This window comes from Pan paniscus, chromosome 6 (genome assembly GCF_029289425.2).
Source record: "Pan paniscus chromosome 6, NHGRI_mPanPan1-v2.0_pri, whole genome shotgun sequence".
In the NCBI taxonomy this organism is placed as follows: Eukaryota; Metazoa; Chordata; class Mammalia; order Primates; family Hominidae; genus Pan; species Pan paniscus.
The window spans coordinates 11,042,796-11,103,743 of NC_073255.2; the positions used below are offsets into that span (position 1 = coordinate 11,042,796).

General features: G+C 52.1%; 3 protein-coding genes across 18 annotated transcripts; all 3 read right to left on the bottom strand.

Moving 5' to 3' along the window:
* Positions 1-5,295: 5,295 nt before the first annotated feature.
* Positions 5,296-14,349, bottom strand: ZNF853 (zinc finger protein 853). Of its 5 annotated transcripts, none has more exons than XM_055114932.2 (4): positions 14,212-14,349; positions 12,353-12,475; positions 11,998-12,075; positions 5,296-8,484 (listed from the first exon to the last, which is right to left on the bottom strand). In XM_055114932.2, exons 2-4 carry the CDS (start codon positions 12,435-12,437, stop codon positions 6,614-6,616), a joined length of 2,034 nt encoding a protein of 677 aa, XP_054970907.1. In that variant the 5' UTR covers positions 12,438-12,475; positions 14,212-14,349; the 3' UTR covers positions 5,296-6,613. The 5 variants fall into 5 exon arrangements, with proteins under 5 accessions (XP_054970907.1, XP_054970905.1, XP_054970906.1 ...); XM_055114930.2 differs by lacking the exon at positions 14,212-14,349 and adding an exon at positions 13,473-13,869 and having other exon boundaries at positions 12,353-12,470; XM_055114931.2 differs by lacking the exon at positions 14,212-14,349 and adding an exon at positions 13,473-13,868.
* A 6,561-nt stretch (positions 14,350-20,910) lies between these two features.
* Positions 20,911-39,634, bottom strand: INTS15 (integrator complex subunit 15). 4 transcript variants are annotated; one of them, XM_063605625.1, is made up of 8 exons: positions 39,111-39,592; positions 37,740-37,961; positions 35,004-35,169; positions 29,284-29,811; positions 27,505-27,544; positions 23,476-23,548; positions 22,041-22,101; positions 20,911-21,678 (listed from the first exon to the last, which is right to left on the bottom strand). In XM_063605625.1, the coding sequence occupies exons 1-8, from the start codon at positions 39,300-39,302 to the stop codon at positions 21,662-21,664; spliced, it is 1,299 nt and encodes a 432-aa protein (XP_063461695.1). In that variant the 5' UTR covers positions 39,303-39,592; the 3' UTR covers positions 20,911-21,661. The 4 variants fall into 4 exon arrangements, with proteins under 4 accessions (XP_063461695.1, XP_034819536.1, XP_034819537.1 ...); XM_034963645.3 differs by lacking the exon at positions 23,476-23,548; XM_034963646.3 differs by lacking the exons at positions 22,041-22,101; positions 23,476-23,548 and having other exon boundaries at positions 39,111-39,634.
* Positions 39,635-40,608: 974 nt separating this feature from the next.
* On the bottom strand, positions 40,609-53,080 carry ZDHHC4 (zinc finger DHHC-type palmitoyltransferase 4). 9 transcript variants are annotated; one of them, XM_008958397.4, is made up of 8 exons: positions 52,161-53,077; positions 50,913-51,093; positions 48,915-49,038; positions 47,907-47,980; positions 47,336-47,514; positions 46,153-46,278; positions 44,327-44,571; positions 40,609-40,968 (listed from the first exon to the last, which is right to left on the bottom strand). In XM_008958397.4, exons 3-8 carry the CDS (start codon positions 49,029-49,031, stop codon positions 40,675-40,677), a joined length of 1,035 nt encoding a protein of 344 aa, XP_008956645.3. In that variant the 5' UTR covers positions 49,032-49,038; positions 50,913-51,093; positions 52,161-53,077; the 3' UTR covers positions 40,609-40,674. The 9 variants fall into 9 exon arrangements, with proteins under 9 accessions (XP_008956645.3, XP_063461698.1, XP_003832992.3 ...); XM_063605628.1 differs by having other exon boundaries at positions 50,913-51,158; XM_003832944.5 differs by having other exon boundaries at positions 51,939-53,077.
* Positions 53,081-60,948: the final 7,868 nt, after the last annotated feature.

A 60,948-nucleotide genomic window follows, 5' to 3' on the forward strand; every position in this document is an offset into this window, starting at 1 on the left:
ATTAGAGGTCGGGCTCAGTGGCTCACGCCTGTAATCCCAGTACTTTGGGAGGCTGAAGCAGGCGGATCACCTGAGGTCGGGAGTTCAAGACCAGCCTGACCAACATGGAGAAACCCCGTCTCTACTAAAAATGCAAAATGAGCCGGGATGAGGTGGCAGGAGCCTTTAATCCCAGCTAGTCGGGAGGCTGAGGCAGGAGAGTCACTTGAACCCAGGAGAGGGAGGTTGCGGTGAGCTGAGATCACACCATTGCACTCCAGCCTGGGCAACAAGAGCAAAACTGTGTCTCAAAAAAAGCAAATAAATAAAATAAATTTAAAAATAAAAATAAAAATAAATTAGCTGGGCATGGTGGTGCACACCTGTAGTCCCAGCTACTCAGGAGGCAGAGACAGGAAGATCACTTGAGCTTGAGCCCAAGTTCAAGGCTGCAGTGAGCTATGACTGCACCACTGCATTCCAGCCTGGGCGACAGAGTAAGACCCTGTCTCAAAAAGAAAAAAAAAAAAGAAAAAATTCCAGTTACCAGAGCTTAACTCTGTCACCTTGAAGTCTTGTCATCTCTCACCTGGTTCCCTTAAACAGCCTTCGGATGGCTTCCTGCTGTCCATCGGGACCACATGCCACACCCCCATCCACCTTGGCAAGTCATAACCTTCCCCAGCACCTGACGCCTTTCATAGCCACCATGGACCCCCCACCAGGGCAAGAAACTCCAGCCACAGGACCACTCAGACCCCTGGATTTGCCCCCAGCTCCCACCTCAGGCTCTTGCTCAAGACAGATGTCCCCTACCACCACTGCATCCCCCTCTCTGGTCACCTTTCAGGCTGGGCTGAAATACCACCTGTCCCCATGCAGGCCAGGGAACTCCTCTTTCTGTCATCCCTTGATTATTGGTGTGTGACTCTCAGGCTGCACCTCATGGTTGGGACTTGTGGGGGGGCCTTGCCCTACTCCAGGCCTGATGCCATGAGCTGAAGGCCCTGGATGCCATGATAGCCAGCGGCACGGTGCAGGAGCTCAAGCTGAGGCTAAAGTGAGGGACTGCCTTTCTGGTGCTCCAGCCCACCTCTGTTAGCCACCTCCAGTGCCCTCCAGGGAGGGAAAGCTGCCCACTAACAGGCCAGTGGCTGGCTGGGCCGAGCAGCAATGTCCATGTGGGTATCTGTTTTTCTTGTTCTTGCTGTTTCCTGCTGTCTCGGGGTGCACAGGCCCAGGCAGGCCATGTCCCTGGGGCAGGCTGCCAATCACCTCTCCTCTTTCCTCCTGCTCACATAAGCAGCAGGATGGCAGGTGGACCAGCCGCTGACATAGGCCCGCTTGTCCTCCCTCTTTCCCTAGGCTGCATCCTGTTGGCAGAAGGCCAGGAGCCCTTCATGGGGGAGGTGTGGGGGGCATCCTCTGTTTTCAGGGTTTTGTTTCATTTGTTTGTTTTGAGACAGAGTCTTGCTCAGTCGCCAGGCAGGAGTGCAGTGGCGCGATCTCGGCTCACTACAACCTCCGCCTCTGGGGTTCAAGTGATTCCCCTGCCTCAGCCTCCCAAGCAGCTGGGACTACATGCACGCACCACCACCCCTGGCTAATTATTTTTGTATTTTAGTAGAGACGGAGTTTCACCATGTTGGCCAGGATGGTCTCGATCTCCTGACCTCGTGATCTGCCTGCCTCGGCCTCACAGAGTGCTGGGATTACAGGCGTGAGCCACCGCGCCTGGCCAGAATTGAACCCAGTTCTATCAGTTCTATACTAAGGTCTCTTTTCCCTATTGTCTCTGTTTGTTTTTGAGATGGAGTCTTGCTCTGTCGTCCAAGCTGGAGTGCAGTGGCACGATCTAGGCTCACTGCAACCTCTGCCTCCCGGGTTCAAGCAATTCTCCTGCCTCAGCCTCCCGAGTAGCTGGGATTACAGGTGCCCGCCACCACACCCAGCTAATTTTTGTATTTTTAGTAGAGATGGGGTTTTGCCATGTTGGCCAGGCTGGTCTCGAACTCCTGACCTCAAGTGATCCTCCCACCTCACCCTCCCAAAGTGTTGGGATTACAGGCATGAGCCACTGCACCCAGCCTGTTTTGAGTTTTTGATGAAGTGGTATTGGGTTCCTTTGTCTGATGTTCCTCGTGTTTCCAGCCCACCAGGTGCCCCGTGGGGAGGCAGGCGATTGGCAGAACTTATTGTATCTCAAACCCCATCCACCATGTCAAAAAGGGGCATCAGCCCAGGGGCGGTTCCTGGTCTGTGTAATCCCAGCACTTTGGGAGGCTGAGGTGGGAGAATTGCTTGAGCCCAGGAACTCGAGATCAGCCTGGACAACATGACAAGACCCCGTCTCTACAAAAAATAATAAAAATAAGCCAGGCATGGTGGTGTGTGCCTGTAGTCTGAGCTGCTCGGGAGGCTGAGATGGGAGGATCCCTTGAGCCCGGGAGTTGGAGGCTGCAGTAAGCTATGATTGTAGCTGCACTCCAACCTGGGCAACAGAGTGAGACCCTGTCTCAAAAAAAAAAAAAAAAAAAAAAAGGCAGCCAAAGGTAACCACCACTCACCCCCAACAAACAGGTCCCTATTGCCACCTGATGGGGGAGTGGCCCCAGCCCAGACTCCACTTGCCAGAACTACACCACGGGTCTCAGGGCAGGCTGCTGGGCAGCAGACCTCAACACACGGATTTCTGAGTGAGTGATGCATTAAGGCCATGCTCTCAGAGGGTGCTGGAGTAAGAGAAGCGGGTCAAGGAAGGAGAGAAAACCAAGCAGAGATGCAGCCCCCAGCAAAATCCTGTGAGGCCGGGCATGGTGGTTCACGCCTCTAATCCCAGTGCTTTGGGAGGCCGAGGCAGGAGGACTGCTTGATTCCAGGAGTTCGAGACCAACCTGGGCAACATAGTGAGACCCCCCCCATGTCTACAAAAAAATTTTAAAAATTAGCCAGGTGTGGCTGGGCATGGAGGCTTACGCCTGTAACCCCAGCACTTTGGGAGGCCAAGGCGGGTGGATCACCTGAGGTCAGGAGTTCAAGGCCAGCCTGGGCAACATGGTGAAACCCCCATCTCTACTAAAAATACAAAAATTAGCTGGGTGCAGTGGAGCCTGCCTGTAATCCCAGCTACTCAGGAGGCTGAGGCAGGAGAATCATGAACCTCGGAGGCGGAGATTGCAGTGAGCCGAGATTGAGCCACTGCACTCCAGCCTGGGTGACAGAGCGAGACTCCATCTCAAAAAAAAAAAAAAAAAATTAGCCAGGTGTAGCAGCACACCTGTAGTCCCAGCTACTCAGGAGGCTGAGGCAGGAGGATTGCTAGAGCCCAGGAGATCGAGGCTGCAGTGAGCTGTGATCATGCCATTGTACTCTAGCCTGGGCAACAGAGCAAGACCCTGTGTGTATATATATATATGCAAGGGATGCTTTGATTGGATCCCACAGGCAAACTCGAGCATATATATATATGCAAGGGATGCTTTGATTGGATCCCACAGGCAAACTCGAGCATGAGTCACGCCTCAGAGCCGCCCTGAACAAAAACAGGAGAACTCAGGCTGCACTCTCCTCCTGTGCCTGTCTTAATGGTTCCAGGGTCATCCTGGGGAAGGTAATTCTCAGGTGCATCAAGGGGCTCCATCCAGCAAGGCTGGGCGCGGTGGCTCACGCCTGTAATCCCAGCACTTTGGGAGGCTGAGGTGGACGGATTACTTGAGGTCAGGAGTTTGACACCAGCCTGGCCAACATGGCAAAAGCCCTGTCTCTACTAAAAGTAATACAAAAATTAGCCGGGCATGGTGGTGCATGCCTGTAATCCCAGCTACTCGGGAGGGTGAGGCACGAGAATCACTTGAACCCAGGAGGTGGAGGTTGCAGTGAGCCAAGATTGTGCCACTGCACTCCAGCCTGGTCAACACAGAGAGACTAGTGTCTCTCAATGAATGAATGAATGAATGAATGAATGAATGAATGAATGCTCTCAGGGCTGGGAGGAGACTCCAGGCCTCACGATGCTCCTCCAAGTGGCTGTGCAGCAGGGCGAGCTCAGCACCATCACTCCAGGCTGCAGCTGGCCTGAATTTTGGGGGGTGGAGGGGGAAATGGTCTCGCTGTTTCCCAGACTGGAGTGCAGTGGTATTATTTTTTAGTAGAGATGGGGTTTTGTTATGTTGCCCAGGCTGGTCTCAAACTCCTGACCTCTAGTGATCCCCCCACCTCAGACTCCCAAAGTGCTGGGATTACAGGTGTGAGCCACTACCAAGTTGGGCTGAATTGATACAAAGGTTGTCCTTACTAGATCCCAAAGCTGGCCTTCTCAAGCATCCACCCTCTGGTACCTGACCCTCCCATGAGGTTCTCACTGAGTAAGTCCATTACCCAGCCAAGGGCCTCAGGCTGGAAGGCTGGTCTGGGGTGACGAGGATTGGGTAATGGGCCTGAACAGCATGCTCCTTGCTCGAGAGCAACCAGAAACATTTTCCTTGAAATGAACCCCAACAGCCTGGGCGACACAGTGAGACCCCCTCTCTAAAAACTAATTAAAATTTAGCCAGACATGGCCAGGTGCAGGGGCTCATACCTGTAATCCCAGGACTTTGGGAGGCTGAGGTGGGCAGATCACAAGGTCAGGAGTTCAAGACCAGCCTGGCCAACATGGTGAAACCCCATCTCTACTAAAAATACAAAAAATTAGCCGGATGTAGTGGCGGGTGCCTGTAATCTCAGCTACTCAGGAGGCTGAGGCAGGAGAATCGCTTGAACCCAGGAGGCGGAGGTTGCAGTGAGCAGAGATCATGCTACTGCACTCCAGCCTGGGCAACAATGTGAGACTCCATCTCAAAAAAAAAAAAAAAAAAAAATTAGCCAGACATTGTGGCATGCACCTGTAGTCCCACCTACTCAGGAGGCTGAGGTAGGAGAATTGCTTGAGCCCAGGAGTTTCAGGTTGCAGTGATCAAACCACTGCACTCTAGCCTGGGCAACAGAGCAAGACCCTCTTTCAAAAAAAGAAACAAAGAAAGGAATGAATCTTTGGCCAGGCACAGTGGCTACACCTGTACTCCCTGCAGTTTGCGAGGCTGAGGTGGAAGGATTGCTTGAGCCTGGGAGTTTGAGACCAGCCCAGGCAACATTAAAAAAAAAGAAAGAAAAGAAACAGAAAGAAGAAAGGAAAGGAAGGGAAGGGGAAAGAGGAAAGAAAGGGGAAAACGGGGACAGGGGAAAGGAAGGGAAGGGAAGGAAAAAAGAAAGAAAGAAAAGAAAGGAAGCCCTATGGAAGACACAAAATCCAGAGGTGAAAACACCAAGACAAGGACATTGTATTTCTGCATTTTAATTTATTTTTCGTTTCTGTTTCTCACTTACCAACACATGTGTAAAATGTAGCAGGTGTGTTAGTAAAGGAGAAGCAGCTGGGGGGAGAGGGGCAGGAATTAAGCAGCCACATGTGAAGAGTCAGGTCAAGCAGGAAGTGACTGGGGGCAGAGGTGGCGGGCAGCCTCCTCCCTGCCCCACCTTCCCACAAGGCACCAGCAACTGCTGCAGCTCACAACCCCTGCCCCAGACGATTTGGTAAACGTGGTAAAGAGCATTGCTCCCAAACCTTGTCTCAGATATTCTTTCCCCAGCCCCAGCAATGGCACAGGGTCTGCTCAGGCAGCCCTCCAAACCTCCATAGCCTGGTGCAGGAGAAATCTGCCCTGGTCTCCCCGGGCCGGCCCCTGGGTAGCATCTGAGAAGCATGAAGCTGGTGGAGTCCAGGGGGGCCACAGTGGGGCTACCCCGGAGCTCCTTCTGGGGGACCCTCCTTCCAGACCTTGGAGAGCTCTCCCAGAAGGCCCTCTGCTTCAGCCACAGGCTCTTATTCCAGAGGACATTAATGCGGGCTGGGGGGACTGGGGGACACGGCAGCAGAGGCCAAGAAGCTGCCTCCGATGCCCGCCGGAGCCCCTGGTTCCCTGGAGGGAAGGTTTTACCTTCCACCCGGAGCAGGACTTCCTGGCTTGGATTTGCACATTGACCCGGTGAGCGCTCTGACCCTGTGTTGATGAACACAGGTGTTTTCATCAGAATTATACCCACCCTGATGAATTTTCATCTTGGAAAGTATTTTCAAGGCAAATGCCTCTGAGGACGATTCGATGCCTTGGTCAGTTTCTACATAGTGCAAACAAGTTTGCTTCCTCCCCGAATTTCTCCTTGCGATCATTTTCACCAGGATCGAAGATTTTCCATGTGTGTCTCACCACGTCTTGATTCCCTGGTGGGTGTCCAGTCCTCGGCCAGTGTCATTAATCGTCTCGCCACTGGGAGTTTTTCCTCGTTCGTAGTAAGTCCAGTTTTCCCGGAGGGAAAACTTTTGGCAGACCCCTCAAAGGGCAGACAAACGTGTCCCGTGTGCTGTTTCAGCCGCAGTCCACTTTTCTTTTGGCGGATGGATTTTTCTGGCGGTGAATCTGTGAACCTGGTATTTTCTCAGGGAATCCGGGAGATGATGATGATGATGATGGTGGAAGCCTTTTACTCCAGGGATATTCCAGGACGCCTCCAGCGCCCATGAACCCGGGTCAAGGAGCTTTTCAGGTGGAGGCGGGTGGGGGGTCCCCTCCCGGCCAGGCAGCCCCGATCACGGCCCTCACAGCGCCTTGTCTGCGGGCGCAGTGGCTGTAGCGGCCTGCTCCGCGCGGGCTGGGCCACCGAGGGCCGCCGGCCGCGAGGCGCGCAGCAGGCCGAGGCCCCTGGAGCGGCCCGCGCCGTGCAGCTGGCGCTCGTGGCGGCGGATCTGCACCTTGTGTCGGAAGCGCTCGCCACAGTCCTCGCACACGTAGGGCCGCTCGCCCGAGTGCGTGCGCCGGTGGCGCAGCAGGTTGGAGGAGACGCTGAAGCGCTTGCCACAGTCCCCGCAGGCGTAGGGTCGCTCCCCGGTGTGCGTGCGCTGGTGCTGCACGAGCGCCGAGCTCTCGCTGAAGCGCTTGGCGCAGTAGGAGCAGGCGTAGGGTTTCTCGCCCGTGTGGATGCGTTGGTGCGTCACCAGATTCGAGTGCTGCGAGAAGCCCTTGCCGCACTCGCCGCAGCGGTGTGGCCGCTCACCCGTGTGCGTGGCCTGGTGGCGCACCAGGTCCGTGCTGCGGCTGAAGCCCTTGCCGCACTCCCCGCAGATGGTCGGCCGGTCCCGAGCGCGCCGTCGCCGCCGCTGCCGTGCAGGGGTCAACGCCGCGCTGCCTGCCGGGCCCGGGATGGCCACCACGGCCGGCGCTGCCACGGCGGGCAGCACCATGAGCTCCTGCACCACCACGTAGCCCGGGGGAGCCACCACGACCGCGGCCGGAGCCCCCGGGACCGCCGCTCCGCCGCCCCCTGCGGCTGGCACCAGTTCCAGCTGCAGCTCCGGCTGCACGGGGGTCAGCTCCAGCTGCACCTCCTGCTGCTGGGCGCCTAGCTCCACCGGGGTCAGCTCCAGCTGCACCTCCTGCTGCTCCAGCTGCTGCTGCTGCTGCTCCAGCTGTTGCTCCAGCTGCTGCAGCTCCTCCTGCAGTTTGAGCTGCAGCTGCCGCTGCTCCTGCTGCCGTTCCAGCTCCTGCTGCCGCTCCAGCTCCTGCCGCTGCCGCTCCAGCTCCTGCCGCTGCTGCTCCAGCTCCTGCTCTGACCCCAGCTCCACCGGCATGAGCTCCAGCTCCACCTCTTCCTCCTCCTCGGGCTCCAGGGGAGGAGGCTGCAGTTGTTGCTGCTGCAATTGTTCCTGCTGCTGTTGCAACAGCTGCTGTTGCTGCTGCTGCTGTAACTGTTCCTGCTGCTGCAGCAGTAGCTGCTGCTGTAACTGTGCCTGCTGCTGTTCCAGCAGCTGCTGTTGTAACTGTGCCTGCTGCTGCTGCAACAGTTGCTGCTGTAACTGTCCCTGCTGCTGCAGCAATAGTAGCTGCTGCTGCTGCTGTAACTGTTCCTGCTGCTGTTGAAACTGTTGCTGCTGTAACTGTTCCTGCTGTTGTAGCAGCTGCTGCTGCTGTAACTGTTCCTGCTGTTGCTGTAACAGCTGTTGCTCTTGCACTTGCTGCTGTAGCTGTTCCTGCTGCTGCAACACCTGTTGCTCTTGTGCTTGCTGCGTCTGTAACTGCTCCTGCTGCTGCTGCAACCGCTGTTGCTCTTGCACTTGCTGTGGCTGTAACTGTTGCTGCCGGTGCATTAGCTGCAGTTCTGGTTTCAGTTCCTGATGGTGCACGGATTGGTGTTTTTCCTGTTGTAGTTGAGATAGCTGTTGTTGCCCATCTTGCTGCGGCTGCTGTTGCAGTTCTAGGTGTGGCTGCGGCTGTTGCAGCTGCTCGTGTTGCGGCTGTTGCTGCGGCTCGGGCTGCTGTTCTAACTGCTGCAGTTGCAACTCCCGTTGTCCCGGCCGGGTTTCCTCAGCGATTTCACTGGCCCCCACTGGGGCCGAGACTGCTGGCCGCTGTGGACTGCTGTTCCCCTCCTGAGGCTCTTCCTCCTCCTGACTCTCGCTCCCACCGCTGCCACCTGTGGAAGAAATGGCAGGAAGCCAAGAGAGAAAGATCTACAGGAAGCTCTCTGGTCCAGACCCCAGGACCTGCCCCTTACCCTGCCCTCAAAGATACACTAACACGCTCTTAGCAGGAGCCCGAAAGTGCTGGATCGAGTAACAATAGCAGCCCAGCAGAAACTGAAATGCTGCAGGGGCGGGGGTGGCTTGGAAATGTGCCCAGGTGGCCGGGCACAGTGGCTCACGCCTGTAATCCCAGCACTTTGAGAGGCCGAGGTGGGCAGATTGCCAGAGCTCAGGAGTTCGAAACCAGCCTGGGCAACATGGCGAAAGCCCGTCTCTACTAAAAATACAAAAAATTAGCTGGGTGTGCTGCCAGGTGCCTGTAGTCCCAGCTACTAAGGAGGCTGAGGCAGGAGAATCACTTGAACTCAGGAGGTGGAGGATGCAGTGAGCCGAGATCACACCACTGTGCTCCAGCCTGGGTGACAGAGGGAGAGTCCATCTCAGAGAGAGAAAGAAAGAGAGAAAGAGAGAGAGAGAAGGAAGGGAAGAAGGGAAGAAGGGAAGAAGGGAAGAAAGGGAAGAAAGGGAAGAAAGGGAAGGAAGGGAAGGAAGGGAAGGAAGGGAAGGAAGGTAGGTGGCCAAGGGACTGCTGGTGACCTCCCTCTGGACCCCAGCTCCCTGATCCCTCCTTGGAGCTTCCCTTTACACAGGCCCCATGCTCTGATCTCAGCACTGGCACTAGCAGGGATGCTGGGGGCTCCCTGACCATCCTGAGAAGTCTCTTGCGCTTAATCACCCTCCAGTAGAAACCACTGAACTGGCTGTCCCAACGGCCAAGCCATCAACCCCATGCTGAACTCCGACCTCAGTTACAGCCACACCTTAAATAAATGAAATTCTCCTTCTCTGTAAATAATAAAGAATTTATATAAAGCTGCCTGGAGGTGTTACCACAAGTAGTTACCCAAAATCACCAAAGTGTCAGAGAGACCACTAGGTTTCAGGCGGGAAGTTCTCAGTTCAGAACCTAACTCTACCAGTCGGCAGGTGTACAACCTCCTGCAGGCTCACAGTCCTGTCTACAAAATAGCTCAGTGATACCCACGCCATCTGCTTAAACAGTACAACAAGGAGAGCCCTGGCATAGTACCTGGAGCCTGGTAGGTGCTTGAAAATTCCCTCTCTCTGAAGGTTAGGATTGGTTTGCAAAGTAACAAAAAAATACCAAGGAGACTGGGACTGTTTGAGATTGTCATTCAGGAATACAAAGGACTAACTCGGCTGGGCGTGGTGGCTCATGCTTGTAATCGCAACACTTTGGGAGGCATAAACCTGGGAGGCCCTGCAAAAACAGCACCACTCCGTTACTACGCTTCTCTTTCCGCACCGTGTACACCATGAGATTCTCGTTTTGAGTATTACTATTGTGCTACTGGAAAATCCCAATCCTTCTTTCTACATGTGACTTGAGGAGGCTTTCTCCGTTCCCAAATCTGATTTCAACATCTCTTCTCCCTATAACATCATATGTTTTCCATTTTGTAATGGAAGACAATGCTTTGATTTATAAAAGTTTGCTTTCTGGCCATTTTTCAAAGAATATATTGATTTAATAAAACCAAGGGATGGCCGGGCGCGGTGGCTCACGCCTATAATCCCAGCACTTTGGGAGGCCGAGGCAGATGGATCACGAGGTCAGGAGATTGAGACCATCCTGGCCAACATGACGAAATCCTATCTCTACTAAAATACAAAAAATTAGTCGGGCGTGGTGGTGTGCGCCTGTAGTCCCATCTACTCGGGAGGCTGAGGCTGGGGAATCACTTGAACCTGAAAGGCAGAGGTTGCAGTGAGCTGAGATCACGCCAGTGCACTCCAGCCCAGTGACAGAGCAAGACTCCTTATCAAAAACACAAACAAACAAACAAAAACAACAACCCAAGGGACATAGTGAAACCCTGTCTCTACTAAAAATATAAAAATTAGCCGGGCGTGGTGGCAGGCACCTATAGTCCCAGCTACTCGGGAGGCTGCAGCAGGAGAACTGCTTGAACCCAGGAGGTGGAGGTTGCAGTGAGTCAAGATTGAGCCACTGCAATCCAGCCTGGGCAACAGAGTGAGACTCTGTCTCAAAAAAAAAAAAAAAAAAAATCCACCAAGAGAGATCTGTATGCATATAATTTCCTCTAGTAAAATATTCCTAATAACCTTTGGTTAGGCTAACAGATCCGTGAGTGTGCTTTTCATAGACACTGACATCGGCTGGGGGGAAGCACATGGTAGGAGAAGACAGGGTGAAAACTGTCCCCCCAGCAAGTCCAATGTCTCATGGACCCTCCTTTCTCCCACCCCTTCTGGGAGGAATGAGACAGATCATGCCTCTGTGTTGAGTCTCCTCTTTTCTGGCACAGTCTTGACCACAGGCCACTCTGACTCCCTGGGGCAGCAATTTCAGTTTTTGTTTGTTTGTTTGTTTTAAACAGGATCTCACTCTTGTCACCCAGGCTGGAGTGTAGTGGCGCAATCTCAGCTCACTGTAGCCTCGACCTCTCAAGCTCAAGCGATCCTCCCATCTCAGCCTCTCAAGTGGCTGGGACTACAGGTACACACCACCACGCCTAGCTAATTTTTTAAACTTTTTGTAGAGATGGGGTTTTGCCATGTTTCACAGGCTGGTCTCGAACTCCTGAGCTCAAGCGATCCACCTGCCTCGGTTTCCCAAAGTGCTGGGATTACAGGTGTGAGCCATTGTGCCTGACCTCAGCATTTTTAACAAAGGCATTTTAGTGAACATCTAGTCCAATGTTGTCTGACGTGTATACCCTCCCAAAGTTTTGTCAGCTAAATTTACAAGTCAGAAGGGTCTTCTTTTCTTCTTCTTCTTTTTTTTGAGACGGACTCTCACTCTGTCACCAAGGCTGGAGTGCAGTGGCATGATCCTGGCTCACTGCAACCTCTGCCTCCTGGGTTCAAGTGATTCTTCTGCCTCAGCCTCCCGAGTAGCTGAGATTACAGGTGCCCACCACACCCAGCTAATTTTTGTATTTGTAGTAAAGACAGTGTTTCACCATGTTGGCCAGGCTGGTCTCAAACTCCTGGCCTCAATTGATCTGCCCGCCTCGGCCTCCCAAAGTGCTGGGATTACAGGAATGAGCCACCATGCTCGGTCAGAACGGTCCTTCTTGACTCCACACATCCCCATCCCACCCCCTCCAATTCCCTTGGTCCTTTTCAAGCTCTGTCCCGCCCTGCCCCAGGCCCTCACTCAGCACCCTTAAAGCACAGAATGGAAACTGGCTCTCATGAGTGTGGCCACCAGAGAAGGTTTGCCCAGAGAGGGTCCCAGAGGAAGAGGTCTTGGAAGGTTCTGCAGTACCACATCTGCCCCTGGGCATCAGGTAGAGAAAAACAGATGCAAGCAGAGGTCAAGGTAAAGTGGAAAAGGTTATGAGGCCACAGGGGAGAAGAAGCCAGGGAGCCAACATCCGGGGCAGGAGGGGCAGAGGAAGAGAGCCTATTAGTACCTGAATCGGATCCGGGAAATTGAGTGGAAATTGACTCAGGAGCTGGGGCCAGGTGGGAGGATGGTGGAGGCCCTCTGGCTGCCAGGAAACACAGCAATGAGTTCCAGCCAGCAGCACGTGTGAGTGTTAAGTCCAGTCAGCACCCATGTGGGGAGCGGGGAGCCCCTCACCAGCCTGGCCTCAGCCTGCCTGACACAGCCACCTTGGAAAATCTCAAGGGAGAGCTGCTGGTGTTACTCAATGCAGCTGACGTTGGCTGGTGTGAGTCTGTGCAGGCTGCCCGCCACCCTTGAGCCTCTTTCTGCCACAGCAGGCAGGCATGAGGCTCTGTCAAGGGATCCCCCAAGGCCCTCACCTGAGAGGGTGTCAGGCCCTGGGCCCCCATCCTCAAGACATCGAAGTTCCAGCACGAAGGTCTCGGTGGCTGGCCCCACTTCCATCCTGGCGGTCAGACCCCAATTCCCGGGAGTCGGCTGTGCTGAAAGGAAGGAAGCAGTTTAGCCAGGCTGGAGTGCTTTGACCCCCGCCAGGTGCCCACAGGCCCCCAAAGGCCCTCCACCTCTGCCTCGGGCCACCCAGAGCGGTCAGCTCCATACCTGCTGCAACTATAGGACTGTCCCCCGCAGCGGGGAACGGGGAGTGCCGGTGGCCTGGAGGCTCAGGACTGGGGAGTTGGCAGGCAGCACCAGAGGCTGTCACCTGCACAGAGGCAGGGCTGCCTCTCCTGACTTTTCACAGCGGGATGGAGAGTGGGGTAGCCCCACTGAGACACAACTGTGGGTATCAGCCCTTCACAAGGGAGGAAAGCTAGAGTCACCAAAGGGACATTCAGGGCGGGGAGCTCTGGGGCCAAAGAGAGACTGTCCATCAACATCCTCCCTGCCTCCTTCAATTCTTTTTTTTTTAAATACTTTTTTTTTTTTTCTTGATACGGATTCTCACTCTGTCACCCAGGCTGGAGTGCAGTGGTGCGATCTGGACTCACTGCAACCTCCGTCTCCCCGGTTCAAGCGATTCTCCTGCCTCCGCCTCCTGAGTAGCTGGGGCTACAGGTGCGTGCCATCACCCCCAGCTAATTTTTATGTTTTTTTATATTGTAGATGATGTTGCCCAAGGCTGGTCTCGAACTCCTGGCCTCAGGCGATCCTCCTGCCTCGGCCTCCTAAAGTGTTGGGATTATAGGAGTGAGCCACTGCGCCTGGCGCCCTTCCATTCTATTGCCTTCCTGGCCTGCTCTGAGAAGGCCGCCAGCAGGCCACGTGTGTCAGCTGCCACCCCAGCTCCCGGGCAAGGCAGGTGTCCAGAGCACTGTCACCCACGGCCTGGCCCTGTGCCCAGGCGCTCCTGAGAGTCCACCCTGGCCCGTGCAGAGCTGGCCCCTCTCCCCTAAACAGGCCGACTCGTGCCATCCAGTCCAAACTCTCTCAAGGGACGCGTTCCCGGTTGCCCAGCGCCAACGACCCCCTGGGCCTCACCTGGTGGAGCATTTCCTGCTCCCGGGCAGCCTCTGCGCTAGGGAGGTGTGGTCAGCAGAGGCTGCGAGGTGAAGGCCACGGCGTGCAGCCGGCTCCTTCCCGAGGCGCCTCCATCCAGAAAGAGCCAGGAGGCGCAGGGCCACCCCGGGGGCTTTCTGGGCACTCCGGAGGGTCCACGCCGTCTGGGCTGCCGAGGTCGCCCTGGGCCAAGGGAAGGGGCCGAGAGGAGCGGCCGAGCAGAAGTTGGTGGAGACTCTCCGGCGGGGGCCGGGGCGGGAGGCAGCGCCTCGAATCCCGCGCGGGGCTCAGGGCCGGCCCCCCGGGACCATCGCGGGCAGCGGGATCCAGGCCGGCGCCCGGGGTCGGCACCACGGGGTGGCCCCGCCTGGGGTCGGCGGCGGCCAGGCGACGCGGGTCCTCGGGGGCTACAGGTGCCCGGAGCCTGCAGGCGGCCTGGGCCGGGCCGCGCGGGGGCCGGGGCGGGGGCGGGGCGGGCGCCGCGGCAGGGCCGGGTCCCCCTGGGCTCGCCCGCCCGCCCGGGAGTGCGTCCGTGCGGGCCGCTGGCCGGGCCGGGGGCGGGGGCGCGGGGGCCGGCACAGGAAGTCCCCCCGGCATCCGCATCCTGTCCCCCGCCCCTGCCCGCCCGCCGCGCCCCCGCGCCCCGGCCCCCGCCGCCGCCGCCGCCGCTCTAGGCAGCCGCAGCTTGGTGGGCTTAACCCTTCCCGGCCCGGCCACTCACCCGGCCCGGGGGACACGATGCGGCGGCCCCTGGGGCGTCCCGGGCTGGCCGGTGCCGAGCGCAGCGCGCGCTGTGCCGCATCCCTGCTGCGCGTGTCCTCGCGCCACGGGGTTGGCGACTGTCACTGCCTGGGTGTCTGGGTGGGCGGTACCCAACCCGATCCCTGCCACCCCCTAGAGGGCAGGCGTGGCCTCGGGGCGCCCCTGCCGCGGTGCAAATTGTGGCTAATTAGCACACAATTCGATGGCACTCGGAGAGGGAGTAGGCGCCATCCGGGCCCGGCCCGAGCAGGCCCTGGAGAGGCCACCCCGGTCCGCACCGTGGAGCCCTCCTCCTAGACCCCTGGGCTGGGGAGGGCAGGCCAGTAGGGAGTGTGTGCCTCCTTCCCCCGATCAGGGACTGTGACCTGCATAGATCAAATGAGGCCACCGTGGAGAACTGGCAGAGCTGGAATCCTCCCGCCCAGCGCCCCTGCGGCCTTTCGCTGACCACAAGGCTGGTGGTCAGGCCTCCCACCTCCCTCACCCTCTCCTCTCCTCTTTCCCTACTTGGCAAGTGGATTCCTGCCTGGGTCAGGGGTCTTCTCCAAGGGAGGCCTTCCCTAACCCCGTCTTAATGTTGCACCACCTAACTTTCCTGTTCTCGGTGCACAAACCTCTCTAACCTGGAGAATTCAAATTCAAATTGGGATGCTCAAATTCTTTAGAAAAACCCAAAGATCTGGGGGCAGGGCATGGTACTTCACGCCTGTAAACCCAGCATTTCGGGAGGATCACTTGAGGCTGGTAGTTTGAGACCAGCCTAGCCAACATAGCAAGACCACATCTCTACAAAAGAGGTTTTTAAAAAATTAGCTGGGCTACTGAAAAGTAGCCTGTAATCCCAACTACTTTGGAGGCCAAGGTGGGTGGACCACTTGAGCCTGGGAGGAGGTCGAGGCTGCAGTGAACTATGATCGCGCCACTGCACCCCAGCCTGGGTGATAGAGTGAGACCCTGTCTCCATCTAAAAACAAGCAAACATGCTGGGCGCGGTGGCTCACGCCTATAATCCCAGCACTTTGGGAGGCCGAGGCGGGCGGATCACCTGAGGTCTGGAGTTGGAGACCAGCCTGGCCAACATGGAGAAACTCCATCTCTACTAAAGATACAAAATTGGCCGGGCATGGTGGCACATGCCTGTAACCCCAGCTACTCTGGAGGCTGAGGCAGGAGAATCGCTTGAATCTGGGAGGTGCTCCTGGGGTGCAGCAGGAATGCCCCCCTGGTGGGGGACAAGAGCCCTCAGGGTTCACAGCCCCCTCCCTTCCTCCTGTCCCTGGGCTCACACTGCTGTGGCACAGGTGGCCACCTTGTCCTGTTTTTGGAATCTCTCTGGCCCCCACAGGCACTGGAGTTTCAGGCTTCCTTTCTGGCCCTTGCCTGAAAAGCCTGCACTCTGGTGGCTTCTGCCCCAGGCTAGAAAAAGTGCAGCAAGAGCCTGGCTTTGGAGACAGAGTCATCTAGGGTCATGGGACCTTTTGCAGCCAGGTAACTGCAGGCAAATGACTGCCTTGCATCTGTGAAGTGGAGATGACAGCCTGCTAGGCAGGATAAGGACGAGCAGATAAGGCGAGGAGGATATGGGCAGGAGTTTAAGATCATAGCAGGTGTGCACCTGCCTCTTCTAGCCTCCTGCAAACCCTCATGCCCTGAGGAGCCCCTCCCTCCTCAGGTCTTTATCCTCTCCCTTCGCTGGCTTCTTTCTGACAGGATTTACACATCCTCAGGGCTCTCCCATCTTAAAAACATGCTACCCGGGCCAGGCGCAGTGGCTTATGCTTGTAATCCCAGCACTTTGGGAGGCCAAGGCAGGAGAATCGTGAGAGCCCTGGCTTTGGAGGCTGCAGTGAGGCATGATCATGCCACTGCACTCCAGCCTTGGCGACAGAGCAAGACTGTCTGCTGGCCGGGCGCGGTGGCTCACGCCTGTAATCCTAGCATTTTGGGAGGCTAAGGTGGGCAGATCATGAGGTCAAGAGATAGAGACCATCCTTGCCGACATGGTGAAACCCTGTCTCTAATAAAAATACAAAAAAAAAAATATATATATATATATAGTTTGGCGTGGTGGCGCTTGCTGTAGTCCCAGCTACTCAGGAGGCTGAGGCAGGAAAATCACTTGAACCCAGGAGGCAGAGGTTGCAGTGAGCCGAGATCACGCCACTGCACTCCAGCCTGGCGACAGTGTGAGACTCCGTCTCAAAAAAAAAAAAAAAAGACTCTGTCTGTAAAACATAAAAGAGCTACCCACTTCTCTCTCCTGCCCTTGACAGCCAACCTTCCTTTGCCATATCCCCCATCTGCCCATCCCTCCTTCTCCTCTCTGACCTGGCCTCACTGCAGCCAGACAACTCCCCGTGACGTCACCAGCAACGTCCACATCACTAAACCCTCATCATATTTGGCCTCTGGGCAGCACTGGACACTTCTGCCATGCTGTCCAGGGAGAAACACCTCGGTTCACCTTCCTCTTGGCCCCTTCTCTGACACCTTGCAGGCTCTGCTCCCCTCCCCTAGGCTCGTTGCTCACCTGTGCCACCAGAGAGGGGTCCCACCCAGTCCACACACAGTTCCTCCCACTGAGCTTTTTGTGGTTTGTTTTTGAGACAGGGTCTCACTCCCATTGCCCAGGCTAGAGTGCAGTGGCACAATCACAGCTCACTGCAGCCTCAACTTCCCAGGCTCAGGTGATCCTCCCATCTCAGCCTCCCAACTAGCTAGGACTACAGGGATGCACCACCACACCAGGCTAATTTTTTTTGTTGAGACGAGGTCTCCCTATGTTGCCCAGCCTTGTCTTGAACTCCTGGCCTCAAGCAATCCTCCCACCTCAGCCTCCCAAAGTGCTAGGATTAACAGGCATGAGCCACTGCACCCAGCTATTTTATTTATTTATTATTTATTTATTTATGGAGTCTTGCTCTGTCACCCAGGCTGGAGTGCAGTGGCGCGATCTCAGCTCACTGCAACCTCTGCCTCCCAGGCTCAAGTGACTCTCCTCCCTTAGCCTCCCGAGTAGCTGGGAACTACAGGTATGTGCCACCACGCCTGGCTAATTTTTGTATTTTTAGTAGAGACGGGGTTTCACCATGTTGGCCAGGCTGGTCTCGAACACCTGACCTCAAGTCATCCACCCGCCTCAGCCTCCCAAAGTGCTTGGATTACAGGCGTAAGCCAGCATGCCCGGCCTGGGCTAGAATCTTTGTTTTTTAGATGGAGTTTCACTCTTGTTTCCCGGGGGGAGTACAATGGCTTGATCTCGGCTCACCACAACCGCCACCTCCCGGGTTCAAGCGATTCTCCTGTCTCAGCCTCCTGAGTAGCTGGGATTACAGGCACAAGCCACCACACATGGCTAATTTTTGTATTTTTAGTAGAGACAGGGTATCACCATGTTGGCCAGGCTGGTCTCGAACTCCTGACCTCAAGTGATCCACCTGCTTTGGCCTCCCAAAGTGCGGGGATTACAGGCATAAGCCAGCATGCCCAGCCCCAGCTAGAATCTTTTAGTAAGCCTTCCCACATCCTCCTTTGGAGCTATAAATACCTCCCAGCTCAACTTTCCACCTAGTCAATCTGGTCAGGAAGGTATTTGCTTCACTGTTTCCCGGGGGCGTTTCTTCAGGGGCTTCCTCCCTGCAGACCCACACTGGGCAGACTGCTGTCGGAGCTGCTGCCCACTGTCAACCTGGGACCCCCCCTCCACTGCCGTCCTTCCGGGATTTGCCTTTGTTATCCTCATACTAATCCCTGTTCTCACACCATGTCTGTCTCTTTCTTATTTTTTGAGTCAGGATCTTGCTCTGTTACCCAGGCTGGAGTGCAGTCGTGCCATCATGGCTCACTGCAGCCTTGAACTCCTGGGTTCAAGTGATCTTCCTGTCTCAGCTTTTCCTTTTTTTTTTTTTTTTCAGACAGAGTCTTGCTCTGTTGCCCAGGCTGAAGTGCAGTGGTGCAATCTCAGCTCAGTGCAACCTCCACCTCCCAGGTTCAAGTAATTCTCCTGCCTCACCCTCCTGAATAGCTGGGATTACAGGTGCCTGCCACCACACCCAGCTAATTTTTGTATTTTTAGTAGAGATGGGATTTTGCCATGTTGACCAGGCTGGTCTTGAACTCCTGACCCCGTGATCCACCTGCCTCGGCCTCCCAAAGTGCTGGGATTACAGGTGTGAGCCACTGTGCCCAGCCCTGTCTCAGCTATAGATTATAGATTGGCAATTGTTTCCCCTCAGAATGTTAAAGACACTTTTTTTTTTTTTCCAAGACAGAGTCTCACTCTGTCTCCTAGGCTGGAGTGCCGTGGTGCAACTAACAGTTTCATTGTCTTCTAGCTTCCAGAGTTGCTAGTAGAGAAGTCCAGTGCCATTTTGATTATTGATCCTTTGTGCCTGAGAAGCTGGTGGGCCAGTAGCAGGTGCCTTGAAAGGGAGTGGAATAAGACAGACTTAGAGCTGCTCCCAGACGGCAGCTGTGGGGCTGCAGGAAGTTTGTCTCCTCCTGGAGATGATGGAAAAGATTTGGATTCTGTTCTGGGGAGGAGCAGCAGACTAGGGAGAAACACCGAGATGAATGCTGCAGTGAGCATCGATGATGCTGCCCTTCATTTTAATGCAGCACGTTCTCAAGAGTCCTTCCCTAGAAATGCTTGCGTTCTCTGAATAGAATAAAAAGGAAAATAAAAATAATACAATTTTAAAAAACGGAAAGCATGCATTGGCAGTGGTCTAGTGTGCAAATGTCGGTTGTCACTCTTCAGGTCAAACACCCAATAAATGCCATCAACCGTGCCAGGACACGGAAGTGTGTTGCATGAAAATAATCAGCCAGGAACGGTGGCTCACACCTGTAATCCCAGCACTTTGGGAGGCCGAGGCAGGTGGATCACAAGGTCAAGAGATCGAGACCATCCTGGCCAACATAGTGAAACCCTGTCTCTACTAAAAGTACAAAAATTAGCTGGACGTGGTGGCAGGTGCCTATAGTCCCAGCTACTTGGTAGGCTGAGGCAGGAGAATCACTTGAACCCAGCAGGTGGAGGTTGCAGTGAGCCAAGATGACACTACTGCACACCAGCCTGGTGACAGAGTGAGACTGTGTCAAAACAACAAGCAATTGGGGTTCAAGTGATTCTCCTGCCTCAGCCTCCTGAGTAGCTGGGACTACAGGTGCACATCATCCCACCTGGCTAATTTTTGTATTTTCAGTAGAGACGGGGTTTCACCATGTTGGCCAGGCTGGTCTTGAACTCCTGACCTCAGGTGATCTGCCCACTTCGGCCTTCCACTGTGCTGGGATTACAGGCATGAGCCACTGCGCCCAGCCAATTTTCTCTTTTTTGAAACAGAATTTCACTGTCACCCAGGCTGGCATGCAGTGGCACAACCTTGGCTCACTGCAGCCTCTGCCTCCTGGGTTCAAGTGATTCTCCTGCCCCAGCCTCCCAAGTACCTGCGATTTTACAGGCGCACACCACCACGTCCAGCTAATTTTTGTATTTTTAGTAGAGATGGAATTTCACCATGTTGCTAAGGCTGGTCTCGAACTCCCGGCCGCAAGTGATCCGCCCACCTTGGCCTCCCAAAGTGCTGGGATTACAAGCGTGAGCCACTGCACCCGGCCCCAGGAGGTTAAATTTCATCCCTGCAAGGTAAGCTCCATCTTTCAGTGCTCCACATTTGCTGTCTCTCACTTCAGGCTAGGAGAGCCAGTGACATGGTTCCTGATCTTTCCTTCCTCCTGAAGTCAGTTAAGGGAGGACTCCAAGCAGACACCTTCCCTTTTCAGTAGGAAAAAGATCCCCGACGGCTGTTTTGTACCTGAGGGAAGAAATGTGACCCAAAGCAAACAGACCTGAAGCAGGCTGGGCGCAGTGGCTCACGCCTGTAATCCCAGCACTTTGGGAAGTCGAGGCTGGTGGATCACCTGAGGTCAGGAGTTCGAGACCAGCCTGGCCAACATGGTGAAATCCTGTCTCTACTAAAAATACAAAAATTAGCCAGGCGCGGTGGTGGGCGCCTGTAATCCCAGCTACTTGGGAGTCTGAGGCAGGAGAATCGCTTGAACCTGGGAGGCGGAGGTTGCAGTGAGCTGAGATCACATCACTGCACTCCAGCCTGGGTGACAGAGTGAAATCCTGTCTTAAAAAAAAAAAAAAGACCTGGAGCACTCTATGCCTGCTGACCCCAGCTGCCTGGCTCAGCTGGGAACATAGGTGTCCAAGCTGTTTCCGTCAAAAGAAATGACTAAAAACTGCGACGATCATAAGAGATTGGGAAGGAGGCCAGGTGCAGTGGCTTACACCTGTAATCCCAGCACTTTGAGAGGCCGAGGTGGGCGGATCGCTTGAGCTCAAGTGTTCAAAACCAGCCTGGGCAACCTAGCAAGACCACATCTCTAAAAAATACAAAACATTAGCCGGGCGTTGTGGCGTGCACCTGTAGTTCCAGCTACTGGGGAGGCTGAGGTGCCACAATCAATTGAACCCGGAAGGCGGAGGTCGCAGTGAGCCGAGATCATGCCACTGCACTCCAGCCTGGGCAATAGAGTGAGACTCTGTCTAAATAAAAAAAAAAAAAAAGAGAGATTGGGAAGAAAATACCTGCAGTTGGAAGCAATATTTATGAAGCTGTTAAAAATACATTCCATAAAGTCTACATGACTGTTTAGAAAAATTTATTTGAACATATGAAAGGAAAATTTAGACACCCCCAATAAAACTGAGAAGTTCCTTTCCGAGGTGAGGGGAATTCCTGACAGCCTCCCTGAGCAGTGCTGCACATAAGCTTGTGGTCACTACGCTGCCTGGGCTCAGCTCACGGGGCTGCAGAAGGAGCCCACTTTTTCTGGCGGGGACACATCGTCTTCACGAGGAAAGAGGCCAGACACACGGGCTTGCACCTGTGGCTCCTGCCGTCACACTCCTCGCCACACAGGCTGTGTCTGAAATGCGCAGAGAACAGAGGCTCCCAGGATCGGCATCTTTTAAAAATGCACGCAGCAGGCTCTCGGCAGAGGCTGGACTCTTCCCTTCACCATCCAATCTGCATGTCAAAGAATGCGACCGGGTGGGAAGCACCTGGACTCCGTGACACCAAGACAGTTCTGCCGGCGGGGAGGGGCTGCCCGACCCCTTCCCCGAGGTTCTCTTCTGGGAGTCCGGCCACCCCTTCCATCTCGAAAGGCTTCGTCCAGCGAGAGCGCAGAAGGCACACGCGGGCCAGCCTAGCGGATGGGCCTGAAGGGAAAGCTCACGCCGGAGATGAAGGTGTGCCCGGGGTGCGTGGGCAGGGCGGGGTGGGCGGCGGGGTGGGCCGGGACAGCCCCGTAGCCCAGCGGGGGCGTGTGGATGTGGGGGTAGAACCCCGGGGGGAGCGCGGCGTGAGGCGACTGCTGCACGGGACCCGAGATCACCAGCTGGAGGAGGCTGCGAACACAAGGAGAAGCGTCAGCGCGGGCGGGCTCCGGGGACTCCGCAGGTGCGCACGGTAGGCTGACCCCGTCCCCCCGCACCCCGCCCGGGAGAGGCACCGACACAGGCACGGACCACCCGGGGGTCCAGGCGGTGGACACGGAGAAGCAGTGGCAGAGCCAGGACCCCACAGGCGAGGATGCGTGGGAGTGGGCTCTGCACGGGGCCTGTGGCCCACGGAGCTCTGGCCGTAGCACTCCCGGGCGCGCAGCCCACACAGGTGGCCTCCACGTCAGCCTCTGCGGCTCTCTGCTGCGCTGGGACACACAGAACAGCTGGCCACAGTCTCCTCAGAGCCGAGAATGACCGCGCCCTACCTGAATTCCAAGCAGAAGCCCCAGGAAGCTGGCCTTGCAAACGACCCCGAAATTCAGAGTCCTGAAATTCAGAATGAGTCCGGTGCGGCCCCCTCGGGGACGGCCCAGGCCTGGACCCAGCCCTTACAGACCTCCGGGACCCACCCACCTCCCACCCCGCCCCGCGCAGCCTCAGCTTCAGATGCCCCCACTCTTGGGCACCCACCCCGCCCAGCACCCAGCACCGGGGCTCCGAGAACAGCTGCAAGCACGGTCTCCCCATCCGCCACCGCGCTCCCACCAAGGCCTCCGGGCCCCAGAGGCCTGGACCTCCCGTCCTGGTGGTACAGCACAACCACGGCCCGCACTTCCTGGAATCCTCCTCCCAGCAAATTCAACGTGGCTTTCCAAAGCTGGGTCCCTTCCCAGACTCCTGAAAGAGTTTCTCACGGCCCTTGCCTTCTAACCACGCCCTCCCCAGGATGATCCCCCAACCCCCCAGAACTCCCTGGCTTGGCTCATCACCCCCAGCTCCCCCAGCCGAGGCGAGGGCTGCCCCGCTCTGTGTCAGCCGGAAACGACCAACTCCCCATGGGTTCTCCCCAGTCAGAATCTCTCTTAGCCGGGTCTGGTGGCTCACGCCTGTAATGCCAGCACTTTTGGAGGCCGACTGCTTGACGCCAGGAGTTCAAGACCAGACGGAGCAATACAGTGAGACCCTATCTCTACAGAAAATAAACTAAAAATTAGCTGGGCGTGGTGGTGCACACCTTTAGTCCCAGCTACTCAGGAGGCTGGGGCAGGAGGATTGCTTGAGATCAGAAGTTCAAGGCTGCAGTGAGCCATGAGCCATGATTGTGCCACTGCACTCCAGCCTGGGAGCCAGTGTGAGTCCCTGTCTCAAAGAAAAAAAAACAAAAAAGGCCCTCTGGGGCCCTTCCCAGCTTCAGGTCCCAGGCCTCCTCCCTACCCTGCCTTCCCCTTGCTTCCCCCGTCGGAAGCTTCTGCTGCAGACAGACGGGCTCTGCCCGCCCCTCTCCTGACCTGCCCCAGGATCTTGCTCCGGCTGGGTCCTGTGTCTGCAGCGCCTGCACTGGTCTCTCCTAACACCAAGGCCAGCCTGCCGGGTTCTACTCACACCCCGTCACTTAGCCAAGGCTCCGTCCCTGCATATTATCCTAACTGGGTCCCACAACAACCCGTTTTCCCAGCCACGGCCCTGCCTGCTGTCTACTCCCCCATGCTCCATCAAGGGGCTGGTCTGTCACAGACTGAACCCCCAAGCTCCCCAGTACAAAGGCTTGGGCCCAGGGCCCCCAGGAGGGGCTCAGGCAGTAAACAGAGGGTATGTGGAGGGCTGGTGCATTTGGTGCCCAAAGTTCTTCTGAGCCCCCTTTCTTTCTGTTACTACTATTAAATAACCCTGGGTAAGTAATTTAGCAAGAGATTAACGAACCCAAGGAGGAGGTACTGCAGAGTATTGAAGAGGCCAAATTTCGGTCATGTGATGATTTGAACCTGTACACACCCTGCCGGAGATAGAAAGCACTTCAAGAAGTTTCCGGTCTATTTGGAAACACAATGAACACAGAGACTGTCAGAAATCTAAGAGGTAGGCCAGGCGTGGTGGCTCACACCTGTAATCCCAGCACTTTTGGATGCCGAGGCAGGCAGATCACCTGAGGTCAGGAGTTCGAGGCCAGCCTGGCCAACATGGCGAAAACCCATCTCTATTAAAAATACAAAAATTAGCTGGGCATGGTGGCAGTTGTCTGTAATCCCAGCCATCCAGGAGGCTGAGGCAGGAGAATCGCTTGAACCCGGGAGGCAAAAGTTGCAGTGAGCCGAGATCACACCACTGCACTCCAGCCTGGGTGACAGAGCGAGACTCTGTCTCAAAAAAAAAAAAAGAAAAGAAAAGAAAAGAAATGTAGGAGGTATTCCAGGCGACCCCCAGTCCTTCCCCAACAGCAGTGCCAGGCCTGCCCCGGGAGGTCAGGGCTCCCCAAATCTGCATCAGGAGAGGCGGCCACCAGCTCCTTGGAAGGGATGGAGTCAAGACTCTCCAGGGCAGGACCAGCAGGGGACTGCTGATTAGTTTTGGGGGGCTCTAATGTGGACCCCTAGTTATAAGACTCGGATGATACACAGGATTTGTATCCTGCTGTCTTTTTAATTCCCTGAAGAAAACATTAAAATGTTAAATAAAAGCGGTGGACAAAGAAGGGAACTATCACAAAGGGATTCCTGCAGGAGGGGAAAGGTGCCAGCTGATACCAACAATGTTCTTTGATGCTGTGGAAACTTCTAGAACCCAGACCAAAAAAAGGAAAAAGAGGCCAGGTACAGTGGCTCATGCCTGTAATCCCAGCACTCTGGGAGGCCGAGACAGGCAGATCACTTGAGGTCAGGAGTTCGAGACCAGCCTGGCCAACATGGCGAAACCCTGTCTCTACTAAAAATACAAAAATTAGGCGTGGTGGCAGGCACCTGTAGTCCCAGCTACTCAGGAGGTTGAGGCAGGAGAATCGCTTGAATCCAGGACGCGGAGGTTGCAGTGAGCTGATATCAGACCACTGCACTCTAGCCTGGGTGACACAATGAGACTCTGTCTCAAAAAAACAAAACAAAAAAAACAGAGAAAAAGAAAAAGAGGAGAGGAAGAGTGTGGGCCCCTGGGAGAGGTGGCCCTCTGATCTGTCTGTGCTGCTGTTATGACACCTCAGGCAGGACAGTCTTATCCCAGAGACTGTTCCCTTCCGCCCCCTCAGGCTTTGTACCCATCCAGACATCTGCCCCGGCTCCTCCCTTGCAGAACCTGGCAGAGTAAGTGTGGCACGGATGGGAGTCCCCAACCCCCACACAAGGATGCGGTTCCTCTGCAGGCTGTGGACCAGCATCCGGCTGAACCCTGGACTCGAGTTATGCATGTTTCTGTCTCAGCCTGCGAGCGCTGCCCAGCGCTCTGCTGCTGGACCTGACACAGCCACTGGGCCAGGCTGAGGCTGTGTACACCCCCAGGGCTGCCGAGCCACTCACTGACCCTCTGTCCACACTGCTCACCAACACCTGCCCTGGAAGCCTGCTTCTCCTTGCTAAAGACCAGTGTGAGGGCTCTGAAGGAAGAACATTACTAACCCCACCAAGCTCACTTTGTCATTTCTATAAACCCTGTCCATGTGCACAGGGGTTCTGCTTTCCACTATCAACATTTCCTCCCCAGCAGTCAGTCACTATTTTTAGCAGATGCATAATGTTCCATCCTCCTGAGGTATCACAGCTCATTTACTAAGTATCACCCCGCTGTAGGACAGGTTGTTTCCAGTTCTTTGCTAGTTAGTAACTGCATCGGTATGAAACATTTTTTGTGCATACAAAAATCAGCCTGCTGTGGTGGCGCACACCTGTAGTCCCAGCTACTTGGGAGGTGAGGTGGGAGGATGGCTTGAGCCCAGGACGCAGAGGCTTGCAGTGAGCCGAGATCGTGCCACTGCACTCCAGCCTCTGCAACAAAGCAAGACTGTCTCAAAAAGAAAAAAAGCAGCTGACACTTATTAGATATTCACTACAGGCCAAGTACTAGTTTAAGTGCATTCTGTGTTTTCACTTTTTCTTTTTTTTTTTTTAAGAGACAGGGTCTTGCTCTGTTGCCCAGGTAGTACAGTTGCGATCACAACTCAGTGCAGCCTCAAACTCCTGGGCTCAAACAATCCTTGTGTCAGCCGCCCGAATGAATAGCTGGGATTACAGATGCATGCCACCATATTTGGCCAATTTTTTTTTTTTTGAAACGGAGTTTTGCTCTTATTGCCCAGGCTGGAACGCAATGGTACGGTCTTGGCTCACTGCAACTTCTGCTTCCTGGGTTCAAGCAATTGTCCTGCCTCAGTCTCCCAAGTAGCTGGGATTACAGGCACCCGCCACCATGCCTGGCTAACTTTTGTATTTTTAGTAGAGATGGGGTTTCACCATGTTGGCCAAGTTGGACTCAAACTCCTGACCTCAGGTGATCCACCCACCTTGGCCTCCCGAAGTGCTGGGATTACAGTTGTGAGCCGTGCCCAGCCTTTTTGTTTTTGTGAGACAGAGTCTGGCTCTGTCACCCAGGATGGAGTGCAGTGGCACGACCTCAGCTCACTGCAAACTCCGCCTCCTAGGTTCAAGTGGTTCTCCAGCCTCAGCCTCCCAAGTAGCTGTGATTACAGGTGCATGCCACCACACCTGGCTAATTTTGTATTTTTAGTAGAGATGGAGTTTCACCATGTTGGCCAGGCTGGTCTCAAACTCCTGACCACAAGTGATCCACCTGCCTCGTTCTCCCAAAGTGCTGGGATTACAGGTATGAGCCACCACATCTGGCCTTTTTATTTTTATTTTTTTGACAGAGTTTCACTCTGTTGCCCAAGCTGGAGTGCAGTGCCATGCTCTTAGCTCACTGAAACCTCCACCTTCCGGGTTCAAGTGATTCTCCTGCCTCAGCCTCCCGAGTAGCCGGGATTACAGGTGCGCACCACCACGCCCGGCTAATTTTTGTATTTTAAGTAGAGACGGGGTTTCACCATGTTGATCAGGCTGGTCTCGAACTCCTGACTTCAGGTGATCCACCTGCCTCAGCTTCCCAAAGTGCTGGGATTACAGGCGTGAGCCACCACACCCCAGCCCTGGCCTGTTTTCACTCATTTAATCCTCACAAAAATCTTACGGTGAGAAGCTGGGGTAGGCAAGAGGGACATGAGGCAGATCCCATGGTTTTCTTGATTTTACACGAGGACTTCAGGCAGAAGGCAGGGAAGCTGCCCAAGGACATATGGACTTTTGGAAGTGGCAAGGCCCGGATTCTCTCCAGAATCTGACCACAGTTCCCACTTTTCACCTGATGACTGCGTTTCTGGAGGTCTCCACATGGCAAGGAGTAGGATGAGAAATTCACAAACACCACTGGGTCTCATCCTCACTACTGTCCTGTGAGTTAGGGAACAGTATCACCCCCATTTTACAACGGGGTAAGCTGAGGCATAGAGACAGGTCAAGAGACTTCCCAAGTGTCACAGCCAATCCCAGACAGGGCCGCGCCCAGAACCCAGGTCCGTGCCGCCTGATGGCCAAGCGCTGGCAGCTAGCCTAACAAACGTACAGTGCTATAGGGCTGTGGCTCTGCAAGACTTCCCAAAGGGCTGTGCAGTTCACAGTGCCACCAACAGAGGGCCCCCTGCGCCACACCCACCACTCAACAGGTGCAGCTTCACTAGGGAGCTTTCGGTGATACAGGGACTGGCCTCTCTCACAGACTACCAGCAAGACGACCATTTTTCAGGTTTACTTTCTACTTGAGTTCTGTTCACGTGCGTTATCTGATGCTCCACTTATCATCAGGTCCTTACCGGGCTCTCCCCAAAGAACCCAGGACAAAGGGGTTCGCCCTGTCTTGCCTCCCTCCACCCTGCTCCAGCAAGCTGGCCCAGCTAGGAGTCCTGAGGATACTTACTTATTATGGGGCAGCCTGGAGCACAAGGTTCTCAGGTCATCTGCAATTAAGGAGATACAAGATTAATGAACATACTGGAGATAACACGGTGAAATACACACTGACGTTCTTTGCAAGGATGCTAGCAAGACAGCAAGAGCGCCTCATACTACATTTCCCTAGTGTCATTTAGAAACTGAGTTCTAGCCGGGCGCAGTGGCTCACGCCTGTATTCCCAGCACTTTGGGAGGCTGAGGCGGGTGGATCACCCGAGGTCAGGAGTTTGAGACCAGCCTGACCAACATGGTGAAACCTCATCTCTACTAAAAATACAAAAATCAGTCAGGAGTGGTGGTGGGCACCTGTAATCCCAGCTACTCAGGCGGCTGAGGCAGGAGAACTGCTTGAACCTGGGAGAGGGAGGTTGCAGTAAGCCGAGATCACACCACTGCACTCCAGACTGGGCAACAGAGTGAGACCCTGTCTTAAAAAAAAAAAAAAAGAAAGAAAAAAGAAGAATCTGAGTTCTCCTTGTCTTCAATTTTGCTTTAAAAAACCCGTCCCCTGGCCGGTTGCAGTGGCTCACGCCTGTAATCCCAGCATTTTGGGAGGCTGAGGCGGGCGGATCACTTGAGGTCAGGAGTTTGAAACCATCCTGGCCAACATGGTGAAACCCCGTCTCTACCAAAAATACAAAAATTAGCCAGACATGCTGACACATACCTGTAATCCCAGCTACTTGGGAGGCTGAGGCGGTAGAATCACTAGAACCCGGGAGGCAGAGGTTGCAATGAGCCGAGATCGCACCACTGCACTCCAGCCTGGGCAAAGAAGTGAGACTCCACCTCAAAAAAAAATAAATGAATAAAAATAAATTATGCCTCAATAAAAAAGGACAAGGACAGGCACAGCGGTAATCCTAGCACTTTTGGGAGGCTGAGGCAGGAAGATCACTTGAGCCCAAGAGTTTGAAACCAGCCTGGACAAGATGGTGAGACCCTGGCTCTACAAAAATCTTTTTAAAAAATTAGCTGGGTGTGGTGGTACACACTTGTAGTCCCAGCTACTCTGTGGCTGAGGGAGGAGGATTGCCTGAGCTCAGGAGCTGGAGACTGTGGCGAGCTACGATCGTGCCACTGCACTCCAGCTTGGGCAACAGAGCGAGAAACCCTGTCTCATAAAAATAAAGAGAAATAAAAATAAAAAAGGACACAGAAAAAGAAACGGCACGGTGGCTCATGCCTGTAATCCCAGCACTTTGGATGGTAGAGGTGGCCACCAGGTGACCATCCTGGCCAACATAGTGCAACTGTCTCTACTAAAAATACAAAAATTAGCCAGGCGTGGTGGCGCATGCCTGTAGTCCCAGCTTTCGGGAGGCTGATGCAGGATGATTGCTTAAACCCAGGAGATGGAGGTTGTACTGAGTTGAGATCGTGCCACTGCACTACAGTCTGGACAACAGCGTGAGACTCCGTCGCAATAAATAAATAAATAAAAATAAGATAAAATAAAAAAGAAAAAGGGTTCCTTGGAAGGAAAGCTATCTAGGCTCTCAAGGAGTCCCCAGTCCTGGGCGACACTGAGACCTCCCATCTGTGGGATGTTAGGACCCTGACGGGGTGAGCAGGGAGGGTGGAATGCAGGGGGCACGGCTGGGGCGCCTTCCTCCCCTGTGTTCACTAGGAGGAAAAGAAGTCCTAAATGAAGCAAAAACAGTGTCTGTCCAGCAGCCCCTCCTTCCTTCTGCAGGGCGGCGGTGTCCCCGCACCAGGAGACCTGGGCCAGGGAGGCACCCACCTCTCGTGCACAGCAGAGCTCCTGAGGCCATGGCCACCTGCAGAGCCTGCGCCAGCCGGTCCAGCGAGAGCTCAATCTCCTGGGAGGCGTTGAGGGGGTTCAGTTCATCCGCCAACCTGTTGATCTCCTCTACCAGCGGGACCATGTGGTCGAAGAGGATCAGCCCCAGGCGCCCATACAGATTCTTCTCGGTCAGGTGCAGCTGCAGTGTCATGAGCACCTGCAGGACGCTGAGGTGGAGTTTTGAGTACAAGAGGTGGGAGTCTCTGTCCATCCCCACGCCCGGGTCCTTTGTGACCTTGTTGCTGACATGGCCATTGGATAAGGGGGGCTTCTTTTTCCTTTTATAAGCCAGGGGTGCCTTCACGCACCAGCGGATCAATCCAACGAGCGGGGTGAGCTCTAAGAATCCTATTGGCAGATTGGCCGCAATCGGAGTATTTAAAAAAGTGATGAGAATCAACCTTGGGTCCTCAAAAATCCAGGTGACAATCATTTCAAGCAAGTCCATAGGTGGAATGAGGTCATCTGCAAACAAAGACCATTAGGTCAGGAGCGCTCTTGGCCTCGAGGACAGGGGTGGGAAGTGGAGAGAGGGAAGCCTGACCCCAGGGCCCATGGCACTGCCCACCTGATGGTCTGGATCACGCCTCCTGGCTTAGCTATTTTCTGTCCCCTTTCCTAGAACATCCACTCCAGGGGGACTGGGAGTCTCATCTCAGTCACTGTCACATCCCAGTGCCCAGGACCCTGGAGCAAGGGAGAGGCTGCAGAAATACTTAAGTCTACAATTCCCTGGAACTCCAACATGCTTTGGAGAAATTGCCTGCTGCATGTTAATTTAGATAAAATTCCACGGTTTTTCTATCCCACACTGCCACACGTCACCCCTTCCCTGAGTACGTGTCCTCCCGGTGCTCAGTGTCTCCTGTATGGGGCAGTGACAGCAATGGTGGCCTTCAGGGAGCAGCTCAGAGTCCTGTCAGTGATCTGGCTGCTGCCAAGGGCCGTCCCAACCCCAAACCTGGAACCCTCATCTAAGCAACCCTCAGAGATGTGATCCCTGAGACCTGGCAGGCTCTGTGGCCCAGACAGAGAAGAACAGATGGTGACACTTAGTCTGGGCTTCCTATGAGCCCAGCACAGGTCTCAACGCTTTACATAGACGAACTCATTTAATCCTCCCTCCACCCCAGCAATTAGTCTCATACAAAGGACAAGGTAACTGAGGGACAGTCATGTCAAGTGATTTCCCCAGGACTCGTCGAAAGTATATGGCCCAGGCTCACACCTGCAATCCCAGCACTTTGGGAGGCCAAGGTGGGAGGATCACTTGAGTTCAGGAGTTCGAAACCAGCCCTGGAAACATAGTGAGACCCAGTCTCTACAAAAATTCTTAAAAGTTAGCCGGGAGTGGTGGTGCACACCTATATTCCCAGCTATTCAGGAGGCTGAGGTAGGAGGATCACTTGATACTGGGAGGTGAAGGTTGCAGTCAGCTGTGGTTGTCCCACTGTACAACAGCCTGAGCAACAGAGTGAGATCCTGCCTCAGGAAAAAAAAAAAAAAAATACACACACACACACACACACAAAGCATACAGCCCAGATCTGACCTCAGCAGCCTGGCTTTTAATCAGGAGGCTATACTGTGCATGTGGGGCTTGGTGTGCAATGCCCTTAGGCTGGCTGTGTGCACAGGAGTGCGTCCTCAGCCCCCTCTCTGGGGCTGTGCCCACCATCTGAGATGATTCCTGCCAACTGTTGGAGTATGAACCGCCCTGCCCACCTACTGCAGTGAGACGATGGCTACAGCGGGGAGCAGCTGCTGTCCTGTGTGCCTTTTTTTTTTTTTTTTGAGACGGAGTCCCACTCTGTTGTCCAGGCTGGAGTGCAGTGGCGTGATCTCAGCTCACTGCAAACTCTGCATCCCGGGTTCAAGCGATTCTCCTGTCTCAGCATCCCGAGTAGCTGGGACTATAGGCACCTGCCACCACACTGGCTAAGTTTTGTATTTTTAGTAGAGACGGGGTTTCGCCATGTTGGCCAGGCTGGTCTCCAACTCCTGACTGCAGGTGATCCGCCCACCTCGGCCTCCCAAAGTGCTGGTATTACAGGAGTGAGCCACCCCGCCCGGCCACGTGTGCAGCCTCGATTCCACAGAGATGTTTCTGTTTGGGCAACACCAGGTCATACCCACCTCTCCAGTGTATCCCCGCCCCCTCAGATCTGAGCTGATGCATCTCTACCAGCCTGTAGAAAATGTGTGCGTGTGCACACTTGAGCAGGTGTGCCCTCATCATACATGTCGGCATGTGCGCTTCATGAGTCCTCAGTCTCTAGGATCCCAGTTAGGGTCTCTAGAGTCCCACGTTCTCAGCGCCATCCAGGAAAGGGGGGATATAATTATGTGGGTATCTTCCTTTTTGTGCTTTGAAGACACGGGCTCCCCAAGAATGCTCTCCTGTTACCAGAAGTGCCCAAGAGCTGTTTCAGTCACCATTCGGATGGTGACTTCCAGGGCCACTGCTGTGTGGCAGTGACTTGAGAAATCACCAACATCTCAACGGACATACTGGCTTAAGAGAAAAACACTGTTTCAGATCTGCTGTGCTGTGTCAGTGGCATTCCCTGAATATTCTTTCCTGTTCCATATGCTAACTCATCCCTTCCCCATGGTAAGGCCAGTTTCTGTTTTTGTTGGCCTGGAATAACCAATGACTTAAAAGGTAGGTCAGGTGTGGTGGCTCATGCCTGTAATCCCAGCACTCTGGGAGGCTGAGGCAGGGAGATCACTTAAAGTCAGGAGTTTGAGACCAGCCTGGCCAAGAGGGTGAAACCCTGACTCCACGAAAAATACAAAAATTAGCCAGGCGTGGTGGCGCATGCCTATAGCCCCAGCTACTCAGGAGGCTGAAGCAGGAGACTCGCTTAAACCTGGGACGTGGAGGTTGCAATGAACCGAGATCACACCACTGCACTCCAGCCTAGGTGACAGAGTGAGACTCCATCTCAAAAAAAAAAAAAACCAAAAAGCCAACTATGATACCATAGCTGGGTTCAGTGAAATCTTTCCTATTGGAAGATGAAAGACCTGAATACCACTCCCACCTGTTAACAGCTCTTAGGAAGCCTTTGGAGGAGAGAGAAGGGAAATCCCACTGCAGCAGCGTGGCCCTGCCCCTCAACACCTGCCTCCCATGCCACAAGGAAACTGCTAGCAAAAGAAGAGTATGAAATTAGCATATGCGGCTGGCACAGTGGCTCACGCCTGTAATGCCAGCACTTTTGGGAGGCCGAGGAGGGTGGATCATGAAGTCAGGTGATCGAGACCATCCTGGCTACCACGGTGAAACCCCATCTCTACTAAAAATACAAAAAATTAGCCGGGTGTGGTGGCAGGCGCCTGTAGTCCCAGCTACAGGCTGAGGCAGGAGAATCGCTTGAATCTGGGAGGCAGAGCTTGCAGTGAGTCGAGATCGCGCCACTGCACTCCAGCCTGGGCGACAGAGCGAGTCTCTGTCTCCAAAAACAAACAACAAGAAAGAAAGAAATTAGCGTACGAATATGGCATGCGCTTGCATGTTCACAACATTTCCACACAAACTTTCTCAAGAGAGCTACAAAACCTAACAACAAGAAAAAAGGTGGCCGGGCACAGTGGCTCACACCTGTAATCTCAGCACTCTGGGAGACTGAGCCGGGTGGATCATCTGAGGTCAGGAGTTCAAGACCAACCTGGCCAACATGGTGAAACCCCATCTCTACTAAAAATACAAAAAGTAGCCAGGTGTGGTGGCACACACCTACAATCCCAGCTACTCGGGAGGCTGAGGAAAGAGAATCTCTTGAACCCAGGAGGCAGAGGTTGTGGTGAGCCAAGATCATGCCACTGCACTCCAGCCTGGACAGCAGAGTGAGATTCCGTCTCAAAAAAAAAAAGGGTGACAGATAAAAGAAGGCTCGGCTGGGCGCAGTGGCTCACGCCTGTAATCCCAGCACTTCGGGAGGCCGAGATGGGTGGATCAGGAGGTCAGGAGTTCGAGACCAGCCTGGCCAATATGGTGAAACCCCATCTCTACTAAAAATACAAAAATTAGTCAGACATGGTGGTGCGCGCCTGTAGTCCCAGCTAGCTACTCAGGAGGCTGAGGCACGAGAATTGTTTAAACCCAGGTGGCGGAGGTTGCAGTGAGCCGAGATCATGCCACTGCACTCTAGCCTGGGCGACAGAGGGAGACACTGTCTCAAAAAAAGAAAAAAAAAAAAAAGAAGGCTCAAAAATAGTCAGGAGGCTGGTGGGAGACCAATACTGGACTGAATAAAAATGACAGATGCTGTTGAAGGCTTTCAAAGTGCTGGTTTGGCTATCAGACCAGGAAGAGAAAGAGACTATTTGTCAGCCCTGTGAGCAGCAACAGCCAAGGGCAGAGGAGGAGGAATCGGAAACAGCAGCAGAAAAGCAGGTTTTGTCAGCCAGGCCTGGTAGTGTGTGCCTACAGTCCCAGCGACCTGGAAGGCTGGGGTGGGAGGATCACTTGAGCCTAAGAGTTTTGAGGGTACAGTGACCTATGAGTGCACCACCGTATTCCAGCAGCCTGCGCAACAGAGCAAGATTCTATATCCAAAAAAGTAAAAAAAATTAAAGAAAGTATGGGGATGATAAAAAATCAAGTCATATGTCCAGGGAGCGGGTCACATCTCACAGACACCAGAGCTTGCTTTCTGGGCTGCCTGCCACTTGGACCATTGCACCTCAGGCAAATGGGTATCACTAATAGTTCCCTCTTAGCAAACTGCACACGTCCAGGTGGTCCACACCTTTAGCTTTTAGCCTAAACTAAAAACACACATTTCAGGCTGGGTGCAATGGCTCACACCTGTAATGCCGACACTTTAGGAGGCCGAGGTGGGAGGACTGCTTGAGTCCAGGGGTTCAAAACCACACTGGGCAACAAGGTGAAACTCCATCTCTACAAAAAATATAAAAAATTAGCCAGGCATGGTGTTGCAAACCTGTGGTCCCGACTACTCAGGAGGCTGAGGGAGAATTGCTTGAGCTCAGGGTTCAAGACCAACCTGGACAATATGGAGAAACCCCGTCTCTATAAAAAATACAAAAATTAGCCAGGCGTGGTGGCATGCACCTGTAGTCCCAACTACTCGAGAGGCTGAGGCAGGAGAAACACTTGAGCCTTGGGGGCAGAGACTGCAGTGAGCTGGGATCACGCCTCTGCACTCTAGCCAGGGTGACAGAGTGAAACCCTGTCTCAAAAAATAAAAAATAAAAACTCAGCTGGGCACGGTGGCGCACGCCTATAATCCTAGCAGTTTGGGAGGCCGAGGCGGGTGGATCACTTGAGATCAGGGGTTTGAGATCAGCCTGGCCAATACATTAAAACCCCATCTCTACTAAAAACGCACAAAAAAATTAGCTGGGAGTAGTGGCGCATGCCTGCTATAGTCCTAGCTACTCAGGAGGTTGAGGCAGGAGAACTGCTTGAACCTGGGAGGGGGAGGTTACAGTGAGCTGAGATCACACCACTGCACTCCAGCCTGGGCAACAGACTCCATCTCAAAAAATAATAAAAATAAAAATATACATTTCAGAGACAAAACGGCCAAAGCATTTACTGGACACTTCACCTGGGTATTCAGTGGAAAATAAAACTAGCCATTGACTGAAGCTTCTTCCATAGAAATAACCTGTTTAAAGTTTACCTGAGGACAGGTCATAGAGCGCGGTAACGGAGGTGATGAACTGGCAGCAGAATCTCGGGCTGGCACTGAATATCTGCTTCAGCGTCTGAATGGATCCCGGCACCAAACAGCAGTAGTCATCTACAAGGGCCTTGGCTAACCTCACACAGTAAACCACGGGCGTCCGCTGGAAAGAAGCCACACAGTCCACTTAACTACAGACGTCGTGAGTGAGTTGACCAGCAACTATGCACACACAGTGACCACCTCCAGAAATGGCAGAACCACTTCCAAGACAAAAAAAAGATGTTAATGGGGCCGAGTGTGGTGGCTCACATCTGTAATCCCAACACTTTGAGAGGCCGAGGCGGGTGATCACCTGAGGTCAGGAGTTCGAGACCAGCCTGGCCAGCATGGTGAAACCCGTCTCTACTAAAAATACAAAATTAACTAGGAATGGTGGGGCATGCCTGTAATCCCAGCTACTTGGAAGGCTGAGGCAGGAGAATCGCTTACACCTGGGAAGCAGAGGTTGCAGTAAGCCAAGATCACACCACTGCACTCCAGCCTGGGCAACAAAAGCAAAACTTCATCTCAAAAAAAAAAAAAAAAAAAAAAGTTAAAGGCTTACACTAAAGCAGGGGTGGGCAATCTGAAGCCCACTGACCAGGCTGGGCACGGCGGCTCATGCCTGTCATCCCAACACTTTGGGAGGCCGAGGCGGGAGGATCACTTGAGCCCAGCAGTTCCAGATGAGCCTGGGCAACACAGCAAGAACCCATCTCTATAAAAAATAGAAAAAATTAGCCAGATATGGTGGCACATACCTGTAGTTCCAGCTACTCAGGAGGCCGAGGTGGAAGGATGGCTTGGGCCTAGGAAGGTTGAGTCTGCAGTGAGCCCCGTGGTCACACCACTGCACTCCAGCATGAGCAACAGAGCAAGACCGTCTCAAAAAAAAAAAAACAGAAAAACACCACCTGACTGGGTGTGGTGGCTCATCCCTGTAATCCCAGCATTTTGGGAGGCCGAGGCAGGCGGATCACAAGGTCAGGAGATCGAGACCATCCTGGCTAACACGGTGAAACCCCGTCTCTACTAAAAATACAAAAAAATTGGCCGGCACCACTGATGGTGGGCGCCTGTAGTCCCAGCTACTCGAGAGGCTGAGGCAGGAGACTAGGATGAACCTGGGAGGCGGAGCTTGCAGTGAGCCGAGATTGCGCCACTGCACTCCAGCTTGGGTGACAGAGCAAGACTCTGCCTCAAAAAAAAAAAAAAAAAAACCACTGCACAGACCAAATTTGTCCCACCACCCGTTTTTGTTAATAAAATTTCACTGAGACGTGATCGCGCTTATTCGTTTGCCTACTGCCTAAAGCTTTTCTTGCACTAGAAGGAAAGAGGTGAGTAGCTGTGAAAGAGACTACAGGACCCACAAAGCTGAAGACAGTTCACTATGTCGCCCTCTACATAAAACATCTGCCAGCTCTTGCTTTACAGTTTACTTAGGAAACATCATTTCTGCCTTCAGGTGAGGAAATGACAACTTCTGTACTCTACAGGATCCCAGGTGAGATGCCACAAGTAAAAATTAACAGCTGCTATCACATTGAAGAGATTCAGGAGAGTCAGTGAACTGCCACATGATGAAAATGTGTGTTTACAGCAGTACTTGCTAAATTTCTCTTAAAATCTTATTCTTAAGCTGGGCGCAGTGGCTCATGCTTATAATCCCGGCACTTTGGGAGGCTGAGGCAGGAGGATCGCTTGACCTCAGGAGTTCGTGACCAGTCTGGGCAACATGGTGAAACCCTGTCTCTACAAAAAAATACAAAAACTAACCAGGCATGGTGGTGTGCGCCTGTGGTCCCAGCTACTTGGAGGGCTGAGGTAGGAGGATCACTTGAGCCCAGGAGGCAAAGGTTGTAGTGAGCTAAGATTGCACCACTGCACTCCACCCTGGTTGACAGACTGAAACCCTGTCAGAACAAAAAAAAAGTAAAAGAAAAAGAAAAAAAAACACACCCTAATTTTTAAAAAAAAGTTTTTTTTTTGAGACTGAGTCTCACTCTGTAACCCAGGCTGGAGTGCAGTGACACAATCTCGGCTCACGGCAACCTCCGCCTCCCATATTCACACGATTCTCCTGCCTCAGCCTCCCAAGTAGCTGGGACCACAGGCGCGTGCTACCACGCCTGGCTAATTTCTGTATTTTCAGTAGAGACAGGGTTTCACCATGTTGGCCAGGCTGGTCTCAAACTCCTGACCTCAACTGATCTGCCCCCCTTCGGCCTCCCAAAGTGCTGGGATTACAGGAGTGAACCACTAAGCATGGCCAAAAAATATAATTTAAACAAACAAACAAAAAACACTACAGAAATCTAATTAAATGAGAATTCCGAACAGCAAAATCCTCTTCAGAGACTCTCAGGGGAGACTCTTTTTTTTTTTGAGACGGAGTCTTGCTCTGTCACCCAGGCTGGAGTGCAATGGCACCATCTCAGCTCACTGCAACCTCTGCCTCCCGGGTTCATGTGATTCTCCTGCCTCAGCCTCCTGAGTAGCTGGGGTTACAGGTATGCAACACCATGCCCGGCTAATTTTGTATTTTTAGTAGAGACATGATTTCGCCATGTTGGTCAGGCTGGTCTTGAACCCCTGACCTCAAGTGATCCGCCCACCTCAGCTTCCCAAAGTGCTGGGATTACAGGCATGAGCCACCGCACCCGGGCGAGGGTCTCTCTTGAGCAGTACCTGAAGCCAGGAGGCAGCACACTCCAACACCGGGATTCGACACACAGCCACCGCCATGGAGACCAGTTTTCCCAACAAGCTCATCCGGCTGTCATCGGCTTTGTTCCCTTGAGGGCTGAAAAGGGATGAAAAAATAATCTGCCGAACAGAGTCCTTGGTTTGCTCCTGGAAATAATTGCACATGATTTCAAGAAGTTGAAGCTCCTGAAGGGAATTCAGTCTCTGCAAAAGAAATCCCGGAAAAGCGTTAAGAAATGTGGCTGTAACGTACTTATTAACTCATACATTAAGAAAACAGGAAATAGACTGGGCGCGGTGGCTCATGCCTGTAATCCCAGCACTTTGGGAGGCCAAGGCGGGCGAATCACGAGGTCAAGAGTTCGAGACCAGCCTGGCCAACATGGTGAAACCCCATCTCTACTAAAAATACAACAATTGGCCAGGCATGGTGGCGCGCACCTGTAATCCCAGCTACTCGGGAGGCTTAGGCAGGAATCTCGCTTGAACCTGGGAGACGGAGGTTGCAGTGAGCCGAGATCGCACCACTGCACTCCAGCCTCGTGACAGAGTGAGACTCCGTCTCAAAAAAAAAAAAAAAAAAGAAAAACAGGAAATAACAGTATTTTCCCGTAGAACTTTTCGCCCTTCGTAAAGCTCCCGTAGAACTTTTCGCCCTTCGTAAAGCTCAGGTCTCAGGGAGATCTTTGCTGTTAACCTTAGAAAAAAGTCATATAGGCCAGGCGTTGTGGCTCACGCCTGTAATTCCAACACTTTGGAGGCCAAGGAGAGAGAATCTTGAGCCCAGGAGTTTGAGACCAGCCTGGGTAACACAGGGAGGCCCCATCTCTACAAAACATTAAAAAATTAGCTGGGCATGGTGGTGCATGCCTGGAGTCCCAGCTACTCAGAAGGATGAGGCGGGACGATTACTTGAGCCCAGGAGTTCAAGGCTGTAGTGAGCTGTGATTGCACCACTGCACTCCAGCCTGGGCAACGTAGTGAAACCTTGTCTCGAAAAAAAAAGAAAAAGATGTAAAAAGAAAGCCATACAGATCATTATACATCCTCCTGGAGGGTTCAGGATGAGCCTTTCGGTAACAGCCCAACAGACCTCTAGGGAGCGGGCAGTCGCCAGTTTGTCCCTTTAACACCAAGACTCGGCTGTCACAAGCCCCGCAGACTGGACAGGCAGCTGAGCAACACTGCAGGACCCGGAGAAGGGTTTGGGGGTTGCTGCAGGAGCGAGGCCGAGCGCGAGCGCGGGGCTCCTGGACATGGGGCGCCCGCGGCTTGACACAGCCCTGCATCGCTGGGGAAAAGGCCCGCCCGCCTGCCTGCGGGGCCCGGGAACCCGACCGTCTCAGGCCGCACCTTGGGCTGCGCGCTGCGCTCCTTGGGCACCTGGAACACGAACTCCTCCAGCAGCTCCACGGGGCCCTTGTCCACGATGGGCAGCGGCGCGCTCTGCAGCTGGCTGCTGAAGTAGATGTCCAGGTGGTACAACACCTCCTTGGCGGCGCTCAGCGCATCGCGGCGCAGCAGCGAGTGGCGGATGTCGCTCATGGTGCGGCCGCCGCGGCCCCCGCGCCGAGCGCGTCTCACTTCCGCCCGGGGCCCGGGACTGCGCCGCTACCCGTGGAAACAAAGAGGCGCGACCCGGGCCTGGGCTGCGGCACCCGCCCGCTTGCCCGCCTGCCGCCACCTGCTCCCTGCCTGCTCAGGGGGCCATCGCCGCTGCCGCCGGCCAGCAGGCGCCCGAAGGTCCGACTGCGGCGCCGCCAGGAGCCGCCGGGAGCTGCCGCCGCGCAGCCAAACAGCGGCCGAATGCCGGGCACGGAGACGGCGGCCCGCAGGGGCCAAGCGCAGGCCGCGGCCTAGGCGCGCTCTCCAGAGGGCGCCCCCTGGCGGCGCGAGCGGTGAGGGGCGCGCCGCGGTCCCAGGTGGACCCCGCCCCAGGAGCCCGCCCAACCGCCGGTGCAGGCCCGCTCCGTCCTTGCCCAGGCTCCCTCGCGGGCTCTGCGTCGCGTTCAGAGCTGCCGCTGGTTGATTTCACGGTGCTTTCCACCAGCAAGAATGGGGGGTGGTGCCGGGCTTTGGCTTCGGCCAGCGGACTTGGGTTCCCTGGCCGCCCCAGCTACCCGTCTTCACGTTTCCATCTGTTCTCAGCTGGGGGGTACGGGGGAAGATGGCTGGAAGGCCCCCTGCCCCTGACTCCCACTTCCCAGCCTCTCTGACTGCGGGTTCCTTGGCCTAGCAAGGTGCAGAACACCTGCCACCTGCACCTGAGAGCCCTCCCACTCCAAAGACCTTCCGCACCAAGACCTCGTTTCTGGCAGTCATCTCTCCTCTGAAATAGGTGGCAGTTCACTTTCACAATTTTTAAACTGGTGAGAAAGGACTTGAATGTGGCTAGAGGAGGGCAGGCCGGAGGCCACACATGCAGGAAGGTGCCTGATGTACAACCCATACTGGCCGGAAGGCAGGCCTGGGTGAGGACACTCTGTTGTTGAGATGAAAATCCCCTGGGGGAGAGAGGAGAATAGAGGGGGCATAAAAGAGAGCACAGCCAGGCACAATGCGCAGGCGCTGAGTCAATGAGACCCTCCTGCACATCACACAGGTCAGAGACACGGCCGCAAGCCCCTCCTGTCCACATGCCCAGAGTTTAGAGACACCAAGGTCTCAGCATCACCTAGAACCTCTGAGAAGTCATCTCTTGATCCCCTTGACACCAGGACTTCAGAGATGCCCGGTTTCAAAAGAAGACAAGCAAGGGGGATTCCTCAGTCAACACCCATTTTCCCCTCTCTCCCTTGCCCACCGAAAGTGATTTATAAGCACAGCAGAAATCAAAACAAACAAGCCATGCTTGGAAAACGAGGATCCACATGTGTAAATAAACGGGAACTACAGCTCAAAGGCAGTCACACACTTGTCATTCTTGTTTCTTCCTCTCATGACATGGAAAGGCAGGTAGAAAGATCTCTTGAAGGTTGCTCCGAAGCCCGTGGGAGTGAATGTTCCGGTGGACTTGGGGCTCTGCTGATGGAGGCCAGGCCACAAGGGGACAACGCTGGCACCAGGCCCAGTCACCTCTGTACCACTCGTTAGTAGTCTGGTTGGTGGCCGCCAGATACAGGACAAACAACAGGTAGCCACCCAGGAGGAAGCTCAGGACCACGACAAAGCCCAGCATGAAGACAATCCGTGGAAAAGTCAGGAACAGGTACTAGGGGCAGAGAAAAGGTAGTGCTTTAGGCAGCTGGACTGTGACATCCATGAGAGTGAACACTGGCCAACCCTGGGCCTGCCACAGCCACCAGCGCTGCTTCCTCAGCCCACCTACTTGTGTCCAAATGTGACAAACTGAACATAAACAGCACTGAGAAGCAGCCCAGAATAATCCCAGTACATACAAGAGTTTCCTGTGGGATGAATGAAGTGTTCACACTGAAGGAAAAGGGAAAGTTTACTTAGGAAATGTGCTATTCCAGTTAGCTATTTATAAAATAAATGCAGACTTCATTCATCAAAATAAAATCCAGATGGACGAAAGAGATCAATGTCTTTCTTAAAACAATACAACCCCAAAAATAGATGTACAAGGATATTCATTGTATCATTGATTTTATCAGCCCCTCTTCCGAAGTTTTTTTCCTTTTCTTAATAAATAGAAACAGGGGCCGGGCGCAATGGCTCACGCCTATAATCCCAGCATTTTGGGAGGCCGAGGCGGGCAGATCACTTGAGGTCAGGAGTTTGACACCAGCCTGGCCAACATGATGAAACCCTTCTCTACTAAAAATACAAAAGTTAGCCGGGTGTGGTGGCACATGCCTGTAATCCCAGCTACTCAAGAGGCTGAGGCAGAAGAATTGCTTGAACCCGGGCGGTGAAGGTTACAATGAGCTGAGATTGTGCGACTGCACTCCAGCCTAGGCGACAGAGCGAGACTCCATCTAAAATAAATAAATAAATAAATAAATAAATAGAAACAGGGTCTTGCTATGTTGCCCAGGCTGCTTTCAAACTCCTGGCCTTGAGTGATCCTCCTGCCTTGACCTCCCAAATTGTTGGGATTACAGGCGTGAGCCACTGTGCCTGGCCAAGAAACAAGTTAACTGTCCATCCGTCAGGAAGGTTAAACTCTGGGATGGTCACACAATGGGAAAACGAGGAGCCATGAAAAATGATGTCAATTTCTATGTACTGATTGTGAAAAGATTTAATATATTGACTAATGAGAAAGGCAAGATGTAAGGATTACACTGTCATCTTGTTTGGGTAAAAACAAAACTGACTCCGTAAATGGTATATGACCATAGGAACTGCGCTGCTTACAGTTTTGTAAGTTATTTTTGTAATAAGCAAAATGAAGAATTTAGAAAGTTTAATATTTTTGAAAGTCACAAGAAAAGAGAACATTTAACAAAACTCCTGATGGAGGAGACTTTCTTGTTGAAGTTACAAAGAAAACAAATTTGATGAGAAAGAATGTCTGAACTTTTCTATACCAAAAAAACCCCAAAAAACCCAAAACCCCATTCCCAAGATCCAAAAGATCCACAAACAAAAAAACAGTATAACAAAAGATTAACCGTCATTATTATATAAAGACCTCAAATCAAAAGTGATTCTGGGCCAGTCATGGTGGCTCACACCTGTAATCCCGGCACTTTGGGAGGCCAAGGTGGGAGCATTTGAGCCCAGGAGTTCCAGGTCATAGTGAGCTGTGATGGTACCACTGCACTCCAGCCTAGGTGACAGAGTGAGACTCTGTCTCAAAAAAAAAAAAAAGTTACCATATGACCCAGCAGTGCCACTTCTAGGTGGAATGTACCCAAGAGAAATATAAACATAAAACATAAAAACATAAACATAAAACATGTTTTATAAACATAAAAACATATGTCCACACAAAAAACTTGTACATGAATGTTCACAGCAGTATTACTCAAAAATAGCCAAAAAGTGAAAACACCAAAATGTCCATCAACTGATGAACAAATAATTAAAATTCAGTCTATCCATACAACGGAATACTATTCAGCCATAAAAAAGAATGAAGTAAGGCCGGGCACGGGGTTTCATGCCTGTAATCCCAGCACTTTGGGAGGCCGAGGCGGGTGGATCACTTGAGGTCAGGAGTTCAAGACCAGCCTGGCCAACATGGTAAAACCCCTTCTCTGCTAAAATTACAAAAATTAGCCAGGCGTGGTGGCTCATGTCTGTAATCCCAGCTACACGGGAGACTGAGGCAGGAGAACTGCTTGAACCTGAGAGGCAGAGGTTGCAGTGAGCCAAGATCACACCGTTGCACTCCAGCCTGGGCAACAAGAGCGAGACTCCATCCCAAATAAACAAAAGGAATGAAGTAGATTCGTGCTACATGAATTAACCCTGAAAACCTTGTGCCACAAGAAAAAAGCCAGTGGAAAAGACCATATATTGCATGATTCCATTTATATGAAGTGTCCAGAAAAGGTCTATCCCGAAAGACAGAAAGTAGATTAGTGATTACCTGGGTCTGGGGGAGGAGGGAATGGGGAGTGTTTCCTTTTGGGGATGATGAAATGTTCTGAAATTAGATAGTAGTGAGGGCTGAACAAGTCTGTGAATATACTTATACCACTGTGGGATACTTTAAAGGGTGAATTTTATGATATGTGAATTTTTTTTTTTTTTTGAGATGGAGTTTCGCTCTTTCGCTCTTGTTGCCCAGGCTGGAGTGCAATGGCACGCTCTTGGCTCACTGCAACCTCCGCCTCCCAGGTTCAAGTGATTCTCCTGCCTCGGCCTCCCGAGTAGCTGGGACTACAGATGCTGGCCACCATGCCTGGCTAACTTTTTTGTATTTTTAGTAGAGACGAGGTTTCACCACACTGGCCAGGCTGGTCTTGAACTCCTGACCTCAGATGATCCACCCACCTTGGCCTCCCAAAGTGTTGGGATTACAGCTGTGAGCCACCATGCCTGGCCCAATATGTGAATTTTATATCAGTTTAGAAAAAGGAAAAACTTCACGTTTGTTTGTTAGTTTCTGAGACAGGGTCTTGCTCTGTCACCCAGGCTGGAGTGCAGTGGTGCAATCTCGGCTCACTGCAACCTCTCCCTCCCGGGTTCAAGCAATTTTTGTGCCTCAGCCTCCCAAGTAGCTAGAACAATGGGCATGTGCCACCACACCCAGCTAATTTTTTTGTGTTTTAGTAGAGATGGGGTTTCACCATGTTGCCCAGGCTGGTCTCAAGCTCCTGAGCTCAGGCAATCTGCTTGTCTTAGCTTCTCAAAGTGCTAGGATTACAGGCATGAGCCACTGCACCCGGCCCTGGCTCATTTTTGTATTTTTTGTAGAGACAAGGTCTCTACAGGAGACCAGTTATTCAATCATCAGTTGATGGACATTTGGGTGTTGCCCAGGCTGGTCCTGAACTCCTAGCCTCATGCGATCCTCCCACCTCGGCCTCCAAAAGTGCTGGGATTATAGGCGTGAGCCACCACACCCCACCTAACTTCCTGCTTTTACTGGAAAAATAAATGTCTTTTTTGCGATTCTGAAACTTGAAGTCAGAAACCTACAGCATAATTACCTGAATAAGAAAGACCGTGTCCATAACACGGAGGTGTCCAAGGTCATCGATGTAAGTCTCCTGGTATAGATCTGACATCACCACCAAGTGGACCAGAAAAGTGGTGCTCACAATGGCGACGGTGGCAGCCGAGGCCGTCAAGGTCAAGAGGTAGATGAGGAAGTACCTGATGTTCCAGGCCCCGATGCAGTTGTTCACCCAAACACAGTGATGGTCGAAACGGTGCACACACCAGTTACACACACCTGCACAGAAACAAGGGGGCACGTGCTGGGATGGTGCTTGATGAGACAAGGACACCGCACACCTGCTGAGATTTTCACAATCTGTCCACTGGATGTGTCATCAGAGGAAAATGGCAGCTGCTTAGTTCCAAACTAAGCTTTTGGAACTGTGGTGTCCAGTACAGGAGCAACCAGCCAAATGTGGGTATTGAGCACTTGCAATCTGACTACAAGACAAATCTGAGGTGGTGGCGGCATGCACCCATGGTCCCAGCTACTCAGAGGCTAGGCGGGAGGATCACTTGAGCACAGGAGGTCAACGCTGCTGTGAGCTATGATCACGTCACAGCACTCCAACCTGGGTAACGGAGTGAGACCCTATCTCAAAAAACAAACCAAAAAACGGAGAGGACATTTTGTCAATATTGACAAATTTACAGTTGTCTTTTTACTACAATACTCCTTTGAATTCAGTGTGAATATGGAGGCAACACAAGAGTTAGTTAATTTACTTGACTTGGATAGACATAGTTTTAAAACTGGTATTCCTGCTTTAAAGTCAATTCTTCTGATTAAGATGAATCATTATGTCAATGTAGACATGGATGGTGAAGGAAAATTATTTTTTTGGTACCGAATTCAGATATTGGAAAACTTTTAAGAATATCTGGACATAGCTTGCACATGTAAGCCTACTTTTTCAACTGTACATTTTATTAAATCTAAATACACAAGCATTTCCACATGAAAATTTAGTGTCCAAATCAAGATGTGCTATAAATGTAAGATACACACCAGATTTCAAAGGCTTAGTATGAAAAAAAGAATATAAACTATCTCATGAAGAGTTTTTTACATTGATTACATGTTAAAATGATATTTTACATATGTAGGTTAAATAACATCCTGATTAAAACTGTCTCCAAGCACAGCCACATTTTGAAAAACATTTTTTAAAACTTTCTATTCATGGCCTTTTTTTTTTTTCTGAGACAGGGTCTTGCTCTGTTGCTGAGACTGGAGTGCAGTGGTTTAATCATAGCTTACTGCAGCCTCGATCTCCTGGGCTCAAGTGATCCTCCCGCCTCAGCCTCCTGAGTAGCCAGGACTACAACTTTTGTATTTTTTGTAGAGGTGGGGTTTCCATGGTGCCCAAGCTGGTCTTGAACTCCTAGGCTCAAGAGATCTGCCTGCCTCCCAAAGTACTGGAATTCCTGGCATGAACCACTGCGCCCAGCCACATTCTATTTTTGTTAGACAGCACTGGTCTAGAATCTTGGGCCCGCCCCAGAAGACTAGGCTTTGTAGGACTGAAATCTGCAAACACAACATCCGCAGAAACAACTTGTGGGGAGCATGTCCTGCCACGTGGCGAGGGAAGGGCTGTTATGCCCAGAGATGAGGACTGTCTACTACACAGGAACACAAGACCTGACCCTCACTCATCTGAAAGAAACCATTATCTCAACTCTACAAGTAGTGGCCACACCATATCTGGGGGTGAACTGGCTCTGCCTTCGGATTCAGGAAACATTCCCTCACAGACGAAGCCCACACATGTGCTGTTGGAGGTGCCGCTGGAGTCACGAGAGCCACACTCACTGCAGTGCTTGGATCGAGCTGGTTTCCTTAAATCACAAGTAGAGCACCTCACGTTCTTTGGAAACATCACTTCATCAAATTCATAAACATGAAGAAATAATAATTCATTTGCTTTTGTTATAATGCCTGGGAAAAGTAAGGACATATGTCAGTTTCGTGCAATATGGTGGACTGGATGGTCACAAAACCCGTCCTGATAAAACACAACTGAAACTGCTATCTTTAATATCGTAAGTAATTCTTTTTTTTTTGAGACAGAGTCTTACTTTGTCATCCAGGCTGGAATGCAGTGGCATGATCTTGGCTCACTGCAACCTCTGCCTCTCAGGTTCAGGTGATTCTCCCACGTAAGCCTCCTGAGTAGTAGCTGGGATTACAGGCGTGCTAATGCACACGTGGCTAATTTTTGTATTTTTTTTGTTAATACAGATGGGGTTTCACCATTTTGGCCAGGCTGGTCTGGAACTCCGGACCTCAGGTGATCCTCCCACCTAGGCCTCCCAAACAGGCTGAGATTACAGGTGTGAGCCACCACGCCCAGTCACGCAATTCATTTTTAATAATGGCTTTATTGAGATATAACACACAAACCTAATTCACTCATTTAAAGTGTACAATTCTGCCGGTGCGGTGGCTCACGCCTGTAATCTCAGCACTTTGGGAGGCTGAGGTGGGTGGATCACGAGGTCAGGAGTTCGAGACCAGCCTGGACAACATGGTGAAACCCCATCTCTACTAAAAATACAAAAATCAGCTGGGTGTGGTGGCACACGCCTGTAGTCCTAGCTACTCGGGAGTCCGAGGCAAGAGAATCCCTTGAACCCGGGAGGCGGAGGTTGCAGCGAGCTGAGATCGCCTCACTGCACTGCAGCCTGGGCGACAAAGCGTGACTCCGTCTTAAAAAACAAAAAAAGGAACAGTACCATACCGATCACATGCTCTATATATGACAAAATGAAGTGAAAGCATTAAAAAGATAAACTAAAAATTTTAAGTGGTTTTAAATAACCCATGGGTTGAAGAAGAAGAAAAAAATTAGAAAACACTCAAAACTGAAAGGTAATGAAAATGCTACACATCAAATCTTTTACAAAGTCCTCAGGGGGGGCCTCTCCTTGTTTGCAGCACTATTAGTAAGACAGTGGAGCTGTCACCATGCTGTATGCTAAGAGCCTCAACTTACCAGGATTGGTTACACAAGTCAGGGTGAAAAAAAACAGGTTTACAACTAGCAGCAGATAGGGCAGAAGAAGGTAATACAAGGAGAACTCCAGCTCCTGACAGTAGCCAAATACTTCCCAGGTGTACTCAGTATAAACCATCCCTTGCAAGACCAGGTGCAGGACAATGAAGGTGTGGTTTCTGAAAGAAAACAGGCATGGCTTGTTCATGGGGGTTTCTTCTTGAAGAAATTGTATGATACTAAAGAAAGTAACCAACGGCCAACCACTTCCTTTGGGCTTGAGATAATAGTAAGAATTACATAGAAAACTATGTGAAACATTTTGCATGTATTTAACAGAAATTCGCAATCTGTAAATATCGCTTTTTAAAAGTAGGCAAGTTAAAACCTCCATCTCAAAAGGCAGATTAACTATGAGTAGAGGCTCCCAACTCAGGACTCCTGATTCTTTCCGGCCTTCTTTCCCTCACCATGCTGGAAACCACAAGGAGCTTCCTGAAGCTAGAGGATCTCAACAATTAATAATCAAAGCAGAAAAGAGAAGAATATTTAAACTCTGAAAGAGAAATACCTCATATGGAAAAGGTAATGAAGCAATCCATGCACGGCTCTCTGAAGACATTCTGGAATTATACAGGAAAATATCTGAAACAAAAGGAAAGAGAAAGACTCAATTTCATTTCTCACTTCCTCCACTCCCAAACAAATCAGACACTCCACATACAGCTGGCAATCTGGGTGATAGTAAGTTTTGTTTCCCTATATGGGTGAAGAAGTGATTTAGCAGAGAATAAAGAGGGGAATGCTTTCTACTAGTCTTTCCTTTCACGCCAACTCCATTTCTAGTCTGATTCTGACGAAGGCACCTGTCAGTGTCTTCAGGGAAAGAGAGGTGAGCAGAGGGGATGGGTCAGGGAATGTCAATGTGAAGGCCGCTCCTTCCCCAGCCTGGGTTCAATCCCAGGTTCCAGCATCCACACCCAGATCACTGGGCATTGGCCCAGGTCCCTCCCAAGTCAATGCCTTCCCATAGGCTGCTTGCCCCGTTTTGCTCACTTTGATCCCTGAAGGAGGGGGGCCAGCCAATGCTGAGCTTTCTGCTCATACATCCCCCAGAGTCACCCATTAAGCCCCCCAGGCGGACCCTGCTCACATCCATGCCCAATCACAGGCATCTAATCCAGAGGAAAACAGCAACCTCTTCTCTCAAAGCACCACCGCAAGAGGACTTTCAGCAGGAACACAAAACCCACACAGACAGAGGCTGTGGAATATCCCACAACTGCCATCAACGAAATAAATCCATCAATGATGTTAAGTGGCATCTTTTTTTGTTGTTGTTGAGACAGGGTCTCACTCTGTAGTCCAGGCTGGAGTGCAGTGGCGTGATCATAGCTCACGGCAACTTCAGAATCCTGGCTCAAGGGATCCTCCTGCCTCAGCTTCCTGAGTAGCGGGATTACAGGTGTGAGGCACTGCACCCGGCCTGGCATCTCTTTTTTGTCCTGTAGCAAAACCTGTGAGTCTCTTAGACTAACACAGTATTCAAATTCCAGTGCCATCCAAGGATCATCCTTACCTGTGCTCCTCCCCTGGCCAGGCCTTTCAAGCTATGGGTTTTCGAGCAGACGCAGATAAGAACAAGACCCATCAGCACCGAAGCCAGGTAGAACAAGAAGAGGACCAGAAAGTCCATCCTGCAGCTACAAAGGAACAGAAAGAGTGTGACTATCTGCTACTGAAAGGTTTCTTCCATGGCACACATTCTCAGACATCAACTCCCAAATGGCTACCAAAACAGAATTCATCTAGACTTTAATGACATCTCAAAGCAAAAAGCAGAAAGACAAACAGAACAGAATTCACCAATTCTTAGGCACACATAACAGAGGCCTGCTGCCTCTCAGTGGGGCCTCCAAAATGGTCCTGAGCTCCCTCCATCAAGATAAAAATTCTGGGCCAGGTGCAGTGGCTCATGCCTGTAATCCCACCACTCTGGGAAGCAGAGGTGGGTGGATCGCTTGAGCTCAGGAGTTCGAGACCAGCCTGGGCAACATAGTGAGACCCTGTCTCAATTTAATAAAATAAAAAATAAAAAATAAAAAAAGAAAGATAAACTTTTTTTTTTGAGACAGAGTTTCACTCTTGTTACCCAGGTTGCAGTGCGGTGGTGCGATCTTGGCTCACTGCAACCTCCGCCTCCCAGGTTCAAGCAATTCTCCTGCCTCAGCCTCCTGAGTAGCTGGGATTATAGGCACGCACCCCATGCCTGGCTGATTTTTGTATTTTTAGTAGAGACGAGGTTTCACCATGTTGGCCAGGCTGGTCTCGAACTCTTGAACTCAGGTGATCCACCTGCCTCGGCCTCCCAAACTGCTGGGAGTACAGGCGTGAGCCACTGCACCCGCCCAAGATAAAAACTTTGAATCTAACACCCTAAGGCTGTGGCCTGCCTTTGAAGCATCTCCAACTTGCAAATCCAAAATAAACCAAGAAAGAAAATGCATCCTCCTTCCTTGCCCCCAGGCATGAATCATTCTTTCACTTCCTTAAATATTCATAAAGATACAAGATGTGTCCCCAAAGAATCTGCTGACAATGCCTTGAGAACAAGCATCTCCTAGAGGCAGTCAGGAGCCCTGCACCCAGAATCAGGCATCCTGTCCTAAGAAGCATCCCTCCAGGACACTGGCCACAACCATCAGGAATTACCCTCTGGAACCAGAGTCAACACACAGGCCTGCATTAAAATACTGGATACTGGGGCCGAGCGTGGTGGCTCAGGCCTGTAATCCCAACACTTTGGCATGTCGAGGCAGGTGGATCACGAGGTCAGGAGTTCGAGACCAGTCTGGCCAACATGGTGTAATCCCCATCTATACTAAAAACACAAAAATTAACCGGGCGTGGTGGCACATGCCTGTAATCCCCATCTATACTAAAAACACAAAAATTAACCGGGCGTGGTGGCACATGCCTGTAATCCCAGCTACTCAGGGGGTGGAGGCAGGAGAATCTCTTGAACCCAGGAAGCGGAGGTTGCAGTGAGCCGAGATCGCGCCACTGCACTCCAGCCTGGGCAACAGAGCGAGACTCCGTTTCAAAAAAAAAAAGAAAAGACACTGGATACTGGAACTCTTTTCCATAGTGTAGTGGTTTAAAAAAAAAAAAAAGAGAAGAAAAAAAAAGGTACTGGAATTGGCCGGCCGTAGTGGCTCGTGCCTGTACTCCCAGCACTTTGGAAGGCTGAGGTGGGAGGATCACTTGAACCCAGGAGTTCAAGACCAGCCTGGGCAACAAAGCGAGACCCCCATCTCTACAAAAAATACAAAAATTAGCCAGGTGTGGTTGCGCATGCCTGTGGAGGCTGAGGCGGGAGGATTGCTTGAGCACAGGAGTTCAAGCCTGGGCGACAGCATGAGACCCTGTCTCAAAAACAAACAAAAAAAGATACCGGAACTGGTCACTTTTGACCTTAGCAGATAAGATTCTGGGCTGTAATGCCAAGTGAGATAACCAAACAAGAAGCTATTCATGACATGATAGATGAGAGTAAACAAACAGCAGCAGTTCTCACGGGGTGATTCAGGGTACCCAGCCTACATTTCTCTTGGTTGGGTAATTTTCAGCCGGCAGCTCTGGCATTCCTCTTCCCAACATTCACAGATAATTCAAACAGCAGCTCCTCTTGGGCAGCAGTGTGTGCCTGGCATGACCAGTAGCTGCCGGACATGGTTCTTCCAGGAGCCTGGATCTGGCTGCAGAGACAGATCAATTCAACACCCACATAAGACGACAAGAGTTGCAGTCAAAGGCAGAATACCTGTGGAAAAGGATTTGGAAGTAGGGGATTTTCAGCACCCCCAGCATGAATGGGTAAGACTTTGGGAGAAATGGCCCAGACTAAGTTGCTTAGGCCTGCTCCCAAATCTTTGGGAGGCCCAGGCAGGAGGATAGCTTGAGGTTAAGAGTTCGAGACCAGCCTGGGCAACATAGTGAGATCACTGTCTCTACATAAAAATTTAAAAATCAGTGGGGCGTGGTGGCCCATGCCTGTGGTCCCAGCTACTTGGGAGGCTGAGGTGGAAGGATGGCTTGAGCCCAGGAGGTCGAGGCTGCAGTGAGCTGTGATCGTGCCACTGCCCTCCAGCCTGGGCCACAGAGCTGGACCCCATCTCTAAAAACAATAAAATAGGCCGGGCGCGGTGGCTCACGCCTATAATCCCAGCACTTTGGGAGGCCGAGGCGGGTGGAACACCTGAGGTCAGGAGTTCGAGACCAGCCTGACCAACATGGTGAAATCCGTCTCTACTAAATACAAAAAAAATTAGCTGGGCGTGATGGCGCATGCCTGTAATCCAAGCTACTGGGGAGGCTGAGGCAGAATTGCTTGAATCCGGGAGGCGGAGGGTGCAGTAAGCCGAGATCGCGCCACTGCACTCCAGCCTGGGAAACAAGAGCGAAACGCCGTCTCAAAATACAATAATAATAAAGACTTTGTGAGAAACAGCTAGTTGGGAAGAAATAAGCCAAGTCGGTAGCCTTGGGTCTCTCCCCGCCACTCCCCATTAGGGCCTCCCGAAGCCACCCCCATCCAAGGCACCTCCTGGGCGGGCCTGGCCGGAGATTTCCCTGGGGGCTGGAGCCCTGGTAGGGGGACGTGGAGTGCAGCAGGTTCGGAGGGGACACCGGGGCCGCCCCGGACTCGGGCGAGGTGGGGGTGGGACGGCGGCCCCACACACAAGGGGAAAGGGAGGGTCAGAGGAGGAGACTGACGGTCCTGGGACAGCCCAAGCTTCCCACAGCCCCGCGGAGGCGGCCTTACCGCCAGCCGCTGGGCTCCGGCGCCTTCCGGGCGCGATACGAGACTTCCTGCGGGCTCGTGACATCAGCGCGGCGCCCCCGAGGGGCTGACTTCCGGCGGAAGTGTGCGAGGGCCGCCGCGGGTTGCGGGGCTGGAGTAACAGTGACCTCCCCGGCGCCCTCGCAGCCAGCCTGGGGACCTCCGTGGCCGGGTGTAACCGCTGGGAAGTGCGATTTTATTTTATTTTATTTTATTTTATTTTATTTTATGTATTACCTATTTTCTTATTTACTTATGTATTCGTTCATTCATTCAGAAACAGCCTCGCTCTGTCGCCCAAGCTGGAGTGCAATGGCGCTATCGTAGCACACTACAACCTCCAACTCCTGGGCTCAAGCAATGCCTCCTGCCTCAGCCTCCCAAGTAGCTGGGACCACAGGTGCATGCCACCACACCCGCCTAATTTTTTTTTTTTTTTTTTTTTTTTTTTTTGTAGAGACGGGTGTCTCACTATGTTGCCCAAGCTGATCTCGAACTCCCGGGCTCAAGTGATCCTCCCACCTCGGCCTCCCAGAGTGTTGAGATTACAGGCGTGAGTCCCTGCACTGGGCTGGAAGTGGGATTTTAGAGCAGTACTGCCAGGAGACTTACAGGAGGACCGACCTGGGCCTGGTGGGGGCGATCATGCTGGGGCTGTGACAGGGACTAAGCTGCCCTGCGGCCTGCACAGAGCCCAGTCATGTCCCTGCTCAGAGCCCAGCAGGGGGATCCAGGTGGCCCAGGGCAGTCACACTTAGGGGGCTCTCAGACTATGTCTGTGTGGTGGACAGAGTTTGCTTTCAGCCACCCACACTGTTGAGATCTAGCAGAACAGTTCCAGCATCTTCCGTTGCAGAAGCGGGCAGAAAGCACAATGTGTACCCATCAGTCAGATTCCGCTCCATGTGTGTCCTTGCTCCTGATGACAAGGACATCTTGCTCTGTACAGCCCTAAATATCCTCGGGGCAGTGACAAATACTTGACCACAAACGTTGAGGATAAAAGGGAAGGCTGTTTGATGCTAGGCAGGCTTGGGGTAACAAGAGCTGCTTCCAAACATAGCCCTGAGAAGGCCCTGTGGGGTGTCCTTTGCTCTGACCATCTCTGAATCAGCTGAGGCCAGGGTCTATTCCTGATGCCTCTGAAGACCTGAGCCAGGCCTGTCCTCCTTTGAGGGGAAATGTCTGATCTCCAAACACTGGCCTTAAAGCTCTTCTCTTTTCCTGTCTCTTTGCTACCTATGTCAGCTTCTTGATGCTTTTTCTTTTTCTTTTTATGAAACTCCTTACCAACAGGATGCCTTGTCCTGTGTACATTGTATCCAAGGTCTTCATAAATTTATGGACCCAGAATTGAAAAACCAAGGCTCATACCTATAATTCCAGCACTTCAGGAGGCCGAGGTGGGAGGATCGCTTGAGCCCAGGAGTTTGGGAACAGTCTGGGCAACATATGGAGACCTTGTCTCTACAGAAAATTTAAAAATTAGCCGGGTGTGCTGGCATGCACATGTGGTCCCAGCTACTTAGGAAGCTGAGGTGGGAGGATTGTTTGAGCCCAGGAGGTCAAGGCTGCAGTGCGTTAGGATCACACCACTGCATTCCAGCCTGGACCACAAAACAAGACCCTGGTTCAGAAAAAAAAAAAAAGATTAATCTCTCAGCACTTGGTCAGTTCCTGAAACCTAGGCATGTTTGATTTTTTGCCTCTTCTTTAAAACGTCCAAGCGCAAACCTTGACACCTGCATTTTATAAATAGCATAAGAGAAAACAGACTACTTAAGCTTAAAACCAAAAATTTAATTCAAGTGTGATCAAAAGGATTGCCTTGCTTGTGATGCATGGAGCAAAGAATTCCTCTTTGGAGTGTTGCTAAACGCTCCTGTCAGCTCCTGAAACTGGACCTGCAGTATCAGTTTTTTACCTGCTGTGAGATCAGTTGACAGGATCAACCAGCTTTACACCACGATCTCTTGTCCCCAAGGGAATGATGGATGCTATACTTTGGAAATGGGATACAGGACTTCGTAGCTACGCTTGCAAAAGGCATATCACACATGATGCTTGTTTACAATCAGTGATTTATTGACCATGAGGAATTTTGCCATGGAGAAATTAAGAAGGAAAGGAACATAAAAGTATTTTTGAACCGTGCATGGTGGCTTATACCGGTAATCCCAACACTTTGGGAGGCTGAGGAGGGCTGATCCCTTGAGACCAGGAGTTTAAGACAAGGCTGAGCAACCTAGTGAGACCTCACCGCTGCAAAAAAGTTTTCAATTAGTTAGGTGTGGTGGTGTACACCTGTAGTCTCAGCTACTTGGGGAGGCTGAGGCAGGATGAGGCAGGAAGATTGCTTGAGTCCAGGAATTTGAGACTGCAGTGAACCATGATTGTGCCACTGTATTTCAGCTTGGGCAATAGAGCAAGACCCTGTCTCAAAAAAAAAAAAAAAAAAAAAAAAGAAAAGAAAATTTAAAAAAAAGGACTGGATCTGTGTTGGCTTACTGTTATATAAGTAGCAACTATTTTAGCACCTAGCTCATAGTAGATGCCCAATAAAAATGTATCAACTGAATGAATGAAAGAAAATGATAACTTATATCAGAAGGAAATCTACATCCTTGATATCACTCAAAAAAAATTCCTGTGGCCAGTAGGTGGGGCCACAGTTGTCACTATTAGCTGGCTTGGAGCATAATGTATGGGTGCCCAGTTTACACCCAAATTTCCACTTTGCCTTTGCTACTGTAATTGCTGCCCCGTGCCTTTTTTTTTTTCTTTTTTTTGAGACAGTCTCGCTCTGTTGCCCAGGCTGGAGTGCAGTGGCGGGATCTCAGCTCACTGCAATCTCTGCCTCCTGGGTTCAAGTGATTCTCCTGCCTCAGCCTCCCGAGTATCTGAGACTGCAGGCATGCGCCACCACACTCAGCTAATTTTTGTATTTTTAGTAAAGACAGGGTTTCGTCGTGTTGGCCAGACTAGCCTTGAACCCCTGACCTCAGGTGATCCACCTGCCTCAGCCTCACAAAGTGCTGGGATTACAGGTGTGAGCCACCACGCCCAGCCCTCAAAGTAGATTAAACAACAAAAGAGACATCTTGGTCCCTGCCATTGGAATGTCCAGAAATGATGCTGGCTTCAGGAATGACTTGAACCCGCAGCCCAATGGCATGATCAAGAACCAATGTTCTTTTTATCCCTCACTCAGACTGGAAGATCAGCTTCATCTGAAGACCAGCTTTCCTCCTGATGATGGGATGGCCACCAGCCATAGCTGGGGCTTCATGCGTCCACACCCACATCCAGTGAAGGGAGAGTGGGGAGGTCTCCCTCCAGGCCCAAGTAGGAGTACTGACATTCAGTGTGATTAAGCTGGCTTGGGTCATAGACTCACCCCTGAACCATGATGCCACCAGGAAAATGGAATGTGGCCTTTGTCTTGGGTAAAACAAGGCCTCCTGCTGAAGCTACAGAGGATCTGTTTCCCCCAAAGCACATGAGTTCCTCAGGTGAGGGGCTGGATTCTGGAAGGATGTGTGGGCCCTACTGGGAAGGTACATGGATGCTGGCCAGGTAGGCAATCAATCAGTGGACATCTAATAAGTGATATCTGGAATGATGCAAGGAATGTGTCAAAAATGTCTCTTCAAATTAAGATTCTACCCAGGGCCGGGCATGGTGGCTTATGCCTGTAATCCCAGCACTTTGGGAGGCCGAGGAGGGCAGATCACGAGGTCAGGAGATCGAGACCATCCTGGCTAACACGGTGAAACCCCGTCTCTACTAAAAACATAAAAAAAAATTAGCCGGGCGAGGTGGTGGGCGCCTGTAGTCCCAGCTACTGGGGAGGCTGAGGCAGGAGAATGGCGAGAACCTGGGAGGCGGAGCTTGCAGTGAGCTGAGATCAAGCCACTGCACTCCAGCCTGGGCGACAGAGCGAGACTCTGTCTCAAAAAAAAAAAAAAATTCAACCCAGGGCCGGGTGCAGTGGCTCATGCCTGTAATCCCAGCACTTTTGGAGACCTAGGCGGGTGGATCACCTGAGGTCCAGAGTCCGAGACCACCCTGGCCAACATGGAGAAACCCCGTCTCTACTGAAAACACAAAACATTAGCTGGGTGTGGTGGTGGGTGCTTGTAATCCCAGCTACTCGGGAGGCTGAGGCAGGAGCACCGCTTGAACCCGGGAGGCAGAGGTTGCAGTGAGCAGAGATCACGCCACTGCACTCCAGCCTGGGCAACAGAGTGAGACTACGTCTCAAAAAAAAAAAAAAAAGTCAACCCCCGATGAATGAAGGTGCAAGAGTGAGAACATGAGATGCTTGGGGCATGGTAGGAACTTTTGATGCGTGTCCTTCATTTCCCAGACTCAAAGGCAAATCTATTAATACAATTCCTTCCTGGCAGCAATCTCCGGGTGCAGATTCAAGGGAACGTGTTTGCAAAGGAAGGAGAAGGAAATTTTAGCCACAAAGCTGCAGTTACAGTTGTGCAAGGTCACTCAGAATGGATGCAATTCCTTAGGAAGAGCAAGAGTGTATAAGGAGAGAAGAGGCTGAGGCTCTCCAACTTCCTGGGACCAGCAGAAGAAGAGGAGCTGGCAAAGAAAGCCAAGGGAGGATGTCCACAGGAGTAGGAGGAGGCTGGGCACTTTGGGTCATGCCTGTAATCCCAGCACTTTAGGAGGCTGAGGCTGGAGGATCGCTTGGGGCCAAAAGTTTGAGACCAGCCTGAACAACATAGTGAGACCCCATCTCTACAAAAAATTTAAAAATTAGCCAGGCATGGTGGTGCACAGCTGTAGTCTCAGCTACTCAGGAGACCGAGGTGGGAGGATCGCTTGAGCCCAGGAGGTCAAGCCTGCGGTGAGCTATTATTGCACCACTGCACTGTAGCCTGGGCAATAGGACAAGACTTTGCATCTTAAAAAAAAAAAAGTTTTTCTTTTTGTTTTTGTTTTTTGACACGGAGTCTCGCTCTGTCGCCCAGGCTGGAGTGCAGTGGCGCCATCTCGGCTCACTGCAACCTCTGCCTCCCAGGTTCACGCCATTCTCCTGCCTCAGTCTCCCCAGTAGCTGGGACTACAGGCGCCCACCACCACGCCCAGCTAATTTTTTGTACTTTTAGTAGAGACGGGGTTTCACCATGTTAGCCAGGATGGTCTCGATCTCCTGACCTTGTGATCCCCGCGCCTCAGCCTCCCAAAGTGCTGGGATTACAGGTGTGAGCCACCGCGCCCGGCCAAAAAAAAATGTTTTTAAATAAACAAAACAAAGCAAAAGAAGTGGGAGGAGAGTCAGGGAAGAGGGGGTATCATGGAAGCCAAAGAGGACGTGCACTACAGTCCCCCAGGGAGGCTCTAAGGGTGAGGCCAATGGAAGGAACCCAGAATGAGCCTCCCACAGACTGTGAAATGTCCCCAGGGAATGGCTCTAGTGATCACCGTAGCCCCCCGGGTTCTGATAATTCCTCTGGCCCAGCAAGCCACCAGGGCAGCTCCTCTGCAGAGCTGGCTGGAGATGCTACGTCATTGGATGGAGGCCTCCAGAATAAGGCCTTGGAAGCCGTGCTGCCTGAGACTGCAGTGTCAGAAGGGTTTCTGAACACGAGCTGGAAGCAAGAGGACCAGAGGGAGAGGCATCTGGAATACATAGTGTTGGGTGGTTGTTGCACACACAGACACGGTGAGCTTGCTCATTGCAGTAGCTGGCATGCCTCACCCTGACTGTCACTCTCTCATGATACTCCCAAGAGTGGGTGGAGACTGAAACTGCCTTTGCAAATATGACAGTGAGCGAAATCTGACCTGACTCCATCCTACTTCTAACCTCCAAGCTGCCCTTGGTCATTCCTGGATATCGGCCAAGATAACTATGGGAGGAATTTCGTTTAACTTTTTTTTTTTTAATTTTTTTTTTTTTTAAGACTGGGTCTCACTTTGTTACCCAAGTTGGATTGCAGTGGCCAGATCATGGCTTACTGCAGCCTCCAACTCTTGGCCTCAAGCAATCCTCCAGCCTCAGCCTACTGAGTAGCTGGGACTACATGCATGGATATTTTTTAATTTTTGTAGAGATGGGGTACCTCTATGTTGCTCAGGCTGGTCTCGAACTCCTGGGCTCTGGCGATCCTCCTGCCTCAGCCTCTCAAAGTGCTGGGATTATAGGTGTAAACCAGCATTAGTTCAATTTTTTTTTTTTTTTTGAGACGGAGTCTCACTCTGTCACCCAGGCTGCAGTCAGTGGCGCGATCTTGGCTCACTGCAACCTCTGCCTCCTGGGTTCAAGCGATTCTCCTGCCTCAGCCTCCCAAGTAGCTGGGACTACAGGTGTGTGCAACCACACCCAGCTAATTTTTTTTTTTTGTCTTTTTAGTAAAGATGGGGTTTCACCATATTGGCCAGGCTGGTCTTGAACTCCTGACCTCGTGATCTGCCCGCCTTGGCCTCCCAAAGTGCTGGGATTACAGGTGTGAGCCACCTCACCCGGCCCTAAGTTTAACTTTAAAAAAATGATAAAAGCCCCTTCCCAACAACTAGCCCCTCCTTATTCATGGACTAAACCACCTTTGTAAAACTAATAAACAACCAAAGATTAGGCTTGTGTGAGGAATATGAACTCTGCTAAAGTGGAGGCCAACTTCAATGACAACCAGCCATTGTTCCAGAAGTCAAAAGATTCATAACCTTCCCAGTTGCTCCTATAGATAACATCACTGCTGGAAAACCTAAGATTGGTGTTCAAGGTATCTTTCAGATCCTGTATTGTAATGGACCAGCTGGTGCCACTGTGACTGGTAAAAGGGCTCAGCTGGTCACATGATCCCACCCAGGGACCGGCCCAGCTCAAGAAGATACCTCCAGGCTGGGCGCAGTGGCTCATGCCTGTAATCCCAGCACTTTGGGAGGCCGAGGAGGGCAGATCACGAGGTCAGGAGATGGAGACCATCCTGGCTAACATGCTGAAACCGCGTCTCTACTAAAAATACAAAAAATTAGCCGGGCGTAGTGGCGGGCACCTGGAGTCCCAGCTACTTGGGAGGCTGAGGCAGGAGAATGGCATGAACCCGGGAGGCAGAGCTTGCAGTGAGCCAAGATTATGCCACTGCACTCCAGCCTGGGCGACAGAGCAAGACTCCGTCTCAAAAAAAAAAAAAAGAAGGTAGCTCCAGCCCCCTAGGATTTCATCCCCAGTGCAAACAATGAGGATTCCCCATTCCCTAGCCCCCACTCACCAAATTATTCTTACAAAACCCTAGTCTCTGAATTTTCCAGGAGACTGATTTGAGTGATAAACTCCAGTCCTTCCACGTGGCTAGCCTTGCATTAATTAAGCTTTCTTTACTGCAATACCGTTGTCTCAGTAAATTGGCTCTATCTGTGCAGCTGAAAGAAGAGCCAGTCAGGTGATTATACCATCAAGGGGGAGCATATACAGCTGACCCCAAAGTCATGTTGTCAAATGCATCCTCCTTTGTGTCTCTGAAACCATCACTGCAAAATTATAACTGAGAAAATTATGACAGTCAAAGAAATCAGACCTAACCAATTTTACGCTGTCCTTGTTCATCCTGGGCATAGGCTGAACTAACTTTGGGAAGTAATTCAGTTCATGGTTTGACTCTGAAACAAAACTGATAACAGCCCTTTCCCGAAAATACCCCCTTCTTTCCTGGGGACCAGTCTGACTTTGCAGGACTAACAGATTAGCTACAAGATTAGAAATGACAGTTTAGGGGCTGTGCAGCCTCTGGCTCCAAGAGTCTGAACCTCCCCAGATTGCTCCTGGGGGTAACATTACTTTTATAAAACCTAAGGTTTTGAGCTATTTTGCAGGCCCTGCACTGGATGGATCAGCTGACACCATCCAGACGAGTCATCGGGCTCCACCAGTTCTGCCATCCTACCCGGGAACAGAAGACAGCAAGAAAACCTCACTTCGACCTCCCATGATTCCATCTCCAACCTGACCAATCAGCACTGCCCACAAGCCCCTACCCGCCAAGTTATCTGTAAAAACTCTGTGGCTCACGCCTGTAATCCCAGCACTTTGGGAGGCCGAGGCAGGGGGATCACAAGGTCCGGAGATCGAGACCATCCTGGCTAACACAGTGAAACCCCGTCTCTACTAAAAATACAAAAAATTAGCCGGGCGTGGTGGTGGGCGCCTGTAGTCCCGGCTACTCAGGAGGCTGAGGCGGGAGAATGGCATGAACCCAGGAGGCGGAGCTTGCAGTGAGCCGAGATCGCACCATTGCTCTCCAGCCTGGGCGACAGAGCGAGACTCTGTCTCAGACAAATAAATAAATAAATAAATAAATAAATAAATAAATAAATAAATAAATAAAATAAAACTTTGTAATCTCAGCACTTTGGGAGGCCGAGGCAGGCGGATCATGGGGTCAGGAGTTCAAGATCAGCCTGACCAACATGGTGAAGCCCTGTCTCTACTAAAAATACAAAAATTAGCTGGGCATAGTGGCGCGTGCCTGTAATACCAGCTACTCAGGAGGCTGAGGCAGGAGAATCGCTTGAACCCAGGAGATGGAGGTTGCAGTAGCCGATATCACGCCATTGTACTCCAGCCTGAGTGACAGAGCAAGATTCCATCTCAAAAAAAAGAAAAAACCAACTCTGATCCCCAAATGCTCGGGGAGACTGATTTGAGTAATAATAAAACTCCGGTCTCCCGCACAGCTGGCTCTGCATAAATTACTCTTTCTCCATTGCAATTCCCCTGTCTTGATAAGTCGGCTCTGTCTAGGTAGCG

Excerpts from the sequence above, each read along its gene's own strand:
- ZDHHC4 (XM_008958397.4), bottom strand. The coding sequence starts at position 49,031 with ATGGACTTTCTGGTCCTCTTCTTGTTCTACCTGGCTTCGGTGCTGATG. Across the intron at positions 47,981-48,914 it reads TGGCCAGGGGAGGAGCACAG|ATATTTTCCTGTATAATTCC; the intron begins GTAAGGATGATC and ends CTTTTGTTTCAG. Across the intron at positions 46,279-47,335 it reads GACTTGTGTAACCAATCCTG|GCATTATAACAAAAGCAAAT; the intron begins GTAAGTTGAGGC and ends TACTTTTCCCAG.
- INTS15 (XM_034963645.3), bottom strand. The coding sequence starts at position 39,302 with ATGAGCGACATCCGCCACTCGCTGCTGCGCCGCGATGCGCTGAGCGCC. Across the intron at positions 29,812-35,003 it reads GCTCTATGACCTGTCCTCAG|ATGACCTCATTCCACCTATG; the intron begins GTAAACTTTAAA and ends CTTTGTTTGCAG. Across the intron at positions 21,679-22,040 it reads GGCTTCTGCTTGGAATTCAG|CCTCCTCCAGCTGGTGATCT; the intron begins GTAGGGCGCGGT and ends TTGTGTTCGCAG.
- ZNF853 (XM_055114930.2), bottom strand. Across the intron at positions 12,076-12,352 it reads AGGGCCTGACACCCTCTCAG|CCAGAGGGCCTCCACCATCC; the intron begins GTGAGGGCCTTG and ends GTTTCCTGGCAG. Across the intron at positions 8,485-11,997 it reads ATTTCCCGGATCCGATTCAG|GTGGCAGCGGTGGGAGCGAG; the intron begins GTACTAATAGGC and ends TTTCTTCCACAG.